Source organism: Haliotis rubra, unplaced genomic scaffold (assembly GCF_003918875.1).
Source record: "Haliotis rubra isolate DU_JTF1 unplaced genomic scaffold, ASM391887v1 Scf874, whole genome shotgun sequence".
Lineage (NCBI taxonomy): Eukaryota > Metazoa > Mollusca > Gastropoda > Lepetellida > Haliotidae > Haliotis > Haliotis rubra.
In genome coordinates this window covers 97,038-159,039 of record NW_025767606.1, presented here as the reverse complement: position 1 = coordinate 159,039, position 62,002 = coordinate 97,038, and the positions used below count along the sequence as shown (strand labels likewise).

At 38.7% G+C, this 62,002-nt stretch overlaps 3 protein-coding genes across 4 annotated transcripts; 2 read left to right on the top strand and 1 right to left on the bottom strand.

The window, feature by feature from the left end:
- The first annotated feature begins 3,445 nt into the window (after window positions 1–3,445).
- LOC124263241 (cubilin-like) lies at window positions 3,446–23,301 on the top strand. The gene is made up of 10 exons (XM_046697832.1): window positions 3,446–3,575; window positions 7,678–7,759; window positions 9,877–10,013; window positions 17,982–18,131; window positions 18,429–18,516; window positions 19,460–19,587; window positions 20,261–20,419; window positions 22,208–22,286; window positions 22,594–22,715; window positions 23,096–23,301. Exons 1-10 carry the CDS (start codon window positions 3,485–3,487, stop codon window positions 23,272–23,274), a joined length of 1,215 nt encoding a protein of 404 aa, XP_046553788.1. The 5' UTR covers window positions 3,446–3,484; the 3' UTR covers window positions 23,275–23,301.
- LOC124263243 lies at window positions 13,668–17,222 on the bottom strand. 2 transcript variants are annotated; one of them, XM_046697834.1, is made up of 2 exons: window positions 16,975–17,222; window positions 13,668–14,185 (listed from the first exon to the last, which is right to left on the bottom strand). In XM_046697834.1, exons 1-2 carry the CDS (start codon window positions 17,156–17,158, stop codon window positions 13,866–13,868), a joined length of 504 nt encoding a protein of 167 aa, XP_046553790.1. In that variant the 5' UTR covers window positions 17,159–17,222; the 3' UTR covers window positions 13,668–13,865. The 2 variants fall into 2 exon arrangements, with proteins under 2 accessions (XP_046553790.1, XP_046553789.1); XM_046697833.1 differs by lacking the exon at window positions 16,975–17,222 and adding an exon at window positions 16,633–16,880.
- A 7,744-nt stretch (window positions 23,302–31,045) lies between the features above and the next one.
- Window positions 31,046–59,565, top strand: LOC124263240 (bone morphogenetic protein 1-like). Its single transcript, XM_046697831.1, has 20 exons — window positions 31,046–31,215; window positions 32,438–32,516; window positions 33,388–33,512; window positions 34,615–34,770; window positions 35,449–35,524; window positions 36,238–36,389; window positions 37,140–37,277; window positions 38,170–38,251; window positions 38,578–38,711; window positions 39,376–39,537; window positions 40,104–40,194; window positions 40,522–40,658; window positions 41,439–41,588; window positions 41,942–42,029; window positions 43,778–43,899; window positions 44,806–44,961; window positions 45,402–45,480; window positions 56,916–57,037; window positions 57,366–57,530; window positions 58,567–59,565. The coding sequence occupies exons 1-20, from the start codon at window positions 31,146–31,148 to the stop codon at window positions 58,869–58,871; spliced, it is 2,589 nt and encodes an 862-aa protein (XP_046553787.1). The 5' UTR covers window positions 31,046–31,145; the 3' UTR covers window positions 58,872–59,565.
- Window positions 59,566–62,002: the final 2,437 nt, after the last annotated feature.

Below are 62,002 nucleotides of genomic sequence, written 5' to 3'. Positions count from 1 at the left end.
ATCTGTTCGAGTCATATAATGAATTCGGCATTTAGCTGGGATGTCTCATTCCTATGATGACACTGTAAACAATTATGAAAGAGTCTCACTTCTATTGTACATACTTTCACAATCGCTGGTCACCAATAGCGGCATGATAACGCAGTCTGCACAATTGTGAAGCGATATCTATTACAATATATGCTATTCAGTTAGAGACAACCAGGGGCAGTGTGTAGGCGTGTAGATAAGCGTCAGTGACGGGTCCCATTTCTCACATAGTTACTTGTATGCTCCGCGCTATACTCAGTATGTGCTTTGTTACAGTGTTGATCATTGTTGACCTGCGTGCTAGAGCGACGTTGAGATGTAGGTTCCATCCTATTCCAGACTTAATCCCCATTGTACAGTACAAACATCTCCTCACTCTTGTATATATGATTTTCTAACCCTTATCTCTTCATCACTTGGGAGCGGTGGGGGTAGCCTTGTGGTTAAAGCGTCACACCGAAGACCCGGGTTCGATTCCCCACATGGGTACAATGTGTGAATTTCATTTCTGGAGTCCCCTGCCGTGATATTGTTGGAATGATGCCATTCTCACTCACTCATCACTTGCTTGTTAACGGTGTTAGAACCTACACCGAAACGTCGCTGTCATTGCAATTTTAACAGTTGTCCATCCATACATTGTTATCCTTCCTTGTTGCTCCAACTTCTAAATGTCTCCCAAAGTTAGACACAGCATAGCAACAATTAACACGGTCGTTCGTGACCGTGATAAAAAAGTTATTTTTGTATTTTTATGTTTAACCCAAGGTATTTTGTAATTATGGGAAAACTGAAACTTAATGTTAAAGACAAGATACAATGTTTAGTTTGTAACCCTCCCATCTCGTCTGAGTCACGCAATAAGCATAAAACGTATGTAAGAACTACAAATGCTTCACCAGTAGTTTTACCTTGTGTACACTGCACGTGAAAATCCCTTTCACGTTATGTACGCCACCTCGAGATATTTAGTCTGTTTCCTGAAGGTGTGTTGGTAGCATAAAATATTGATGAATTGTTTAATTTCTATTTCGGTTAAAAGTAAGATAAAACGCTTCCCACCATGATGATGTTTCACTCACACGCAGTAGTTGTTATAATAAGATTATCATCTTATCAAATGCTAGGCTATCCTCATATACACCTACGTCTATGCGTTCATCCTTTAGTTTCCTTGTCTTTAGATTGTCAACTTGCATTCGGGGTAAACTATGCATTTTTCCCCGTTCTTTATTATTACATTCTTGCTATTGAATGACACCCTGATCCTAGGTGTACAGCTCGTGAAAAAGGTGCGTGTGACCTTGGCCTGCACCACCGACAGCATACGCCACCCACAGAATTTACATAAAAATTGAAACGTGTGGTGTCTAAGGCGGCGCCCAGCAGCACTCCACGACGGGGTTGACGGCCTGTGGAAAACTAGGTTATGCAGTGATCGATGGACCCAACTATCAACGTATATGACAGCTTCTTATTGAATTTCCGTGCAGCTAAAATTCGAAGTGTTGATTTTGTCTGCCGTGTACTAGTGTAAATATTAACTTATCGTCTTGTATTTTATATCTGAATCATAGCGCAGGAGCGTCTCAGCCTGTCACTCCAGCTGTTGCGCAATGAATATTCCCCGCGTCCTGGTTACTAAACAGTTTAATCCACACACCGGGCGGGCGATAACAAGGAAATGTTTCGCAATCGCGGCAGCGTTTTTCACCTGCAACCAGGCTGACACGGAAACAGGATTTTCCAAGTTATTTTGTTTTGTTTACAGCCTTTGTTCCAAATCCACATGATTTTATTTACACGGTGTTTTTTTCGTTTTAATGTGCTATTATATTATCAAAACTGCATAACATTTTGACTTTGATCATACATACTCGTTTAAGTCCAACAATCTCAGGCACCCGTGAAGAGCCACCTCCTCATGGTTGGTGCTGGGTAACGCTAAACGCTCTTCAACCCCCCGTTGTGGACCTGGGGGCATATTTGGTCCACCAACCCGTTTGCCGTGGGTTGCGCCCCTGTGTCGGTGGAGGACGGAATTCTTGTGGTTGAGGGCACTGGTTCCAGGAACAGTGTTCCTTTGCCCAACACACCATTTTGGCCCTTACTTCACCTAGACGGGTTGTGGAACTGGCCCGGTTCCATCAATCGGCTGGTCACGCCAAGCCCTGTGCATGGTGAATCTATTATTTGCACATTTGCTTATTTTGGGCCTTGGTTATTTTTTTTATCCTCGATGTTCAGATTATTATGTTAACTTGCCTAGAGTCCTATGCCAGAATGGGTGTGGCTCATGGGCCAATCTGGTGATAATGACCTCCAAATGATGTATGACGACTAGACGAACTTGATCATTCTACTGAAACAAATTCGCCAAACATTGATTCATGGCAATCTCTAAATCTTTTGTCTGTCAAAACATTTGCCAATGTGGAGGTTGCTGTGTCTGTGCACAGGACTCTCAATTCTTGCCGTGGCATTATAAATCCAGCTAGGGTCCATGCAGGTAGCACAGGTACTGTAAGTCCCCATCGCTCCTAGTATGGTGAACTACCTTCAGTTGCTGGTGATTTATAGCCTATTTTTATATTGTATTGTCCTCTATAGTTTAAATGTTTTAGATTTAATTACTAGTTTTACATTTATATCTGTAATATTCTACTTGTTTTACTGTCCTTCGTTGACAGGATTTTATACTCTATCTTTAATTATTGTTAATATATATGTTGTTTTAGTCACGATATGGCTGAAATATTGCCAAAGTGACTTTAAATTTTAACTCACTCACTCACTCCAACAATCTCAATAATAGGCATCTAGAGTCAACTGACCATCATTGTATAAACGATAATGTGGATAATGAAAGAGATGAAGAAGTCATAATCATGAGAAGCAGAATTCAAGTAATAAGTAATGAAGCAGAATATGCATCTCAAAATAGCTTCCATATGACACTTGACCTTAGTCTGTTAGTCTGACACAACAGTATTACGAGTAAATTCAAATACTCTCTAATTAGAGGACATGTATCTGATGTTTTATGTCAAATGACATGATGTTTACCCCATCTGGTGATGTGCCCCACTCACACATCACTGAACATATCAACTTTGATAAACATTGACAAGAAGATACAAATATCCTCTACAATAGTGTAGAGACAAGTAATTACCAAGACAATATTCGGCACTACATTATCTTTCCGATTAATCATTCAGTCTTAGGTATAGTCATGAAATGAACCCCAACACGATACGACGAGACTGAATCTATCTTTGTATGAGTGATGGTTGTATGCAAAATCATAGAAAGAACTACGTTACCGTTTTAAGCAATGTGCGAATCGCTCAAACGCCAATACAAACGTGACTTGCAGACTATAAAGAAACCGTAACACCACTGCCACTATAAGAACAGATAACCTATAAACTGAACATTATTTGTTGGATGCATGTTTAGGAGGTTCAAACAAATGTTGGGGATATACAAAACCATAGCCGTCCTACTTGGTACGCTGTCGACATTACACGCTGCAAGTACAGGTAATCATTTTCAGGTTTTCACAGGTGACACAACATCACACCAAGGCCGACATTCATGTCGTGCAAAGTCAATGTTCTGAAAGACTGCTTCCTCGATTCATATATTAGCTGACCCGAAATTTGAACGCCTGAAAGCATGCGCTCTTCTACAAACATAATTCGAGGCAGTACACAGGTGTATATATGTTTATAATGCTGACATAGAGAAAGCGTTTAAATCAATGTCAATAATCATAAGAAAGGCATATATTAACTTGACAGTGGATTCTATGGAACGACTCCGACTATATCGAAAGCGTTGATGAATTAAATGGTGATATGTCTGGGTGAGTGAGTGAGTGAGTTAATATTTAACGTCACATCGGCAATATCGTGACGAAAACAAGTTATGATATGTCTGGGAAAAATGGAGCGTATCCTGTCCGCTGGTGGATCCTTATTATACATAGAAATCGATTAATGGGACATGTAGGTATGTTTGTTCCAGATAAGGCAGACACTAACAATTACCGGTAAATTCTATTTTCAACATTGTGGGCAAATTATTTACAGCAGTATTAGAAAAACGTTTGAGGTCTTGAATAGAACTGAACGACTTTATATCCGAATTCCAAGCTGGCTTTAGGTCTAGTTACTCTACTACCGACAATATATTCACTCTGCAAGCATTGATCTAAATATTTGTGCAAACCACGTGGTAGGCTTTACTGTGTATTCATTGACTTTAAGAAGGCCTGTGACTATGAAGGCAGAAACAAATTATTATTTAACTTATCATTAAAGGGTTGTCATGGGAAAATGTTTAATGTACTTAAGGATAATTTTATTATTATGTATTCATCTGTTAAATCATGTGTGAGATCAAACTAAAAACCGAGTAGCGTTATCACATCAGCAGGTGTTCCACAATGTCCTATACTTTTCACCTTTTTCATAAATGAGATTGTGACTGAAGTGTGGGATAAATGAGATCACGGTATATTTGTCAAACAAAATATTCATGACACACTGAGTGCGTCGTAAAACTAAACTCACTCATTTACTCACAATCTTCTCTTATACTGTTTCTGGTACTGTATACTGTGCTCCAGTCTTTCTGTGAATTGGGAATTTGAAGTGAATAAAACAAAACCATGTTATTGTATTCAGAAATGGAGGAATTGTTGCTAAACGCGAAATCTGGGTTTTCAAAAAACCTAAATCTGTACATTCTAAAATTATACCCTATTATAAAGGATTTAGGTATCCTGTTTTCATCAACGTTAAAATGGGCAAAAACATGTCAAACGCAAGGAGCTGAAGCTTCACGTGCAATGATACCTCTATTCACAATATTTCGAATAAATAGTTGCGTATCTTTTCCATCTGCTTATAAAATATTTGATAGCAAAGTTAACCGATTGTACTGTATGAGTCTGAAATGATATTTCAATGTTATAGAACAAGTCTAAAAAAATACAATAAAAGTATTTAAAACGGTTTTTATAGGTTGACAGCAAATCCGTATCCAATAAGGTTATGCTTGGTGCTACAGGGCTCGACACGATGTTTGTTTCAATACAAATATGGGTTATAAAATACTGGATCAAAATACTTCAAATGAATTTTTCTAGATATCCATACCAATGATATATGATGTTGGAAAGCAAAACTGGGTGTCAAATCTCAGAAATTTCCTATTTTACAAAAAATGCCCACTGTTAACGATGAACAGTAAAACTACTAGTGTATCACAGATAGAGATATAAAACTTGTGTGTAACTAAAACGTACACTATAATGCAAGACAATACAATATAAAAACGTGCTGTAGATCACAGCAACTGAAGGTAGATCACCATACTAGAGCCCATGGGGATTACGGAAGATGAGTTCCACGTCCTGCTTATCCAATTTTAATCACTGTTCAGTGAAACCCTTGTGTAATATATTTAATACAAACAACGAGGATTCTTTACGAGCACTCGCCTTTTTCCTTAAAAAATGGACGCATAAGCTTAAGTATATTCGCATTTAAAGCCTCGTGGCCAAAAGTACAAAAATGTATATGCATAAATTCAGTGCGCATGGACATCGAAGTGATTATTTATATATACCACAAACTAAATTGATAGATTTCGTTTCAAAAAGATTGCAAGATTTTTTAAGCATTCTAAATTTTGCGAAGACACTAACAAATTAAACTGTTCATGGGTTGGATAAGTATAAAAATAACTTGGTAACAACAGTTTTCTGCTTTCATCATAGAATGGACAGACCACTAAAAAGTGAAATTCATCTTGGATCACGTTATAATTACATTTTATACACTTTAGTAATCCAGTATTTACAATTTTACCACATCAATATTGATGTACATTACGTTTATGGCTCATACATCTAAATTTACACAGAATACGTAGTAGGTCTCTGTTTGGAGTAAGTTTCAAAATGTACAGCTCTGGTTCAAGAACAATGTATTTCTATTGGGTATGTAACTGGAAATAGAAATGATGCTGTATTGTTCAACGAAAAACAATTGTATTCTAGGCTATGAGGCCGAAATACTGAAGAAATATATCTGTATGTATTGGGAAACGACTTGGCAAGTTATATCTGGATTCGCTGCATGCTCGCCAAGGTCATATAATCCTTTACCTGTGTCATGTAATCGTTTACGAGCATATTTATTCAAATCACCATACATTGAAATAGTTTGCACAGAACACTAGACCTTCACGAAGCATAGGAATTGAAGAATGAAAATCAATGTATGGAAACGGCACATCCTGACCCACAAGATCAAGATTATACATAAACATACCTTTAGAAATTATAGTCAGAGAAATTTATCTGACCGAGAACTAGACTTGTGTATTTTAAGACATCCATGTTAATGTAAACTTCGGGCGACTCTGCATTAAAAAGAAAAAAATAGCAGTATTTCAGAACCCCAACGATAAGGGTTTTAACATGAAGTATATATGTTTTACATGTTCTCTGGGTTAAATAACTTACATGATCTGGGCTACCCACCAAAATGTGATACGTGATGCTGACAATACGTGCAGCTTATCACAGTCTGACAATGCCAGGCTGACAATAATTCACTTGAAGGTTACATATAGCATCCTTGTTGTTGGTCGGAATTTGACCCTCGGACAACGGCCAGGCAGGTTGGTTCACTGACGTCTCTTAGACAATTTGCCCTTCATGTATCAAATACGATCGCAGTGCTAGGCTTCTGTCATTGAACTAAATATGTATCTCTATACAACAAACCTATATATGCCTTATTGATTTTAAAAAGGCTTTCGATGTTGTTGATAGATCCTATAGCTACCGCTGGACAACACTGAAGAAAACTGGCGTTAATGGAAAGATGTTTAACACAAAACAATCACTTTATGAAGACATAAGCGAGCACTCCGTGTCGATAACATGTTGATTTCTGTAGATTCTTTATCAAAACGAACACAATCTAGGGGGTTTTAGAATAAAGCAGAAGATGAAAAACATCATTTTATAACCCTGTACTAAACAGTTGTGCAATAATCATAATACTGAGTACCTACTTTGTTTACCCTGGTTCACCCAAATACATGTGTGTGATGACACACATCAAAACTGAATTTAAAAACAGAACTTTGGAGGTGAGGTAAATGAGGTGAGGTGAAATTGGGTTTAATATTTCGCTCATATGACGACGTGCATGCGTGTGTATGTATGTGCGGCTGCTTGTAATAGCTCAGACTTAAGCTAGAATTATAGTGCTAGCCCACTGAGATACCATGTCGCAGTGAAGCATGAATACCCTACTCAGACACATTATACTGACTCCGAGCCGACCAGTCCTTGTTGTACCCATTAATGCCGAGCGCCAAGCAGGGACCAACAAGTACCATATGTTAACGTCTTTTGGTATGACGCGGTCGGGGATCGAACCCGCGACCTTCCGCTCTCCGGGCGGAGGCTCTAACCACTACACCATAGAGGCGGTCCACAGAACTTTGGAACAACAAATGGAACGTCAGGACAATACACGTTACACTGTGTTTTATTTAAGGAAAAAAGGTGTTGCTTTTTTAATTATTTTTTGTGATTGATTTCGTTGATGTTGCCAGGAGACTGTGGCTCTCGGTCCCTTAATGCGACAACACATCGACAGTTCATACAGTCCCCTGGATACCCTGCAGGATATGCAAGGTATGTAGCCACCCAGTACAAGCGTGTTTACATGTGTGTACGTGCGTGCGCGTACGAGTTCCTGATTGCAGAAATAGAGAATGTTGGAAATATATTCTCCATACCACAATCAAATAGCTCTTAATGCTTATTTACACTTAATCTTTTAAATCATATAGATGTACACCTTCATTCAGCGTTCCTTTTTGAGAACACCTGGTATCATCATTATTTCATAGTGATTTATAAACACATGCTCTGTGTTTGTCTGGTTGTCTGGTCCGGACTCCATTTGTTTACAAACAACATCGTACAGCTTTAATACTGCTGAAACAAATATATATTCATGATATAGTCACAATTTAGGAGATAAACCTAGTGTGTTTGAAAATCAGAGACATGCTTTACTGAATTGATGGCGACTAAATTTCAATTGGAACCGAAAGCGTAGCGTGAGGTTTCAATTGAAATATTTAGTCGCCGTCAATTCAGTAAAGCATGTCTCTGATTTTCAACACACTGATTTTCAAACACACACGACTAAATTTCAATTGGAACCGAAAGCGTAGCGTGAGGTTTCAATTGAAATATTTAGTCGCCGTCAATTCAGTAAAGCATGTCTCTGATTTTCAACACACTGATTTTCAAACACACACGACTAAATTTCAATTGGAACCGAAAGCGTAGCGTGAGGTTTCAATTGAAATATTTAGTCGCCGTCAATTCAGGAAAGCATGCCTCTAATTTAACACACTAGGGTTATCTCCATTCTACCATGACCCATTTAAAATCGAACTTCCTCGCTCTGCGGAAGACACTGCGTAATCCGGCATGGGACGAGAGGCGAATAGAACTCGTCTGTGAGTGAGTGAGTGAGCGGTAGGTGACGTTCGTATTTTTTTAACATTACAACATAACAATATTCTGTCCAAAGAAATCAAACTACTGTTTATTCAATGCAATTATGTAACACTGAACCCTGCAGAATCGAAGAATAGATCCTTTCCTGATCAACCTACGACCTGTAACTCATCAAAGACTGTTGATTTTTATGACCGGCCGATCATGATTTCACGTTGTGCCTCCATCTCCCGGTATGCGACAAAAGAGTGACAGTGCTGCTGCTTAGTGTACATGCGACTAACTTGTGATTCCTTGGAACTTTGTTTTCATCGGTTGGCACTGGACTGTGTCCAAGCGTTTTTCAAAGTAGATGAACACAACAGTGACAACCTTGCGGGGAAGCTGGCAGAGAGCAGAATTATTTTGTGAACGATGCAACGGGATCTGATGGAGTATGACTATGAGTGGCATAAATGTGGTGTTTCTCCAGACCGTTAGATCTATCTTGCAAATTTTCCATTCTAAACGGAATTGAATATACCATTTACCAGGTAGGTAAATGTTTACTAATGTTTTGCTGCATATTTTGTATAGATAGGGGTGTATTTTTACAAGGCTTTCTGATTCATATGTTAGATATTGTTTTGTTTATGGTTGGGGCTGTGTATTGTAATTGAGTTTGAATATTTTCATAAAAGAAGCTAATATGATAGCGAGGTTCCCTCACAATTGTGTCGGGGGAATCATATAATTGTATTTTTCGAGTTTAAATAAATGTTTTATTAGCATTTCCATCACGTCTGTTGTGTTGATATTAGTCATGTTGGTGGTCAAGGCTGAAGTAGTGCGGCAGTGTTCTATACATGCGCAGTGAAGCGAAATGAAATCAAACGCATTTTTAATCCAAAAATTTCCAATTGCCTATGTGGAATATTCGAAAGTCAGCGCCAAAATCCATGGAGTTGTTGTTATGATCCGCCATCATTGTGGTCAAACTGATTTGTCAATGCGCGGTGAAGCGGCCTTACAATCAGATGAGCGTCAATCCACAATTGATGCCGTCTGATTTTTCTGAACAACCAATCATAATCTAGTATTTTCTTGATTCATGGTAGAATGTACAATCGATTCTGCTTTTAGCAGATATTTCTTATGGGTGTGGAAAAGGTTTTGTCGCTTCTTTTGTCTTTATGCGATTATTTAAAGTGAAATTATAGTATAGAGAATTAAGTAGAAATTAGACAGTTCAGTCTTCATTAACATGACTATACTACTGAACTGAATTCTTCTTACAGCAATGAAGACTGTCGGTGGACAATAACAGCTTCTACTCCAGATATGATGGTGCGCATCGAAGTTATCGACTCGGATATATACTCTCAAGATGAAACTTACGCAACGTGCGTTCCGGACGGTGTTGAGGGTTTTAACGGTAAGTAAATGAAGTCCATACTTAGAACTCATAACTACCGAGAAAAATCTATTGATCCATTGCAGTTATTGACATCCATCAATCTCCGCAATTGGGTTTCGATTATACATTTTACCAAGTCAGCAAAGTCACCAAGCGTGACCATCCGATCCCGTTCTTCGCCTCGTACGACTGGCATCGGTTGGTCAAGATCAACTTTAACTTTGATCAAACCCGTCCACCATCAAAAGGGATATATATGTCAAGTCCTCATCAATAAAGGATCGTTTTAATAGTATGAGTTTACATTTAATTATCTGGGGTTTTTTTACAAAAAAATAAATTGATTGTCAGTGAAGAATGATGATAATGTTCAAGTTCTTTATTCTGTGAAAGGCGACGTTGTCAAGCAGTGAGTGAGTTTGGTTTTACGCCGCATTCAGCAATTTTCCAGCTGTATGGCGGCGGTCTGTAAATACTCAAGTCTGGACCAGACAATTCAGTGATCAACAGCATGAGCATCGATCTGCGCAATTGGGAACCGATGACATGTGTTAACCAAGTCAGCGAGCCTGACCACCCGATCCCGTTGGTCGCCTCTTACGACAAGCATGGGTTACTGAAGATCAATTCTAACCGAACCTTCACGGGTCCATTGTCAAGCAAGTGATGATTGATTGTCGATGATAAATTTCAGCAATAATATGCACTGTAATTGATAAGAGATTTTAATTAGGTACATGTAGATACATAAATAACCAAAGTTGCCAGTGGCTGTACCTGTATCTTCAAAGGGGTTTAAAATAGCTTCAAACAATTATCCCATGAGGAGGTACGTACGTAAATTCCTTGTCATTTAAAGTATTATAATTTCTCTACCAGTGTGTTAATCGTAGAATCTTCTCATTAATCGCCAAGACCTGAAGGGGTGATGTTATGTATGATGTCGTCCATGCAGGTAGCCAAGTTACTGTAGGTCCCTTTAAGTCTAGCTTCAGTAGTTGGGGATCAATAGCCTGTTTTATTAGTGCATCACTCTGAACAGTGATATCTTTTAATGATAACCTAAGTCCAGATCTGTGATACTCTGGTTCTTTTACACTGTCCAGTGTTGACGTGGTTTTATAGTATAACGATATTCCAAATAAACACAGGATTTTTCTCGCCACGATATGACTAAAATATTGCGGATGTGAGATTAAATATGTAACTCATTTAACTCATACACATACCCCCAATATAATCAGATATTCTTGCGAATCGCGTTCTAAAACCAAACGTAATTATTCTCGCCACAGTATACCTGCCGTATTGCCGATGTGACGTTAAGTATTCACTCACTTTAGTCATAAACATTTTCCTCAAATAATCATAATTATATGCTTGTGTATCTATTTCTAACACCACACGTTTATGTCTTTTTATGTGCAAATGTAAACGGGAAAAACATTCTATAGTTATGCCTCATTTCACTGATACTCGTCTCACCTTTATTCCTTTCTTCTAATTTATTGAAACACATCCTTTGGCAAAAAGATACTTATATATGCCTTGAGAAGGAAAGCATTAAAAGATAACAAGAAGAGAATATTGGGTTCAAGGTCAGAGGTGAGGCTGATCTGTGGGCTGCCCTAATAAACAATGAGTATGTTAGGATGGGCAACTACAGTTGCCAGCAGCAGCAGCAGCAGCAATGGGCAACAATGTTGCCAGCAGCAAATAGAGCAATCGCATTTTTGCTGAAAAGCTGACCATAATAAGGCAAAGCCTAAAGATTCCTATCCGCCGAGAAGCAGAAGGGTTAAACAGATTCCGGCTGAAGAGCCGTCCTGCCATAATTTTGAATATTGCCTAAGTATTAATGATTGCAGCCCACAAGATCCAGGCCACCCATAACATTTATTGACGCAGGCATATATACATAGACATTACAAGCCCTTTGCCAATAATGTACAATCTGTTATACAGAAAGAAGAAAGAGATGGCTAGCAAGGGAAGGGTCGAAGGGAAGCGAAAATATAACTTAATGCAGGATACAAAGAGGATAGACTAACTGTGTGAATCTAAAAAAATCAATGGATGAACAAAAGATGACGTCATCAGAAGTAGACACAAGACGTCATTGGAATTAACATAACTGGAAGTGACGTAAGCAAATATAAAAGAGCGGGAAGAATGAACTGAAAGTAAGTGTGAATGGTTTCAATAAACGCATTGAGTGTTAAGCAGTAAATGAGATTATTGAAACACATCCTTTAGCAAGAAGATACTTATATATGCCTTGAGTTGCCAGCAGCAGCAATGGGCAACAATGATGCCAGCAGCAGCAATGGGCAACAATGTTGCCAGCAGCAAATAGAGCAATCGCATTTCTGCTGAAAAGCTGACAATAATAAGGCAAAGCCTAAAGATTCCTATCCGCTGAGAAGCAGAAGGGTTAAACAGATTCCCTCTGAAGAGCCGTCCTGCCATAATTTTGAATATTGCCTAAGTATTAATGATTGCAGCCCACAAAATCCAGGCCAAAAGCACTAATGTGCTAAACCCACCTAAGACCATGAACCAGGAATCAAAATTCCTTCCCTCACCAGCCATTTAATTATGGAAATGTAATACTTACGCTAATGCTGTACTTACGTTATTAGTTAGGATGCATTACAGATAGGGCACAAGGGCTTCGCGGATGGCCAGAGAAAACTTACACTGACCTTCATGGGAGAGGTGGACACCATCTCAACAATACATATTAGGACTACTGGGTGTAATGTCCGGGTGTTTCACGATTACAACCCCCATCTCAAGCACTCTGTTAGAGATCCTCCTGTTGGGCTTCTTTCTTGACATTTTCACCGCGTCGAAGCAGCGTGCCCTGTGCCAATGCCTCCTCGACAGCATGTTAGAACACACGATTGTGGTCTTTGGCATCAATAATTTGACGCACCATAGATCAGCATGGATGTCCAGGTAGAGCTGGCTGGCCTTTACCGATCCCAGGTTGTTTGATCCAAGGTGGAATAGGATAGCCCTGGGATGCTGCCTGGACTTAAGTTGTTGCTCTACGATGGGAAGAAGTTCCTGCCACTTCATTCCTCCCCTGGCCAGCCACAGACAGGATGTCCACCCCTCCCTTGAGACAAACTGCTGAGCCCTCGCCAGGTAGCTTGACCCCACAAGCCATACTGAAACATAATTGTACAACGCAGAAAATTTTGATTGAAGTCAAATAGATATTTGTGGCAAACGTATATATGACTTAAATGAATCTGACCCCCATCTCCCAAATTTTTGAATAACTTGCTGACTCAGTCCATTTGCAGCTGCTGAGGTTGCGGCACCTATCCTGAAAGAATGAGATGTATAATTTTTGGTGGATAAGCCACTGAAGGCTAAAGCCTTCTTAATGACTGCCTGAAATTGATATCTGGTCAGATTAGATTGGTCAACATGAACAAAAGCTGACTCTGCCTGTGCGGGATGTATGTTGAGATATTGCTCCATACCGCTGACAGGACACAGTGGATACTGTGGAATTGCTGTAATTGTAACCGCTACCCCCTGTTGGGCTCTGTCTCCTTTTGAGTGTCGCAGCGTCAAGGTTACTTGGCCAAACTTTTTCTGTAATATGACATCTTTCCTTGCAATACCTGCTTGGCCCGTCTTACTCTGTACTAATTCACCTACCCTGAAAAATCCAAAGAAGGCAACGCGGAAAACTGCTGAAAAAAGGCATGCTTCGAAGGATGATGTACAGACAAATGGCAAATCTGAAATGACGACTTGTAAAAGATCAAGTGTAATGGGCTAGCGAATATCTGTTGTAGTGTTTCCTTTACTCATGCCAGCAAGGAGCTTATGTATCAGGAAATGCTCTGTTCAATGTGCTATCCCCTTAAGTTTATGATAAGTGGATAACGCTGATATATATGTCTTTACAAATGAAAATTGCCTCAAAGACATGTAAGCAATGAAGTGTACCATGTGGTCAATTGGTACCGGCCAAACCTGATCCAGATTATGCGCTGCCCGGAAGGTGTGCAAGGTGTTTATGACAGTTTCATAAGTTGCCCATGTGTTGCTGGAAAGTGACTGCTGAAGAAGCCTCTGTGCCTCCTGGTCTAGATCTGCCAGATGTCTTGTGGTACTGGTGTTGGTGTTAGATCTGCTGCTGGTGCTACTTTCCGAAAACGTGCCCACTGAAATCTCGAAAGAGCATCAGCAATAACATTTTCATTTGTGCTTATGTACTTAGCTTTGAAGAGGATGCTATAATTGAGGCACAACAGGACTAGTTTTCTCACCAGAGCCATCACTCTCGGCGGTCTGCAAGACTCTTTGTTAATAATGTGAACTACAGCCTGATTGTCACAGTTGAATAGCACCTTCCTATTTGCAATGGACCTGCCCCAAAGTCTGATAAAACAATAGGAAACAATAGGAAACAACTCCAGAAATGTTAGATCCCTGGTCTCGCTTGACTCCACCCACTCCTTTGGCCAGGGACTATATACCCAATGGCCCTGAAAGTATGCTCCGAAACCTGCACTGCCTGCTGCATCTGTGAAAAACTGCAATGTACCATTGTCATGCGAATGTGATCTCTGAAAGATCGAAATTCCATTAAAATTAGAAATAAATTCCAACCAGATGTTAAGATCTTCTTTCACTGAGCGTGTGAGCCGAATGCGATGAAAGGCTGCTTTCACTGTACTAATTTGGTGTGGTGGCGCGTGGTCCTGTGCTCAAAGCTCAGGTCACAAATCGGTGAAGTTAAGCAGCGTCCTTGGATGGGTGACCGGTTTGGCAGCTTGACTCCTTCCCCACAACGAAGCACATGTGACACATGTGGTCTCACCTTAGGCAAGTGAGTTTGTTCAAAATTGTCTCTGTTCACCAAGCAGGAAAATGGGTACCCGGTGGAAAAAAGTCATATGACTATAACCTTCTAGCGCCTAACAGGCAGCTTGGGTTATCCGGGGTAATAATGCGCTGTACCCTGATGGTTAGCGCTATGAGCATACCTAGTGTGGAGTTTGGCGCTTTATAAATTGACACATTATTTTTATTATTATTATCTATGGCAAAATGCTCGTCCCATAGGAATGGCTCTGCAAATGAAGTTGAGTCTACCAACAAGTGACTGCAATTCCCGCTTTGTTACCTTCTTTGCATCTGAGGCCAACATCTCCAATATCTGTTGCCTCACTTCCTGAATCTTGTTGTGAGGTACTCTCACCTCCCCCGCCACTGTGTCGATAACCAACCCCGAGAACGTAATGCAAGTTGTTGGTTGGGCAGTCTTTTCAGGCGCTACTGGTACACCTAAGTCTTGAAGGAGGTGTAAACAGTGTGACAGATTGTCACTGCACTCTTGTGTATCCGCTCGGCCAACTGTAAGAAAATCATCTAGATAGTGCATCATTTGTTTGCTTGCAAGTGTCTGCAATAAGCACCACTGCAGAAATGTACTGAACATTTCAAAAATGGAACATGAAATTGAACAACCAAAAGGTAAACATGTGTCCACTTTATACTTTCCTTGGAAATAGATACCAGGTAATTCAAAATCAGCAGGATGTACAGGAATGATGCGAAAAGCTGACTTGATGTCAAACTTGGACAGTAATGCACCTGGACCTAGTCTCTGTGCCATTTGCACCGCTTCGTCGAATCGTGCATAGGTAACGCTGGAATCCTGTTGAGAAATATGATCATTAATGGAATTCCCCTGTGGATAAGAGAGATGGTGAATTAATCTAAAGTCATCAGGTGATTTTTTCCATTATTACTTTGGAGGTTGCCAACTCCTGTTTCTTCGGCACAAGCCCAATAGGTGATACCTGTATGTTCTTAAAGGGTGGGTTCATAAATGGCCCTGCAATTCTTCCCAAATTCAACTCCTTATCCAGTTTTGCTTGAACAACATGTAGACCATCTTGAGCCTTGGCTGATTTTAAGTTGTCTGCCCACCTGTATGAACGACAACCCTGGTACCTTAAACGAAAAACTGATTGAAAACCTGAAAACAATTACCTTGCATGGTGTTTATGCACACTATCACTGGCAAAACGAAGCAAATATGGGCATATTTTTTCAAATGTTACTGGAGTTGGTGCCATTGAAGTTAAGCTTTGATGCATTTGGCCGCTTGTTTTGATGCACGCTGCTGCCCCGTGTGAGGTGTTGCCACATTTTCCACACTTATGCGGATATCTACATGACAGCCTTGAACATGACCCCTTATTGAAATCCCAACAAATGTTACTCGGGAATGAACTATTGCCAGCATTGGTGCCGTTAACCTGTGTACCTACGATACCTGACGCACTTTTGATCCGGTTTTGTTGTGGTATCATGTAGCGTAGCCACAACTCACCATCAATTCTGCCCCATTGTCTCAGTGGATCACGAGCCATTCTGCAACGAAACTGCTTATCATACATGATCCAGCCATCACCCCCAAATGTGACAGCCGCATTTTGTACTCCTTCCATATACGACAGCATCCCCTGCACTGCGGAAGGCGAAGAATTTTTTTCAAGGTAAACAGACATGTAAACATGAAAGCCGGAAGTCCAAGCCCCAATGCCGAGTGGCTTTCGTGACGACAATTTTGCCTGCATCGGAGTAAATACTACGTTACCTGTGCTGTCAGTCACCATTCGAAAACCTTCCTCCTCGCCGTCGATGTGTTTGTCAGTCAGCAGAGCCAGGTCCACGTATTCACCATTCCATACCCTCTCCTTCAGTGACTGTTTCACGTGTACGCCAATGTTGTCGGCAGCATAGGAGAGGGGATTCCCAAATTGACCAATGGGCGAACCCATGACGTCAGAGGGAACTCCAGCATTGCCAACCTGAATAAGACTAGAGCTAGCGGCATGGTTAGAATTGGCGGTCGTACGAAATGCCTTAGACTAACAACTAGTCTCTGAAATGAACATGTATGACAATTTTGCCTGCATCGGAGTAAATACTACGTTACCTGTGCTGTCAGTCACCATTCGAAAACCTTCCTCCTCGCCGTCGATGTGTTTGTCAGTCAGCAGAGCCAGGTCCACGTATTCACCATTCCATACCCTCTCCTTCAGTGACTGTTTCACGTGTACGCCAATGTTGTCGGCAGCATAGGAGAGGGGATTCCCAAATTGACCAATGGGCGAACCCATGACGTCAGAGGGAACTCCAGCATTGCCAACCTGAATAAGACTAGAGCTAGCGGCATGGTTAGAATTGGCGGTCGTACGAAATGCCTTAGACTAACAACTAGTCTCTGAAATGAACATATTTTACTGAAAAAAGTTCATAGTAAAAAAAAAATATATAATGAAAAGGAGCCCTGAGACTTTCTTCATTTTCAGATGAAGCAGGTAACACATGTCCTTTTATCATTTGGAGGCATAGACCCATTGTATTTAATTGGCATCTATGAATTTAACCAATTGTTTACAAGATCTCAAGAGTAATGTTGAACCTTCGAAATTTACTTCCACCATTTACTCTGATGCAGTTTCATGACCCCCATGGGTCAGTAATGGTTTCGTATCCCACCGACCTCGTTCTGAAAGCTTTCAAATGCGGCTGAATGTCGTAAGATAAATTGTTACTGTTAGAATTAAATATGTTGAATTCAAGACATGTAAATAATAATTAAAAAATGTTATAATTTAAAATTTTCTGCAATGATTATCTATGCAGTGAAAACTTGTCTCATCGGTGCTCTGCCTTCTCAGAACAGTCGTTTTGAAGAACTATTTTAAGTTACATCATTGTGCTCTAAGGTGTTTTTTCCAAACGTGTCTATGCTACAAAAGTTATTCTTTCACTGCCACATGTTTGTCATCGTCATCGTTTCAAATGTTTGACATTATATTACTCACACGTGAACCTCTTGCTTTCAGCAAAGTGGAACACTTCTTTGGCCTGTATCACCTCTTTGCCACCATTTGCAGTTTCCTACTTATGTAATATTGCCATACTTATTCCTTCCAGGACGATTTACTCTTTTTGGAAAAATACTGACCTGGTGCGGCCCATCACTACCGACGTTTCAGAGCTCAAGTTCAACTATAACAATTTTCTTCTTTACAGAAGCATCATCACTTAGAAGAGGCTTCAAACTGGCTTACTTTGAAACAAAAGGTATACTCCTTTTTATAATTATCCCTCTTTCTCTATGTCAAGTAAATATACGTTGTACATTGTGAGAGATTTTACAAGCCAGGGTTATGAGTGGAATAGCAGTCTAAGCATTATGCCCCATTATTTCGATCATTGTCTTGTCAGTACCATACAGTACTCGTTGGATTCAACTACCCTTTACCACCTACTTCGACTTTGCTACAACAAACTGTCATGCTGTCAGTTTGCTGAAATGATGTTCATTAGATTGCGTCAACTTCAAATGAACTCATTAAAACATAACTGAATCTTTTTCAGAAAGATACCACTGTGGGGGGATACTGAATATTACGACGACTGACTACACAACCATAACATCGCCTAACTACCCTGGACCATACCGAGAGTAAGAACATGCATATATACGAACTTGAAAGTGACAGTTGGCACATGCGTACAGTGGCATACTACTCAATTTTGACCTCTGACCCCATGCTAGTCCTAACAGGATCGGTTGGTCAGGCTCGTTTACGTGACCCTCTCGACGCACATTATGTTAATCACTGGAGCGTCTGGTCCAGACTTGAGTATTTACAGACACTATTCACTGTTTAACTGCTCAGGAGTATTCCAGCTATAGGAGTCTGGACCAGACACTCCAGTGATCAACATCATGAGCATCGATCTACGCAATTGGGAAACGATGACATGTGTCAACCAAGTCGGTGAGTCTGACAACCCGATACTGTTAGTCACATATATGATACAACATATCGATACAACAAGGATGAACAGCTTATAGCTGACTAAGGCCTTGAAAGATGTATGACACATCAGACATTCACTGAGGATGACTCATTTAAAGTACTTTATCATCGTCCTAGAAACGGATATGCTCAGTTGTGTGTCAAAATTACAATGCCAATTGTAGACACCAAAGGTTGGAGCTGCATCATTATTGCTCGATAACACCATCTGTGATAAGAAAATATAAAATCCAAGGAAATAACACATTATACTGAAGCGACTTTTTGTCTGACGAAAAGTCAAATATAAAACAAAGATATTTATATACTTTATTCAAGCATACAGTACCTTGAAAGTTTAAAACTGTCAGATTATAGTCACGACTTGCAGAACGAAACAAAAACATTACATACAGCCTTAAATTATAAATGCTTGTTTCTTCTTATAATTTCATCATACCGCTGGGCTACTATGCATCATGAATATTATATTTTTTTGCTATATACAGTATCGTGAACGTGAAACTCTCATTCCCCTCTATGAATTCTCGTGTGCTCTGATAAGGATAGGCATAAACTAGTATGCTATGATTGTCATTTCAGCCACCAGGATTGCAGATGGGTCATACATGCTCCAGCAAACACGAACATTGAAGCTAGAATCAGGAACACATCGATCGAAACTGATTCATCATCCCAGTGTACTTACGGTTTCCTGGATATATACGATGGTAATTATTCTTGAAACCATTTGATAATATAAAATGTGACATAGGCATATACCAATACTCCAATATTTATATGTGTCATTTGCACAACAAGATGTACACTTAACGTGCTAAAGAAAGGCGGGGAATGGAGAGGGTGGGGGTAGCATTTTACACGAGAATGTATCTGTTTTAGAAAGGCCCTGCATTAGCTGTACCTCGTGGTTTGATATCTCTACAGTTATCTTTCCTACTGTCTAAATGATTGAGTGAGTTTAGTTTTACGCCACACTCAGCAATATTCCAGCTATATGGCGACGGTCTGTAAATAATCAAGTCTGGACCAGACAATACTGTGATCAACAGCATGAGCATCGATCTCCGCAACTTAGAACCGATGACACGTGTCAACCAAGTCAGCGAGCCTGACCACCCCATTCCGTTAGTTGCCTCTTACGACAAGCATGGGTTACTGAAGGTGAATACTCTTATCCGGACCTTCACGTGTTTCCTACTCTCTAAACCTAATCTATCTATCTATTGTATGTTTTCAACTGACAGTATGCAGCTGTATCACTTAAATACACTTCGCTGCAGCGACAAAGTATAATCATATGCAATTGTATCTAACAAGGATACTATTCATACCATTTGGTTTGTAAATTACCGATTTGTCTGAACACGTTTTTGTGCTCAGTAGTACGGAGCACTTTGTCAGGGGCCGGGAGGTTCTGTGGCGATGACGACACTGACTACATCAGTTCCGGTCACATCATCGTCGTAAGGTTTTACTCTGATGGTCTTTTCAGCAGATACAAAGGATTTCAAATGCAACTCAAAGCGGGACACTTTAAGGGTAAGAAACGTGGATGCGCAATTCCAACACTAGGCAAATATGATGTTGTATATACTCTCTGCAGAACATGACTGGACAGGGATCCATATATTGGCTGTTTTCCGTGTGTACTCATAAACCTGTTCTTATTGATCACAATGTGAGTTTTAAAAGCCCGTCCTCAAGTCTCCATCCCCAAATAATTTTGTTAGGTCAGTTGATTGAAATGGATCCATCACATTTCATGAGATTTTTCAGGTTTATGTTATTCACATCACACTTCTCTCATAATAAATAATGAGTTTCTCTCAATAATAATAACTATCAGCCCATAGGTAAGCTACCATATAATTTATTCCCAAAAACATTACGTATTTAGAATGCAATTGTTAAATTAAACAGTTCGAATGAGTTAATGCAAAGTTGCATTAATATACCCTCACGCCCTTTACCGGTCGAACATTATTTCAAACGTACCCCATAGATTTATGTCCCTTGGAGCGACGAATATCCTTTAACATTTTTGGACATAGAACTCAGTCCAAGACACTAATGTCTTCGCAAAAACATACGCGCAACTTGTGATTGAAACCAGTTCGGCAAACACCGACAACACCGCGTGCGACGGATTTCGATGTACGGAGTAGTTGTTTACGTTCTATATATGGCAAGTGTTCTCTGTTTGGAAGCTGTTCGCCTCGAAGTTTGAGTTATCGATTTCAGGCAGGCAAGTCGTAAAAGGATACTAAGTCGTTTTATTGCGCATATAGGAAGCTAAAGCGAGTGCATATGCCCGAATATATATATATAAATATATATACACACTCAGACACACACACACACACACACACACACAGACAGAGAACTCATGAGAATCAAAATTCTCAAAATAATGGTTCTCATGACTTTGGGCTATCATTCCATATCAAGCAGACACTCATGACATACGTGAAACTGAAAGATCTTTCAGATTGTCGTCAACGACAACCTACTCATTCACTCGACATGTAGCTATTGATGATGATGATGATGATGATGCTGATGATGATTTAACGTGCGTTTTCCAGCTTAATGCGTATATCGCAATCGGATGTTGGCTATTTGGATGGTTACTTGACGGTGTCATGTTGACAAAGGACGTTTGCTTGTTGCATAATGGGAAGGTCATGTGGCGGAAGATAGCCATCTGTGTAACGTTGTGTCATTAAATTTCTCTGAAAGTCCGTTCTACCGATATGGGAGATGGCAGCCCACATCATTACACTCTCAGTTACGAGCATAATGCGGCCATCACCACTTACAAAGATGCCGGTCTGTCAGAATAACGTTATGAACTGTTTATGCTGAAATCCTATGCAAACTTGGTAATTGTAGAGGTGTCTGTGATGAATCTATCACGTAAAAAAGTGACGTAACCGTGTGAACCTGTCCCGGCTGTAGTTGATCTGGACAGGTCACGTGTTGATACATTCGTCTGATAATGGTTCCGTAGTTTTCAAATTGTGCTCATAAGTGGAAATACCTTGCTACACCGTTGCGTTTTTCGTTTTCCCACCCTGTTAGATATATTTTTACTCCAGTTAATTCTACCGGGAGAAATACCTATGCACGCGGACATGAGAAAAGTATATAACTGATATTTATGTTTCTGGATATAAGTAAGACTGCGTCAGATATAACCATTTTTCCTTTTTTGGGGGCAGAACATATATTATCGTCAAAGTCACATAAAGTGACATATACCATATACATACATACACAAACACGCACGCACAAATTTACATATGTGTACTGTGTCATATTTTTCAGCTTTTGACACCGAGGAGCTAACTGCTTCCTACAGCCGCAAGTACATATATTCTCCGAATTACCCGTTCTATTACCCGAGGTGAGTGCTCGTATTCAAAGATGATGTGTACGTTTCAGACTTTCTATTCGCTATGTCGGCTATCAATACCAGGCCGAAATAATACGCTTCGACGGATCACATGAACATGGGTTTTCAACAATTTCAACTTTTCAGTTGAACTCCGCACGTAGACCAATTTTGACGAAACGATACAGTGATTGATATCACGAGCATTTTGAACAAGTACAACATTCATCATTTGTGAAAGGTTTCCATATAATCTACGTTCATTATTTTTGCGGATGGTGTGACAACAATACAAGTGTGTGGGTTTGTTTTATTCTAGTAACGCTGAAGTCGGCTGGAAGATCACCGCGGATGAAGACTATAGTGTCACAATTGATTTTATGGAATTTGGACTCGAAAATTCAGACAGTTGTACCAGTGACTACCTTGAAGCATTCGACGGTGAGGGATGGGCCATTTGATAGACTGTTCGATGCTGTTTTTCGACAATAATTGATTTTTGTATAATTTCTGAAACAATTTCTGGGACACGTGTTTTATTTCCATGATATGTATGTCCATCGTCTTACTAGCATATGATGGTTGATGTGAATTCGTGAATAGGTTCTCCGTATTCTTTGTCTTGCAACGTGCGCGTGCAATAGCAAGTGGTGTGTATACATTCTACAAGTCTATGTATATAGTGTCTGCACCACTATTGCCCAGTCCTGAGGTTATGACCTTATTGACTGCAGTACAGGTCTCCGGTGCGAGTTAGGGATTATTTAAAATATGTGTCTTCATTGGTTTGTAGAAAATATAAGACATTTGTTCTCTTAAAGGGTCGGACTCGAATGCCCCTTCACTCGGTCGCTGGTGTGGAGAGAGTAAACCAAACGCAACCAGTACTGGTTCTGTTATGTTCCTGAAATTCAAGTCAGATTCATCTGGTGTTGATCGTGGGTTCAAGATAGAGTATACCGTCCAATATAAATCTAAACATTCTTCACCTGGTAAGTGAACACACAAGCTTAAGATACAATTTATATACCCCATGTTCGTTGTCATCCAGTGGAATGGTCTTTAAGATAGACCATTACATAAAATGCATCAGTGTGAGAACATGGTGGCTGCGTCGAGTGGACGACCGGGTTAACATGAATGTTTATGTTATGTCCATAGCCTGGCGAGAGCGGAAGGTCGCGGGTTCGATCCCCGACCGCGTCATAACAAAAGACGTTAAAATGTGGTACTTGTTGGTCCCTGCCTGGCGCTTGGCATTAGTTGGTACAACAAGGACTGGTCGGCTCGGAGTCAGTATAATGTGTCTGACTGGGATTTTCATGAGCTTCGGGCGGTGGGGTAGTCTAGTGGTTAAAGCGTTGGCTCGTCACGCCGAAGACCCGGGTTCGAATCCCCACATGGGTTAAATAAGTGAAGCCCATTTCTGATGTTCCCCGCCGTGATATGGCTGGAATATTGCTAAAAGCGGCGTAAAACCAAACTCAGTCAGTCAGTCAGTATTCATGCTTCACTGCGGCATGGTATCTCAGTGGAGTAGCACTATAAAACCAGCTTCAGTCTGGGCTAGTACAAGCAGCCGCACATACACATACACACGCATGCACTTCGTCATATGAGCGAAATATTCTCAAGCACGACGTTAAATCCAATTTCACCTCAACTCACCATAGCGTCCCCTTCCTTGATTTGCACACAGAATTCAACATGACTTCTCTTCTTCTGTAGACATTTCACAATTATGACAGTCACTTCATTTCAAGAACACATATCAAGGCATATGTTATTTTTCTTGAACATATACCATAAAATGATGCCATGTATTCCCCTTATGTTTCGGGCGAACGTTTCACTTGCATGTGGTTTGTGAGTGGTGCCACGACTGAGCAGGATACGCTAACATTACACGAACTCTCGGTATGATCGTTGTTTGATGGTGATTCGTAGACACATGTCCATAATGTTAGGAGACGTTCGTAGAGAGCTTTAACTCAAAATAAATATCAAATAAAATAAAACTGTGATTATCCTGCTCCAAATGTAATTCTCTAGAGTGCTATCATAACAGTGTCTTACCTTGCAGTACAGGATTGACAAACATGATCTTCTGGCCGGTGGCAATTTATGCTTTACAAATAAAGGAAACTATGAATTAAATCATAGAATGAAGCCATAAAAGAAAATATTGAAACAATTAGAAGCAAACTCTGAGATTTACTCAGCATGGATTCATACATACAGAAAGAATCTGTACTGTCACGTCAACTTTCGTTGAAATGTTATGGGGAATATATATTTATGTTTTTATTTTATGTATTCATTACCCATTTGGGAAGGAGGGCACAGGGTACCATTTTTCCTGCAAGCTTCTAGGGAGGTTACACCTCTTGGTGAACGTTGCAATCACAGCCAATCACACGCTTAGTGATATGGAAATTCCCCACATAGCGGGTTTCCTTATAGAGAAACTGCTGCGTTCATTTTCGCGGGTTCTTTAAGATCGAAAACTGATTCCGAAAACTCTCGCCAAGGCTCGAAAATTACGTATGATCAATATAACTCGTGAAAGATAGTCTGTCATTCCCCGTCACTCCTTGGTTATTGTTTAAATATATTTCAGGCACTGCCTGTTAATTGTGCAAACTCGATAGAGAGACTGAGACAAATTATCTGATACAACAAGGGAATCATATAATAAACTAAGAACAAATATAACGCGAAAATCTAGTCAGTATAACTGCTCTAAAGCGCTTTGATAGGATGCATGTCAAAGGTATCAACAATGTCCGCTTGGTCTAGGCGTGTGTCTTTGAGAACAGGTGGGCTTTCAGATTGGTTTACAGGTGGCCAAGTCATTGAAGTCTCACTTTTAATGGCAGATCAGTCCAGAGTCAGATGTAGGCAACTTAAATATTGTTTTGTCTGTTTGTCAGTAGTTTCCTGAATCTTGCTTTTGTACTTGTTAGAACATAAATAGTGATGAATAGTGAAGAAATGCAATGTATCCGTGTGAGTGTCTGTGGGAACATGTAATTTGGATCTACAATGTGATCATTTGAACCTCTACCCTCCAGGAGATGTGTAACCTTTGAAAACCATGGACAAAACTGAAGAACCTCATGAACTAAAAATCTACGTTTTGTTGCATAAATGAAACTACGATGGACAGGAACTCTATATTTAACGGTGGGGAACCACCACTGTGAAACCATGGTTGTTGGCCAAACTAAAAGGTATACCATAAGATGATTGTGTATTAAGATTCTAACCAACAATCACTGCAAGGGATGGGTTGTACATTATAACACGTCACAGCAAGCTTTGTGTCTAAGATGACTTGGTACCTCAATTTTACCATGCATTATGGAGTATCACCTAATGTTTGTGCACCATCATATTTTATTGATTCAGATACTGATGTTGGAGCCATTGTTGGAGGTACGATTGGTGGCGTGTTTCTGTTGCTACTCATAATAAGTGTATTCGGCATATGCATCTACAAACACGGCCAACGCACCACTGCCACAAACATCCCAGTGCAATATACTGTAGGCCAGGTACCTGCGATCAACTTTGGCCAAGCACAGATCACCAACGCAATGCCCGCCACAACCTTCACTGGACCTCCTGCCTACACACCGGCAACTCAGGGTGCTGTCATTCCTTCCCCAGGGAACGTCATTGCGGAAGCATTGCCCGACAAATATTGAAATTCCATGTGTACAACCGCCATCGATTATCAGATGCCTGATATCATTATTCTGTCATGAATACAACAGGCCAATTAGGCCTTTAGACCGTGTGAAGTAGAATCCTATAGACGTCACGACAAATGACTGGAACTGGTGGGCAGGGGTGCTGTGGCCAACAGCTATAGGGTACTTATCCTTAGAGAATGGAGCTATACACTTGTGAGATAACATTTGTTTTATACCATGTGTAGTGTAATAAACTATACTTTTGTCCTTAAAAAGAATAATTAAAACAACAACAATGCTATCAACAAAATACCTCAGATCACACTGGTAGGGTCAGAGTTTGAATCGCGTTGTTACTCAAAAGGTGTTCTTTGCCACAGGATGCAGCACGGTCTGTGCCGTTGATCTTTTGACGAAGCATCTTAAAATAGATAATCGGTGACGGGATACGGCATGATGTGATAGTTTTGATCTGTGTTATTTTTCTCTCATATTTTTATAATTTTTGTTCATGATGAATGAAATGGATGAAAGGATGTTTTTTTGCGAGTTCAGTTTACATGAATGTATATACAGACAGTTGTTTGATTTTGTTAAATGTACTTCAACGTTGTGCAGAAATGAATATTATAAATATTCAGAAATCGTGTCTGTGTGGTACATTTAGCAAATCCTCAAAGACAGCCGGATGTTTTGATATGAAGTTTATTATGCTTTTGTACTCGGAACAGGTTGGAAATAATTCATGAACATAAAACAGCTACAACAGGGTATTTTTCTGTTTTATCATATATATTTTTTCTGTTTTAGTATATGTTTGAACTACAACATGTAAATAAAGCGATCACTGAAGTACACAGTTTCCGTTTCTTTTGTTCTATATACATATACAAGCATACAAGGGATGTAACTTCGTACAACGAATTGCAGATAGAAAATACACAATTCTCAATACAGTTACGTAATATGTGTAAGCAAGAAAAAATAATTAACTGATGTAAACAAAGGATTTAGCTTTTAAGTAAGATGAACTATTTGTTGTTCTTTCGGATTAGTCACCACGTGATATGCAGTGATATGCATGAACTATCCCATGGCATGCTGCCACTACAGGTAATTGTGCATGTGTCAGATATTGATACACTCGGTTGCCAAGGCGATATATTTAAAATTACTTGTGAAGAAAATAATAGAATTATACTGTGGAATCCAGTCTCTTTGGAGTGTTTATAATTCTTTCGTGACTATTTTATTCGATAACGGACTTTTCAATGGAATCAGCTTTGAGAGCAATTTGCTTATGCATCCCCAGCATGACAACGTAAAACAATGGTACAAAGACACAACAAGTCAAAGTTTCATGTCATATCTGGGTAAGCTGAATGCACACTGCAAAGGCTTATTGGAGTTAGGCAAGGTTCCACATTTAGGAACACCGGGTTTTCCAGTGAACATGAAAACTGAATGTCAATATATGACGAGGAGCCCTTTCGTCCACGGGATACGATCTTTTTAAGAAATTGAACCGATGAAATTATGTTACCAGAAACATTTATCCATCTGGTAACAAGATTCTGTATAATTTAAGAGAATTCAAAATGTTATATGTTTGCGTGGAACAGCGAATATATACTAGCCACATAAAGAAACTGTGCACACAGAAAATTCCTTCAGAATTGGAATACAACACAGAAAAGACGACATGATGTAGACACTATATAAGCTGAAGTATCGGGCCTCAACAACATGTCAAAAGAACATGAACAATATCCGTAACGATGACGTCAGAAGTTCAAAATTGAGTCGGGGGTCACACGTCGAAGTCACAAAGTCAATAACGGGTATGAACATAATGCGCGCGAAGCACAGCAGTGCATCGACGACGCATAAAGGCTACCAAATGTTCTAAATGAAGGACTGGGCAATGGTTTGGGGCGTGATGAGTGCCGTCTGGAACCTGTGTCTGATATGAGTCACCCGAATCCATCTGTCCTGTCTTGGCGTAGTTAGTCGGGGACGCCCAGAACGTGGGTGGTCGGCGACGTCATTACTGTTTCCCTAACGCCTGACCAATGCAGATATCGTGTTACGATGGCATTGGAAATGTGCTGCCACCTGTTGTTGGCTCATGCTGCTCGAACCATTCCAATGGCTTCATGACGTTGAGCAGATGTTAATCTTGGCATGATGTGCATGTGACTTCTCATGTGAATTTGTGAACGTTTGAATGACCAAACATCAAGCTTTCGACAGAGACAGCAATTTCTGTATTTCACATGTCGTGAGCTGCTGCACAGGCTGCACATGCTGTAACACATTGCAAGTCCATAGACCACCATCAATGACGTCACGTCGCCTGGCACCTGCATGAGCGTTTGATTGTCTCCAGTACTTGCTATGTACACACCTCTATTTATGCATAAAGACGCTGTCTGCCTATCCTTATATTTTCTGTGTGCACAGTTTCTTTATGTGGCCAGTATATATACGTCGGACTGCTCAAATCTTGTATGTCTCTTGAAATTATTTGAGAGGCATTTTAGAAGTTGTAAAGATGAAGGAAAATCAGGTTTATGGATAGTTAACTATTGCAATGAGTGCGACGTTTCAGTGTGGGTACTAACACCATTATCAAGTGCTGTTTCACAATAAAGAAGTTGACTATCCATAGAACCTGCTTTTCCTTCATATCTGCTGAAGTTGGACTACATGGTCGTTATGTTCCAGAAATAAAAAAAAACATGACTTCCTACAGAGTGCCAAAACTCTCTCTCCCTCCCCCCCTCTCTCTCTCTCTCTCTCTCTCTCTCTCTCTCTCTCTCTCTCTCTCTCTCTCTCTCTCTCTCTCTCTCTCTCTCTCTCTCTCTCTCTCTCTCTCTCTCTCTCTCTCTCTCTGTTTGTCTCTCTATTTCTCTCTCACACACACACACTTCAATTGTTCAAATGGTGGAAGGACCCGTAGTATCTTTTATGGACTTTGTCATCGATATGTTCATCTTGCGTGCTGTGTAGAGCAAGAAAGATTTCGTTGTTGAAGTATTTCTTCTTCATTGTACAGGAGCGTCTCAGCCTGGTATTCAATCTGTTGCGAAATGAGTGCTTGCTTTGTTGAGGTAACTACCCACGATATCTCCCACACCAGGCAAACATCCAGGCGAAAATGTCGCAATCGTGGTTGAGTTTTTGCACCCACAACCAGGGAGACCCAGAAACAAGACTTCCAAGTAGGGCATTTTGACAGCGGTAGAATTTCAGCTGCACAGTAATTGATTTACAATCACATTTTTGTTTCGTCTTATTCAAACCTCGTGAAATGTCTTGACTTGCATGATACAAACTCGTAGATCCAAGATTTATAATTATGGGTAAGCCTCTAAAAAGTATTTAGAATTTGACTCAACGCCGATACACGAACAATTTGATGCATATTACTATGAAAGCCACGCAAAAGTCATAATCATCAGAAACCGAGACCAGTGTAACATATGTGCAATATAGTAAGCATATATGTGTGGTTCACTGTCAAATAGTGACAATACAATATCCTTCCCTAAATGGTTCTACCCGAATTCTTAATTACATGGTATCGTTGAGGAAGGCCAGCATTATTGTTTACTCCTTGTAACATTTTAGTATTGACATGGTGTCCTGACATTCAGGGTTGTTCTTTTATCGCCAGAATAACACTTACAGTGCTATTTACAATCAAAATAACCATGAGGGGAATCGAACTGTGTCTTCGACGCAACAAATATACACTTTAACCACTAGGCTACCACACCAGCATTTACTTTCAGGTTATGTTTTAACTTAACGGGGTATTCATAGCATTTTATGAACAATGAGCACTAATGCGAAACACTAATTATTACATTCTTAGATGTACTTACTTTGCATGCCAGTAGGGAAATCCAGGTGATAGAAAGATTGTTTCCTCAGGTGTTGCTGTCAACTCCCCTCCACATATACAGAAAAAAAAACAAATATCACAGAAATATAACTTCTTTGAATGGCATTTAGAAGCTGGGGCAGTAAGGAAGAATAACAATACAAGGATGAACAACTTCTTTATTACAGTGAGAGCGACGTTTCAGTGTTGGTTCTAACACCTTTATCAAGCAAGTGATGAACAGAATGAGATAGAGAAGTATACATACAAGTATCAGCCCGAAACAACCACCACGGGGGAACAGTCTACCATGTTCCATGCAATTGTGGACAGGCTTATGTAGAGTATCTAGGGCTCCCATAACCCGAATCAAAGCGCATCAGACTTCAGTGTAAAACGTGACTCCAAATCAGCCCTTTAAGAAAACATCCAAGACAACCCGACCATATATTGCTGTACTTCTTTTTTTGCAAAGAGTTATGTGAAAAGGTAGCGTGAACCTAAGGCAGATAGATAATTATTTATTACAGTCTCACCTCATTTGGTACATTTTAAAAGCATACAACATATTAATAAGCACATATATTACATAAAACATTAGCCACTCCATTTAGAGTTATGAGAGACTATAACAGCATAAAATATACATATATTATACACAATATACCAAAATAAAGAAACATAGTTAATTGTATAAAATATTACTACGAATATCTAAAATGGGTGGTGCTTAGAGAGTGCAGAGAGTGGCTATAGTTGTGCACTGTGCCATAGGGTAATTGTGAGGTTCGTGCTCCCATCACTGTTTGACGGCGAACAAAATAACATGAACACATCAGTTGTGCCATTCGGTGATGTAGACATGATGGTACATGTATTTGATGCACAAACATTCTCTAGGAACAGCATTGTAAATGTAAGCAATAGTCAAGGCAATATTCAGAAAACAATGCGGACAAATAGTTAACTATAAGGTGCGGTGAACTAAATGTCATTTCGGTAATGTCGGGTCCATGAAATTACACCGTCAACCGTTAGTACGAGCTATTAGTTCGAGATACCGAAGTATCACTGCCAGAGTGATGCTTGTAATCGTCGATAGAACAACGTTCCCGTTCTCAAGATACTTGTGCATCGCTGAAACGCCCACCAATACTAAGCAAACAAGCAGTCTGTACTGCTGATCTCACAACGTGACCTCATATCGTCACCGCCTAAGAACATCTCGCCATTACACTGGCCACCCGAGTCTGTTGGATGTATGCTTAGCCGGGATTCTAACAAATGTTGGGGATATACAAAACTATAGCCGTATTTCTCGGAACTCTGTCTTCATTGCATGCTGCAAGTACAGGTAAAAACAATCAGGCTTCCACAGGTAGATATTGACACTGCGCGACGCTGGGATAGGCGTTTATCTGATTCAGTGTCTTGTTCCTTGATTCTTCTTAATGACTTGTATTAAATGATCCGAACTTCGTACAATCCGCATAACATGCTTACTTACAAACATAATTCGTACGGGCAGTACACAGGTTTATATATATTTACGGTGTTGAAATATAGATAGTGTTAAAATCAATGTCAATAATCATAAGAAAGGTATGTCTCGACAGCACAATCTATGGACCGACTCCGATTGTATCAAATGTGTTGTTCTTAAGAATTAAATACTGACTATATCTGTCTGCGTAAAAGTGATCGTATACCTTTCAGTAGTGGTTCCTTATTAAGACGTGCATGGGAATCAATAACTGTGAAACGACCCGGCAACCTACTTTTCAAGTTATATCTGGATCCGTTGAATGCTCACAGTTAAACAAGGTCAAAAATCATTTACCTGTGCGTTCACCAGTTGGTAAAAACCCAGGGAGCATAAGAACTGAAAGAATGAAAAATTAGTGAATGCCAAGGACACTTTAGGCCCAAAGTCTCAACATTAATTATTTGGAAAATAAATAACTTTTAGAAATTGTATTTAGGTATTTATCTGACCGAGAACTTGATTTGTTCATGTTTACGCATCCATATCTGTATACTTAAGGGTAATCTGTGTAAAAAAGGATGCTTAAGATGTGACGTCAGGATAAAGGTTTTTACATGACGTTATGCGACTCTGTAGTACTTGGCATTGTTCTCGGGGTTCGTGTGGATTACGTTAGTTGGCATTGTGCTTGGGGTGGGGGCGTGATGCTGACAATACGTGCAGTTTAAAACGACACCTCAGTCTGACAGTGATTAACCAGCCTAGAGGGTTAAATCCGTGATTGAACAATAGACATATCGACTGTTGAGAAGGATGCATTCAATTTGTTAGATATTTGAAATTATGACTTATAGTATATTTTTATCCACCTGGTCAACATTACTTATTTAGAATAAAAACATATCTGACTAGGAACTTGATTTTAACTGTACGGTAACTAACTATAGTTACATACAGACGCTATCTAAACAAACAACTGCTAAAAGCCATAAAAGAGTCAATTGTACGGTTCCTATAATATCATCCTTTTTCTTTTCGAAACACAATTTCAAATTCATGTATGTGTGTGTGTCATTGATTATCTTTCCAGACAGATGTTTCCAGGAAATCACACTTACCGGGGACACAGTAAACATAACATCGCCAGGATATCCAAAACCTTATGGCGCGTAAGCATCAAATGTTTGTTTTCTCACTAGTGCAATGTGAGAATGGACGCTTACTTCAGAACGATCAATTACATAAGACCATGTGCTTAGAAAATTCTTATGTAGAGCCATGGTATGCTCAAGATACGAGGGCCGAGGCATCAGTTTTTAATTGACTATGTAAAGGATCTTGCCACATTGCTTTAGCTTATAACCATTTTATCATGAAAATGTTGCCTATGAATACTTTTTCAAGAAATAATATTTGATTTATGATGAACTTATTTGAATATTTTCTCTTGAGCAAATATATATGTTAATGCGTGATTATTTATCGGGTATCTATGGTGTTATCACAGTTGATGCAAGTATTTACTAAACCACGTATATTAAGAAGACATCCGAACCGTTGTGAGTATGTATGTATGTATGTATGTATGTATGTATGTATGTATGTATGTATGTATGTATGTATGTATGTATGTATGTATGTATGTATGTATGTATGTATGTATGTATGTATGTATGTATGTATGTATATGTGTTTGTCTGTGTATGTATGTATGTATGCATGCATGATGGATGGATGGATGGAAGGATGGGTGTGTGTGTGTGTGGATGGATGGATGGGTGGGTTTGGCAGGCTGGCTGGATGAAATTAGGTACATTCATACGTATATGAACGTACGTATATTCATATGCTTCCATTGATGCCATAGTTGAGAAAGAATATACACCCCTGTATTCGGGGATGTAACATGACTCACATCGATCAATGATGTTGAGTCATAATTATTATTTATCTAGACTGTCATTTTTGTAATCATAATGCTCTTCATGATTTGGTACTATGGAAACATTGTTAATATTGATTTAATACCGTTTATTCTAGTAACTTAACATGCGGATGGAAGATACACACATTGACACCAGATCGTCGAGTTGGCATTCACATTGCATACTTTTCCTTGCATTCGTCCAAAAATTGCACATATGACAGTCTGTCCTTCTATAATGGTACGTATATCATTTGAATTTTTTGGTCAAGAGTACACATGGTTTCAACCTGAGCCCTTGCGATGCCAACTGAATAGCATTGTTATTTTCATTCAGGCCCCTACCACCTACATGAGTTGTACGAAACAACATAATACCTATACATATAGATGTAGGCTATATATAAAACATCCTCGTCGAGCCTTCATGATATGTACACATATTATCAAGGGTAACAATGACTTTTACACAAAAAATTCTCAATGTTACCTCATCGTGGATTATTGAAATGTGAATTAGTTTTACATATATCGAATCGATTGCAGTAAAATATGTGTATAATTTCTAAAGATGGACAATGGAATTCTTCTCTTGCGTCAGATCCTTCCAATTACAAAATGTGTTTTTTTCTTTCGGTCATAAGGAATATTTCTCCACCTCCACCAATGGGTAGATTATGGTTTACTTATATGTTCTAAATTATTTAACATAAGTAAGATTAAACATTTGCACAATATTTCTTTATGATACTATACATATTGCGATCTTTGAAGACTTGCTCCTATCCAACAGGATTAGGTTGATGTTTTGAAAAGTAATGTTTGTTCTTCAGAAGTTTGATATATGTAGTCACTTTATGTTTACACTTACTTTCCAAATAGTTCATCATTTAACAATAACTTTATGTCCAAGGAGGGATAATTTAGATAATTTCCTAGAGTCACTGTGCAATTTTGCCCCAAACCATACCATTCTCAGTGTCTATAGGTTTAGTACATACAGGTGCAGTCTTTCAAGTTCCCCATATACCAAGAAACAAGAGGTTCATAATATGAGCAATAGTCGTTGTCCGTTATCTCATTGTTCCCAATTGTGAGCACTAGACCCTTACGTGTGGGAAGGATTGTCATGGTCCTAATTCAGGCCCAAGTGTTTACCCACCTTGTAACTATGAGAATTGGGCGCTTTAGATTTTCTTGTGTATAATAAAGGATTGTTATGTTTCAGTATATTGTCTTTATCTATTGTTAAAATTAATTAAATTAATTCATCAATAACTGCAATAACATGAAAACGTGTCTGACGTCTGTCGTCAAAATGTTTGTGATATTTTTGTCACCAGGGCCAGACAAATCAAATGGATCCATGTTCACATTTTGCGGCAGAAGGGCGACCCCGAGCAGTTTCCTCAGCAGCAGCAACAGCATGTACATAGAGTTTATCTCTGATTCTTTCTGGAATGCAGTGGGGTTTCTCATCAACATTATTGATGTTGAAAGTGAGTGTACCCCCTTCATTTTAGATCTAGACACATGAACGCCATGATTGATTCTGAAAATTATAATTACCTGTCATCCCAAAATGTTTTGTTTTCTCAGTCCGTGAGTTAGAAAAATGTACAGAAAGTTTCACCACTGTAACACATTGAAAACAAGACAACGTGAAATGTTGACACGTTTCAACAAAACCCTGAGCTTTGACAGTATTTAAGCTTGATATACTTCATAAATGGTTGGCAAAACACGTAAGTATAAAAAATACGGAACTGTTTCACTGATATGTCTTTTAGCAATAACCTTCTGTTCATGACAGATTCGTTTAATTTGCCAGTTTCGCCAACACCGATACCTACGGATACTCAACGTTTTAAGAATACTGAAAATCTATCCCTGTGGTATTCAACGTTTCCCTTGGCGATCTATAGCCAGTTTTTATATTGTATTGTCCAAATAGTGCTATTAGTTTGAATTTTCCACACTAGTTTTAGTTGTAATTGTGATATTCTGGTTGTTTTACTGTCCTTCGTCGACAGGTTTTTATAATATACATATCTTCCATTTCAATGTCACATATGTTCTCGTCACGATATGGCTGAAATATTGCCGATGTGACGTTAAATAATAACTCACTCACTCACTCAACGTTATCCAATAATTCGAAACTGTTGTCTTTGTAGGATGTGGTGGAACGTTGACAGCAACATCTCAGCCACAAAACCTCACTTCTCCGGGGTATCCTTACACCTACTTCAAGTAAGTTGATGCTTATTCACTACGAATCGTTGTTGAAATCTGTCATGTCTTTAGCTGTTAACGTCTCAATTTACCAATTCGTGAATGCTATATATTTATGTTTATAAGGGACAGAAGTTATCCTGATACTGAATAATCATTAGTATGCATTTATACTCGTGATATGTTAAGGATCACAAATGCAATGAGCTGTACATCACATAACGTCATAACACATAGCGTCTGTTTGTTCATGTTCCTATCGGGCGGTGGGGTAGCCTAATGTTTAAAGCGTCCGCTCATCACGCCGAAGACCCGGGTTCGATTCCCCACATGGGTACAATGTGTGAAGCCCATTTCTGGTGTCCCCCGCCGTGATAGGGCTGGAATATTCACATTGCTAAAAGCGGCGTAAAACCATACTCACACACTCAAATTCCTATCTAGCACTTTTATACTGTATTGTCCTCTTTAATTGAAATGTTTTAGCTTTGCTCGCTAGTTTTATTCATATCTGTGATTCTCTAGTATTTTTACTGTCCATCGTCGACAGGTTTTAATCTTCAAAATGTTTTCTCTTTATATTGTATAATTTTTTTCGTCACGATATGGCTGAGATATTGCCGATGTGCCGTTAAATATTACCTCACTCACTCACTCACTCCTATCTAGCATCATGATATTGATAGGTGATATTGAATACTCAATATACAAACACTTTATTGCGTTTTCAGTAACCTTCACTGCACGTGGATCATTAAAGCGGAAAATGAAACCGATACAGTTGGTCTGACGATTCGACATTCAGATATTGAGAAAGATACCTATGGCGCAAATGTGTGCAGTTATGATGCCCTTTATGTTTATAACGGAAATACAACTGAAGGTACTGCATTATGTACTGACGGGTTCATTTGTCGGCATTGCACATGATATCACCTGAACCATCATGTGCACGCCTAATTAAACGATCTGTACGTAAAACTAGGGTCGTTATGTGGAACGAATATCGTACACCTACATTCATACATGGGCTTGCCATGTACCACAGCATGTGAAATCGTTTCACCTTAGTAATGCCACTGGGGTTTAAGGTCAGGCTAGGGCTCTGGTATCTTTGAGAAGAATGTGCTCACAGATGCAAAATTGTGACCTGTTTGCTTTCATAATACCATCAGCTGATTCTCCCAGATACGATTATCTTCAGCTGGGAAAACCATTCGTGGGACGTTAAGGATCAGCCACTCATTCATGCACGACGTTGTGTATGGCTGCTGAATGTAGGATATTTTCAGTTCCAATACAATGATTCCATTAGCACAAACCTTAATAAATACACTCAGACATAATTTTCTCTGTTACGGAACCAAAACCATTTAAAACCTGTTCGAAAAGTCCGAAAATGTTTCAAAGATTGTTTGTAAGTGGAAACCCATCAAATGTAGCAGCTGTTAACAAATAACTTTTTCAAATTTGTGTGGAATATGAAAACGTTGGTGCACTGTAGGTTGCAGATAACAAATGTGTGTCTGTTGATATATGCTTGAAAATTGGTATTAGATATTAACCCATTTACGTAATAATGATACATATTATAATGAGGTTGACTGAGTCACGAAATAATTGGATATTCCAGCTGATCAATATCTAGGGCAATCCTGTTCAAACCAGAAGCCCAGATACCAGAGTTCGAAGAATTCGCTGGTGGTACAGTTTATCACCGATGTTGGCACAACCAAACAAGGCTTCAGGCTACAATATACTGCACGAAAAGGTATTCGCCTTTAGATTACACTCGTGTTGATGTCAGTAGTGAGTGAGTGAGTTATTATTTAACGTCACATCGGCAATATTTCAGCCATATCGTGACGAGAACATTTGATATTGAAATAAAATATATGTATATTATAATACACCTGTCGACGAAGGACAGTAAAACAACTAGAGTATCACAGATAGACATGTAAAACTAGTAATTGAATCTAAAACATTTTAACCATAGGGGACAACACAATCTAAAAATGGGCTATAGATCGCCAACAACTGAAGGTAGATCACCATACTAGGGACTGATGTCAGTAAATACATTGGGACGTTGATGACGCGATCTCATTTATCCAGATGTAACTGTGTGGTATTGGTCGAATCACACACGACAGTCTCGGCACTGATTACTTGCATCAATATTATTCTGAACTCCCTGAACTATACATTTAGATATATCGACAATGTGAGAGAGGACAGGACGCGAGTCATACCTAAGATACTTAAGTGTAACGATAATGTTTTCACCATTTGTTTGTTGTTTCAGTAAATAATTTCTGAATAGTTGATACTCTCTAGTGGAATAGGCAAAATGATTACTCAAAATGTACCATTACACAAGGAAGGGAAGAACTCAGAGGTCCATAACTGCGGTAATGTTACCACAGGCGATAGTATGTGTAAAATATTGAATACATTATACAGATAATATATTATTATATTGAATATCACCAGATTAACTTCTTTTGAGGATGTTTGGGATACATAATTGCAGACAGGATTTTGTGCTGTTTACCCCATTGTCATATTTCACAAAAAGAGTATTTGTGTAATTTATTTTGATGACAACAGAATGAAAACTGAATGCGAAATGTATCAAAAAAGACATTTGATATTGACAGTTGGTGACTGCAATAATACATATCCTGTGTATTCCACACCCGTGATCATTCTGTCACCTGGATATCCCGACTCGTATGAAAGGTATGTTAAATGTACTGTAACATCATCAATGTTGTTTCACCTTATGCCGCCGCTCCACTTTAACACGTATTCAGGATAACGAATCAAAACACAATATTGCATTTTTAATCAGTCTCACAGAAGCAAGGTAGGTCCAGATAAACAGGGTTTCACTGTACAATGCAGTTACGTGGATGTCTAATTTTACATGATGCTGTACATCTGCTCATCGGAACAGTATTCAAGGAAAATTACGCTATTCGTATATGACTGGAATGTCTTTAAGTATTCGCTTGCTTTATGCCGCATGGGGCTAAATCTATATATAACGATTACAAATGTTTCAGCAACTTGGAATGCTTCATAACACTGGCCGATGTATCACAATCAACGCCACGAAACCTGAAAGTAGACATCTTCGACTCAGAGTTAGATGGCGCCTACCCTAACTGCGAAAACGACTCGGTGACTCTTTATCAAGGTGTGTGACTGTTTTGCAACAACAAAAATGGAACAAGATCTGTGGGTTGTATACCCAGAGCACAAGTTGTTAGCGCATTGTAGTCAGGGAAAACCTAAGACAACTCTTCCTCGTAAGTGAAACTCCTCATAACTTACTGATCTTGTATTGAGAACCTTGAGGAACAAAACCTGACAAAGGAATTTTAATCCATATTAATATCTGTTGAGATTAGTATTTTCTCAATACAGATTTTGATTTTTGAAAATTATATAGTACACAAGATGTAATGAAATACTGTGCTATAAAAAAATAATACACACACACACACACACGCACGCACGCACGCACGCGCACGCACGCACACACAAACACACACACACACACACACACACAAACACACAACAAAACAAACAACCAGTTCAACCTGTTCTTCATGCCTCTTATATTAAGCTTAGACTCCTTAAATACAATAAAAGTACATTTGACAAAAATAAATTATCTTCAGGTTGAATATTCTTAAGTTATATGCATATTGTGCAAACATCAAAGTGTTAAAAGGATTACAAATTATGTTACACTCATCAAAACAATTAACAAGTGACAGACCAGTTCAGAGTAAAATATGTGAGAAATAAGGAGGTTTAATTCAAATTTGTGAGGGGTCAAAATGTTTTGAATGTAGGTCAGAGAGGGAGCCGCATTGGAGAGTTTTGTGGTGATTCTTCAACAACTCCAGTGGGTCCGTACTACTCCAACGGAATGATAATGAAAATGGTATTCAAAACCAACGGTGACGCAAGTGGTCGGGGCTTCCGACTCCGTGCTTCCCACAGCACACGGGGAGGTATGTGAAGAAAATTAACTTGCAGAAGTAAAAACTAGCTAAATTTTAAGAACATAAATGATTAATACACCATCGTGTCATTAGAAAGGGTGAGTGAGTGAGTTAAAATTTATCGTCACATCGGCAATATTACAGCGATATCGTGACGAGAACAATTAATTGGTATACATAGTAAGTAATAGTAAATTATAAAAAGCTGTCTACGAAGGACAGTAAAATAACTAGATTATCACAGAGACGAATTTAAAACTAGAAATTAAATCTAAAACAGTTTAACTAAAGATGACAATACAATTTAAAAACGGGCTATAGATTGCCAACAACTGAAGGTAGATCACCATACTAGGGACCATGGGGACCTATCATTAGAAAGGGGTCAATTTGGGATATATATTATATTTGGGAATACACTTTCTCAGTGAAGTGCAGATTCTGGTACTTTTGTTGGGTTGAGTCCCATCCGAGATTTGTTCCCACACTCTCAGAATTGATATGTTAGGACACCATGTAGCTATTAAACTGTGTAATTTTCTGAAGTAGTGTGATTGAATTCGTCAAATTTACAGTACAGTCTGGAGATTGTGGCTCCCAGTTCCTTCATGCGACGACAAATCGACAATTCCTACAGTCCCCTGGGTACCCTGTACGATATCCAAAGTAAGTATTCAAGTAGTGGCTGCGTATTTACATGTGTATACATGCGTACTTGTTTGAGTGCGTATATGTTCGACTTCATGATGGCCGATACAGAGTACAAATCAATTCTCCACAACATCGACAGATTACTTTTTAATGTTTATATACACCTGGCCATTCAAATTTCGTAGATGTATGCTGACCTTCATTCAGTGACATTATGACTTTATTTTTCATTATCGAATTATTAATAATGAAATCATGGAATGGAGAATAAAGGTAGAAATTAGACAGCACAGTCTCCATTTACATAACGATCCTACGGAACTGAATTTATACATCTTACAGCAATGAAGACTGTCGGTGGACAATAACGGCTTCTACTCCAAATATGATGGTGCGCATAGAAGTCATCGACTCAGATATAGAATCATATGATAGACTTTACCTAACCTGCCGATATGACCATGTTACGGCTTACGACGGTGAGTTAAACTGATAACGCCTAAGTACAATGAATAGTTCCACTGCCTTATTCTTTACAACAACTACATGGGATCGAGAATGCCTCATTTCACTTAAATCTCATACAGAAATGTCTACTGATTGCAACGTATGAATATTGTGAAAAGAAAACAAACGCATTTCAAATATCCACATGTCCGTCTCACAGATTAACCATAAACATTTCCAAGCAGTATTTGAGAAAAGAATAATTACTAATGTATGAAGTCTCAAAATCGCAAAGTATTTGCTTGAAATGTTGCAATGTCAGGAAAGAAAACAAAACATTTGATTTTTCATCTTGTACACCACAGTCTCACGCCTCCAACTGGTCAATAAACACAGTAACACTTTGTTACAATGAAAGCAATGTCATATGATATTCACTTTGAAAGCTTTGAATATTTCAAACTAACAGAATAAGCATTCATAAACTGACAAAACAGTATTTCTTATTTGAAAATATATCTAAGATGAAAACCTGCTGATTGATCAAAGGTATCATCTTCGTCATTTTGTTAACATTTAAGTTATTTTAGGTTTTGTATATCTGCAGGACATTTAGAGTTGCTTGTCTGCTGTCAAAGTTGGTCTCATGCTCATCATCATTTCAACTAAAGAGCTGTTGGACATTGTAAAACTCATATAGGAACCTCTTGGTCTTAGCAAAGTGCTTAACTTTCTCTCCTCGATATGTATTACTTCCCATTTGCATTTTCCTGCTTTCGTTTATGCTATGCTAGCATACTTATTCTTTCCAGGACCATCAATCTTTAATGACACATTATCATCATGGTGCGGCCCTTCACGACCTACCTTTCAGAGCACGGGATCAGCTGTGACAATTCACTTTCATACAGATGCATCAACAGCTAAAAGAGGCTTCAAGTTGGCATACTTTGAAACGAATGGTATTCCATTTTTTCACAAATAACCCCTTTCCCCTTATGTGAAGTAAATGTATTGTCTGTAAATATACATACATTGCACATTGCGACAGATGCTCCAAGCCAGGGGCATCGGTGGAATAGCGTTCCAAATATCTGGCAAAGGTTGCAGCCGTTAAAATTCTGATCATCATGGTTTCCAACTGCAAATTACCCAAAATTCGATCTTTGCTTGGCCAGCACCATTGGATTGAGCAACTCTTTACCAGCGGTGACGACTGTAACAATATGTCACGATGTTATATTCCTGACAGAATGTTCATTAGATAGCGTCAGCTTCAAATAAACTCACTCAAAAATAAATTAATCTTTTTCAGAACGATACCACTGTGGGGGTGCTCTGAATATAACGACGACTGACTACACAACCATAACATCCCCTAACTACCCTGGACCATACCCGAAGTAAGAACATGTATAACAGCCTACAAGTAATGACGAACGGTGCATGCGTGCACGTGATTCCACTCAATGTACATCGGTTATGAATGACCGTGTGATATATGAGTCATATATGACGCAAGAGATTTGTATTCAGTTTAATTGTCAACAGCATAAATAGACGATACCTAAAATATCAGACTTAAATCCCCCACTCAATATAGCATACGGAAATAGTAACAAAATAAGAGCAGGTCAACCATTGACAGTGTGTGGACAATATTCAATAGGTCCTGGATAACTGTACTACATCAGCTCATTACAATACGACCAGAAGCTGTGTCATGAATACACAATTTTGCCATTTTGAAAGTGGTAAAATGTAACATATGTTATATTTGGGATTACACTTTCTTAGTAAAGTACAGATTCTAGTACTTTTGCTGGGTGCCATCCGGGATTCGAACCCACACCCTCAGAGTCAGGCACCTAATCGCTAGCACACATCATAGACTTCGGCCGTGGGTGCCGTGCCAATTTACACTTATCAGCGGGGTACACCAAGTCCGCAGTCTAGACTACCAGTTGACCGACTTCCATTTTTGTGGAAGTTTCGGTGGCTGCGCGGGTTACGCGGCTTACTTTGTGTGCTGGCGAAACTAGACGCAGATGGAATACAAACAAAACCTTTTTCAAAAAGGATCTCATCCAGTTGATGTTGGCTACTAATTTTGTCAGATAATATACTGACGTACATAAGAAAGTACACACCTGGTGTTTTGGGGCTATTCAAAATAACATCATAAATATTTTGCTAGCAATGTTGTAATTGGGTACAATATCTGTGGTGTTTTGGAAACACTTGCACAATGCATGTGACAAGGCAGAATCAAAACGCTTTTTAAAATATCAATGCTGTTTTAAAGAAAACATTTTACCAAAGAATCAGGTGTGTACTTTCTTTTGAACGTCAGTTTATGTTTACATTATTAAACTGCAAACTGAAAAATATCGCAACAGCCCCAGCCTTTGGTGTTTACATTTCACAACTTTTGAGGTACAATCGAGCTTCCCTTTTAACAAAATTTCATAGAGTTTCATACCACCTCGCTCAGAACTTGTTCAATCAAGGTTATAACATTCGGGGCTTCAGTAAAGTATTTAAACGTTTTTTTTTATAGTAGACATGTGGAGGACATTTCGAAATTATACTTTGTATATGTTCATGACGGGTGCGACCGGTGGGGTGATATATACGCTCACCTTTTCGTGAACACCTGGTATTATCACTATTTCATGGAGATTTAAATTATCGAACCGCATGGTGACAATCACTGGATTGTCACATCCAGACTCGATTTGTTTACAAACAACATCGCACAGCTGTAATACTGCTGAAACTAATATATAAAGTCACAACTGTACAATCGACTGCTTTTAGCAGAGACTACTTAAGGATGTATAAAGGGTTTTGTCGGTACTATTGAAAGTGAGAACATTAAATTAAAACATATGTATACAAACATACAGTGTATGTGTAAGTTTAAATTTGTCAAAAACACCACGACTTTTAGAACGAAAACAAAACATTCCTGATATCTTTGAAGGAAAATGTGTAGTTTTTAAGATATATCTGCTTACTGTGTAGCATGAATATTTTCCTTTACAACATATATAACATCATGGGCGAGCAAATGTACATCTCTTTCGTCTAGATTCTTGTGTGCTCTGATCAGAATGGCATCAATCAGTCTGTTGTGATGTCTTTTCAGCAACCAGGAATGCAGCTGGACCATACATGCTGCAACAAACACGAATATTGAAGCTAAAGTCAGGAACGCATTGTTTGAATCAACATCCCAATGTACATACGATTTCCTGGAAATATACGATGGTAATTATTCTTGAAATTATGTGAGGTGAGGTGAGGTGAGTTGAGGTGAGGTGAAATTGGGTTTAACGTCATGCTTGAGAATATTTCGCTCATATGACGACGTGCATGCGTGTGTATGTGTATGTGCGGCTGCTTGTACTAGCCCAGACTTAAGCTGGTTTTATGGTGCTAGCCCACTGAGATACCATGCCGCAGTGAACATGAATACCCCACTAAGACACATTATACTGACTCCGAGCCGACCAGTCCTTGTTGTACCCATTAATGCCGAACGTCAGACAGGGACCAACAAGTACCATATTTTAACGTCTTTTGGTATGACGCGGTCGGGGATCGAACCCGCGACCTTCCACTCTCCAGGCGGACGCTCTAACATGAATACCCCACTAAGACACATTATACTGACTCCAAGCTGACCAATCCTTCTTGTACCCATTAATGCCGAGCGCCAGGCAGGGACCAACAAGAACAATATTTTAACGTCTTTTGGTACGACGCGGTCGGGGATCGAACCTTTCCGCGGACGCCCTAGCCACTACACCACGGAAGCGGTTTGAAATCATTTGATAAATGTGACATAGGAATATGGCGACACACCGATATTTCTATGTGTCATTTGAACAACAAGATATAAACATAAGGTAGTGAGGAAGAGGTGTGTGTGTGTGTGTGTGTGTGTGTGTGTGTGTGTGTGTGTGTGTGTGTGTGTGTGTGTGTGTGTGTGTGTGTGTGTGTGTGTATGTGTCTAAGCTTTTCATCAGGCAGTATGCAAAGCACATTAGTATCCCTGAAATACACGTGTTCAATGCAATGTCACATGCAATTATATACAATTAATATCACAAAGATACTATTCATATCATAATTGTAAATTATTGATTTGCGTGAACACGTTTTTGTCTTCAGGAGTAAGAACCAGTTCGTCAAGTGCCGGGAGGTTTTGTGGCGATGACGACACTGATTACATCAGTTCCGGCCACATCATCACCGTAAGGTTTCACTCTGACTCAGGAACCAGAAACAAAGGATTTCAAATGCAACTCAAAGCCGGACACTTTAGAGGTAAGAAAACGTGTATGCGCAATTCCAACACTGGACAAATATGATATTGTATGTAACCTCTGCAGAACATATGCCTGGACAGTGATCTTTATATTGGATTTTGTACTCAAAGGCAAAACTAGCCGAAGCATGTTCTTGTTTATGACACTGTGTGTTTGGAAGCGCGTACTCAAGACGTCTACCGTTTCCCGAATCGTTTTGAGGTCACTTGGTTAAAATAGATCCATCACGTTTCAAGAGATGGTTTTCGTGTTAAGACTTCAAAAACGACATTTCAATTTGTACATCAATTGTATGCATACTACTTAAGTTACCAGGAACTGACTGGTGGTGTTTTACGTTCCCATTTAGACAAATATATCGTTCAATAGACAAACAAACAGACAGACATACATAAACACACACGTCTAAGTTATGTTGTTTACATATTTATATTTCAGTTTCTGAGACCGAGGAGCGATCTGCTTCTTACAGCAACGAGTACATATATTCTCCGAATTATCCATTTACTTACCCGAGGTGAGTGCTCATATTTATAAAACCGTATGTCCTTGTCACGATTGCCATTACGAAAGCACATTTCTGGTGATATTGCTAGAATATTGCTAAAAGCGGCGTCAAAAACAAACCGACTCACTCACTCACCATACCGAAACTTGAGGAAGATAACCAATATGTGGTCAGTCTGTTTTGGCTAGGTGTAGTGTGACTATAATATTAACCCATCTATGCATAGGGTCTCAGATTTTAATCAAAGTTTGTGAGCTAGTTTCTTTGGGCAAAAATGAAAGGAATGAGGTGTCATTTTACAAGTAAATAACTTTTCCATACTCTTTTTACGATGCAAAACTGTGTCCCATAAATGGGACCATATGCAGATGAGTGAACTCAAATTAGGTAATTTATCAGGCCTAGGTGTGGAAGATCATCATCTTGAATCTTAAAACTGACTCTTTTCATTTGAAAGCTTTCATGGAATAAAACAAAACTGGCTTTTATATGAAACTATGTGTAATGACAAATTGAAACCTGACCATTTCATGAGCATTCTTATTCCCATAAAATGTTTTCTGATGAAATAAACATCATAGTTGATGTATGTATCCTCTGCTTCAAGTATCCGTCCCAAATAAGGGGTGGTATGCATAGAAAAAGAACAGTCCCCCAAGGCAGCTAATAATACGCGTCGGTTGATTACGTGAAAATGGGTTTTCAACAAAAACTCTGTCGCTTAACTCCGCACTCAGCAATATACCGGCTACATGATGGATGCCTGCGAGTCCGCACCAAATAATCCAGTGATTGACATCAACAGCATCAGCTTCTACCACGTCAACAAACCTGACCCTCCGAGTTCGTTTGACACTTTTTGCAACGTGCAAGGGTAGCTGAAGATCAATTCTGACCCGTCACGAGTGTTAAACAATGCTGCATGGACTAGCTTATAATTGCAATATGCTAAGTGAGTGAGTGACTTAGGATTTATCGTCACATCGGCAATATTTCAGCCATATCGTGACGAGAACATTTTATAATTATAATAAAGATCAATGAAGTTAGAAATTAAAAAACCTGTTGACGAAGAACAGTAAAACTACTAGTGCATCACAGATATCCATTTAAAACTAGCAATTAAATCTAAAATATTGGAACTATAAATGGCAATACAATATAAAAACAAGCTATAGATTGCCAACGACTGAAGGTAGATCACCATGGGGACTTACAGTACATTTGCTTCCTGCATGGACCCTAGCTGGATTTACACCATCCCCTCAGCCGTTAGCAACGTAGACAAATCTAGCCATACATTTAAAAACACATATATTCTACGATTAAAAATAGCGGAGAGATTCAATTTACTTTGAATGTTTGTGGACTTACGTATCCTCTCAGGAGGACAATCATTTTACAGTACTTTAACCCCCCTTGATGATACAGCCACAAACAATCTGAGTTATTAATTCAAACCTCCAATCATAAAATGTATATCTATTTACAAATCAGTTACCAAATCTAATTCTTTTAAAAATGCAATAATTAAATGAGAACATATATTACTAAAAAGATCCTTCATAGTTCGTGATTTGAAATAGATATCCTTTGTGGTGGAATATTCAACACAGTCAAGCAGGACATGCAGGGATTTAATATGTGGCAGAAACGTTAAGTGTGAGTCAAACATTAAACCCAAGAACTTGGCCTCCTTGACAACTTTGATGGGAGTGCCATCTAGAGATAGTTCAGGGTCTTTATGTGGTTTGTATTTACGGCAGAAATGTATGCAATTAGTTTTGGATTTAGAAAATGTAATGCCGTTTTCAAGACACTATTTATTTATCTTGTTTAAACACAACTGCAGTTGCCGTTCAATAGTATGCATATTTTTACCACGACAAGAAATGTTAAAATCATCCACAAATAACGATCCATCTATTGAATCGATTAAAACTTTTGATAAACTATTTATCTTTATACTAAATAGTGTGACAGACAAAATACTGCCTTGTGGAACACCCTGATCCTGATTGTAATGATCAGACAAGACAAGAAATGTTAAAATCATCCACAAATAACGATCCATCTATCGAATCGATTAAAACTTTTGATAAACTATTTATCTTTATACTAAATAGTGTGACAGACAAAATACTGCCTTGTGGAACACCCTGATCCTGATTGTAATGATCAGACAGGGTTGAACCCACTCGGACTTGAAATTGTCTGTCATTTAAAAAGTTGGCTATAAATTGAGGCAAACGGCCTCGCAATCCAAAGCCATGTAAATCTCTTGGAATGCCATATTTCCACGTAGTGTCATATGCCTTTTCAAGATAAAAAAATATAGACACAGCCTGTTGTTTATTAATTAGTTCGTTTTTAACAAATGATTCCAAACGCACTAAGTGATCGACAGTACTTCTGTTTTTACGGAAACCACATTGTATATCTGTTAAAAGGTTATGTGTTTCCAAGCACCAAACAAGTCGATTATTTATCATTCGTTCCATGGTTTTGGAAACACAGCTAGTTGGTGAAATAGTTCGGTAATTTGACGGATCTGTATGATCACGTCCAGGTTTAGGTATTGGTAGTACTATAGCGTCATGCCATGAAGGAGGAAATTTACCTGATGTCCAAATATCATCAAAAAGGTGCAAGAGCGTCTCTAAACATGATTCTGGTAAGTGCTTCAGGAGTTGATAATGCATGTTATCAGCACCTGTAGCAGTATCGTTAGCTTGATGAAGAGCAGTATGGAGTTCATGAATCGAAAGTGTTTCATTATAATCTTCCCCATTATCTGAATTGAAATTAATAGTTTTCCTTTTCTTGATGTTTTTGATATTATTGGAATTTAGGCACATAATTAGAAGAGAAAGGGTGTTTAGCGAGAGTTTCACCAAGTTTATTCGCAATATCTGATTTATTGGTAAGTAATTGATCTCCATGTTTAAGATGACACTAGATTTAGTACCTTTACCTTTAATTGTCTGGACTATGTTCAATACCTTGGACATGGGCGTTCGAGAATTTATTTTGGATACATAATTTTGCCAAGATTGGCGTTTATTCTGTTTAAAAGTACGCTGCGCTTTAGCATTTGACATTTTAAATTTATTTAAATTATGCACCATAGGATGGCGACGGAAATAATGTTCTGGCCTCCCTAGCTTGTTTGCACTCATCGTTGAACCCTGGTTTTCGGATATGTGGAATTGCAGAGGACTGTGGTATACACTCTATGGTATTCAGTTCATCAGAAAAACAGTTGACAGCATCAGGAACGTCATTAAAAAGTTCAGGTTTAAGTTTTGTAGCGCACAGTGTTTCATATAAAGCCCAGTGAGCCTTTTTAAAATTCCGCCTTGATGATGGAGGTACATCAGATGGAGTTACAGGTTTTAGTATAGTAGGAAAATGGTCACTACCACAGAGGTCATCGTGGACTGACCATTCAAATTCATTTAGTAGTTCTGAATTTGTGACTGACAAGTCGAGAGCAGAATAGGTTCCTGTACCAGGGTGTAAATATGTGTTGGAACCATCATCATAAATACATAAATCATTATCTGAACAAAACTCCTCCAGTAGTTTACCTTTAGCGTTTGTATTTGCACTACCCCAGAGTGGGTTGTGCCCATTTAAATCTCCCATAATAATATAGGGCTTCGGGAGTTGGCCATATAGAGCTTGAAGATCAGTTTTGTGAAACGTTGAAGACGGAGATATATAGAGAGAGCATAATGTAAACGCAACGTGCAAAGTTTTTTTGTTTTTTTTCACTTTATTTCTTTTTTACGCATTTGTACAGTTTTATCATTCATACACAACATTATTTCAAATACACAGCACAATAAGTAACAAGCATAAGTGAGATCGAGTAGGTTATGTAAATAAGTTGTGGCATGATGACCAGAAAGTCGTGAACTTGCTATATTTGCATACAGAGTATGCATTATATTTGTGGAGATTGTAACTGTGGTTTAATTTGGCTTTGAGACTTTCAAGGGTTGGACGTATATTTGCTAGTTTTCTGGAATATATATATTCCTTTGTTATGATAAATATCAAGTTCAGAACATCGTTACGTTTTTCATGAAAGCCCAAAAGGATTGTTTTCGGATCCAGGTTTATAGTAGTGTCTGTTTTATCTTCAATCCAATTTAAAAGGTCTTGCCACAGCCTATTTACGTATCTGCATTCAAACATCAAATGCACAGTTGTTTCTTTTTCAGGCTTGCAAAATGTACATAGTGGTGATTCTAATATATTATAGTTGTATAAGTCTTTATTGGTTGTGAGAATTCTGTGGACAATACGATATTGAAACCATCTTTCATTAGTGTTATGAACAGCTCTGAATGGTATAAAGTGATAGGTATTCCATAAGTCAGGTGGAAAACTGTGATGAAGGTCGTTTTCCCATTTACATTGATATCCTAAACTTGGAATAGATTTAGCCTTGTTTAGTAGCGTTGTGTAGAAAATATGGCAGCCTCTCTTATTTTCATAGAGTATTTTTACATTCGGGGGAATAAAGGGTAAATGTCTTTGCTTTGTCAATAGCGTAGCTTCTTGCTTTGAATATTGTTTTATTGAAGATACTAATCCCGCATATTCTAAGAAATTTGTCTCTACTCTATGCATCTCTTTAAACTCAGTGAAAGACAGAAAGGATTCATCATCTTTTAGTACGTCATTTATAAATTTTACATTTGCTTTTAAGTAGTGTTCATATAGTATAGATTTGTTTCCAATTTTTATATTGTTATTTGCCCAAATATACTGTTTGCAAAAGTCGGATTTCGTATAAGGATACCGTTCTTGTAAATCAGCCCAAGCATCCAGAACATCTTTCCAGAAAAGGTTTTTAAGTTTTAGGATGATGTGTGTTTTCAAGTAATTTGAGCCCATTTCTATTGGGTTTGTATTTTTTACCATGTTATTTAAGATATTGTTGAATTTAGAATTTGTTGTAAACAGCCTTCTTATCCATGATACTTTTTGAGATTTTATAGTTTCGAGTATATCTGGAACTTTCAAGCCGCCTTCTTTATAGTTTCTGATTATCAGAGATCTTTTTATTTTGTCTGGTTTGCCTCTCCAAATAAATGCAAAGATCTTTTTCTGGATCATTTGAATTGTATTCATTTTGGGGTTTGGTAGTGAGGAAAATAGATGATTAAGTGTGGGCAATATTAGGCTTTTCAGGATAGTTATTCTGCCGAATGGTGTGAGATCTCTAAGTGACCAAAGTTTCATTAATCTATCCATTTTCTTTAGTTTATCTTTATAGTTTCTTTCCACCATTTCTGCCTTATTATGTTGAAATATGATACCTAGCAGTTTGAAAGGTCTTTGCGTCCAGTCCAGATTATAGTCTCTGCAATACTGTGTTCTTGAGAATTGTTTAGAACCTATCCACAATACTTTAGTTTTATCAATGTTTATTTTAAGACCAGAGAGGGATGCGTATTGTTTAAGCACTTCTAATGTTGTTTGAAAAGAACGTTCAGACCCGTCTAAGATTATAGTTGTATCGTCTGCGAACTGTGTTAGCAAATATTCTAAGTCAAACATTTGTATCCCCTTTATTTTGTCATTTTGACGTAACATGTGAGCAAGGATTTCTGCGACTATGAGAAATAGATATGGCGATAGAGGATCACCTTGTCTACAGCCTCTAGTAATGTGGAAGAAGTCTGATGCAAAACCATTTATTGAAACGCTAGAATTTATGTTGTTGTAAAATGTGTTAATCCAGTGTTTGATTGATGGTCCAAAATTAAAGAAGTTAAGACATTTCTCAATAAAAGACCATTCCACGGAATCGAAAGCTTTTTCAAAGTCTATCATTATCAGTAATCCTAGTATATTCATATAGTCTGTATATACCATAATGTCACTGACCAATCTCGTGCATTCGCCAATGTATCTACCTTTCATGAAGCCTTTTTGGTCGTCGCTTATTATTTTCGGGAGTACACGTTTTATTCGCGCTGAAATTACGGACGAGGCTAGTTTATACGATATGTTAAGGAGTGATATAGGTCTGTAGTTTTTAATTTGGTCTTTAGGTTTATCTTGTTCGGGAATACATGTTATAAGGCCCTGTTTTTGGCTTACCGAAAGTTCACCTGTTTTGAATGCGTGATTCAACGAGTTAATCAAATATTTGTTAACATCTTGCCAAAAGAATTTGTAAAATTCTGCAGTAAATCCAGATGGTCCAGGACTTTTATTGTTTTTCATATTTTTGAGAGATTGAAGTACTTCATCATATTGTAGTGCGCCTTCCAGGCACTGAGCTTCTTCTTCAGTTATTTTAGGTATAGTGCAATTTTTAAAAAGTTCTTCAAGTTCTACATCTTTTATTTCTTTACTAGTATATAGATTCTGAAAGTAATCTTTGGTATGTTTAATAATATCCTTAGCTTCAAATATAGTACCGTGTGCAGTTTCTAATCTAGCAACGGATTTATTTTGAAAGTTTTGTTTTTCAAGTGATAGGAAGTATTTCGACGGTTTCTCTCCCTGTTCATACCATTTCGCTTTCGATCTTAGTATAATGCCTTCTGTTTTGTATCGGTTAAGTTCTAATTGTTGTTCTTTGAGTTCATTTATTTCTTTTAATAATTTACCTTTATCTTCTTCGTTCATGGCTGCGTCTAATTTGACGTCAAGGTTTCCAAATGCTTAATTGGTTTCCTGTTCTGCTTTAATTCTTTCTTTCTTTTTTTGAGATGAATATTTAATTGTATATCCTCGAATATTACATAATAAAACTTCAAAGAATATTTGTTCGTTTATCATTAGTACTCGCTCTCCTTCAGTGGATCGACTATGATACTGATCAACAGTTTCTTGAATAATGATTTTGATTTCTTTCACATAATGTGGATCTTGTAATAAACTATTATTAAATTTCCAGAAGCCTCTACCCCCTTTCTATTTTTGTGAATTCAATATGTAAAGAGATTATGGAGTGATCAGATCGATAACTAGGTTCTATTTTAGTGCAGGTTATTGATTTTTCCATATTTTGACTTACGAGAAAAAAATCTAACCGTGCTTGTTTTAGGGGTTTCGGCTTTCTCCAAGTGTACCTGCGTACATTTACATTGTTTGCTCGCCATGGATCATATAAACGGAGTTCATCAACCATCTCAAGTACTGCTTCCTTTGATTTAGGATTATTTATGTGCAGATAGTTGAAGGTGTCTAGGTTTTGATCATGAACCAGATTGAAATCACCACATATTACATTTAATTCTGTTTCCAAGTTTTTTACAATGTGTTTTATGTTATGATAGAAATCTGGCGTGTCAGTATTTGGTCCGTATATATTTGTTATGCTTATCAGTTCGTTTTCTAGTTTAACCTTAAGTATTATATAGTTTCCATTATTTTCATCTCTTATTTCTTGTAGTATTTCAAATTCAAAATTATCTTGAAATAGGATGGCTACACCTCTAGACTGACTTGTAAATGAACAACAGCGTACTTCAGATGATCCCCATTCTAGTTTAACTTTCTGCTCTATATCCTTAGTAAAGTGTGTATCTTGTAAACAGTAAATATTTCCATTTCTTTTCTTTAAGTTTTCAAAAACATCAATTCTTTTCTTTTCATTATTTATTCCTTGGCAATTTGTAGAGAAAATATTTAGTTTATGTGCCATCATGTGAATTTTTTGTGCTAGCAACCAGAGTTATTGTTTCACTTGTTGAACAAACAGCCAACTGTACCAATGTTATAATGTAGTGCTTCCCTGTGCGAAATGAAAGTGAATATCTTATTGAACAACATAACTGAACGATTAAACAAAGGATGAAAGCTGTGACTTCCGTCATGTAACCCTACGGCTCAATGCTACCATCCCCAACCCATGTTACTAAAACAGTTATGTATAATCTCCTGCTCTGTAGGGTTATCCATAAAGTTAAATATAAAGGTAAATTTACTATTTAGGAACAAATATTTCTACCTTCAACGAAATAGACAATCAAGCAAAAGTCAAATAAAGCTTCTAATCCTCTCAATATTCACAGTGCATGAATTTAGCAATACACAATACTAGCTGCATAGGTGCACCTATTTATCCATTCATGTTGCTGGGGTTCTATATAGGAAATGGATCAAATATGTTTACCCTCAACAAAGTCGAAAACAATCGTGCAAACGTCAAATATAGCCTCTAACCTAGAATTATAATAAGTTGTGGGTATCCAGTCATTTGGCAGCTAATTGGTTGTTTTGACGGAAATAATACGGAAATAAAATCAATACTCACAGTGCTTGGTTGTATCCTATAATCCAATATAAATCCTATGAATTTAGCAACACACAATACACCGTTGCACTATGCACAAGATACACTTATTTTATCGAAGTCCATGAATGTCTGTCATGGTTAGGACCTGATGGTAGTTCATAGTATCCTGTATGTCTGTACATCATTTTCCGATATGAAATCCTGTGAAGTAATAACAATATCACAACGCACAATTACACATAGTTTAACAATATCCATGAATATCTGTTAGTTCAGTGTGTAGTATATCTGTCCATCTATAATGCAGATTTGGACACCACATGCGTTGACAGAATGAGGATGCTCCCGTACGCGTGTGAGAGAGTTTCAGCGCACAACCTGCACGTGCGTTTCATGCACAGTGAATACTGTATGTGCGACAACTCATTTTTAAAACAAGATATTGAAACGACATTTGACCTTTGCAAAAATTATTTTCAAATCATGTTAACGTTAAGAGGTATATAAAAGGTATATAAATGTCCAGTTAACTAAATGCCTTTAATAAAGAGATTGAACAGTCGTTAAATCATCGGAACTTAGTGTAAGAAGTATGATACGTGTTTACTCTTAAGGAAAGTACTTTCTCTTTAATGTAAACATTGATCTAGGCACAAAATGTCGGTCGATAATCAATCACGCCTTTGCCATTGTGAAGAAGGTGCATTTGGTTCCTTAACCTCCAGGACTACTTCCACTCCTACAACGCGAACGCGTGTCCACAACTTCTCATTTTCTCGGATTTCGTTAGCCTTTCTGCTCAGAATTGCGCGTCGTTTTTTAAGCATTGCAGGTAAGTCTGTTTGAATACTCATGTTGTTGTTTTGCTCCCGCAAGATCTTCCGTGCGCCGAATATGTCATCCCGATCCGACATGTTAACGAAAGTAGCAATAATACTTGGTGGCGCTGTTGGTCGGTGTTGACGTTGATACTCACTTTTGGGTAGTCGATGAGCAGTTTTGATGATCATACTGTCAACTCTGTCTCGACTGAACTTTAGTTTTTCAACACAAAAGTCCCTCAGCGTTTTCTCTGAATTTTCTTTTGGTATTTCTGAGAGACCATAAAACAACAAGTTCGGTTTACGGTCGTGTATGTCTTTAAGTGTACACTGACGTTCTAAGTTAGTGTGAGCCTGTTTAATGGCGGTCAGCTCGTCGCGGAGTTTGGTCATCTCCATGTCATGAACAAGTACCTCGTGTTCAACACCTTCGACCTTGGTCTTTAGCTCATTCAGTTCTTGTTTAATTCCGTCAATAGAGTCTTTTAGTTCACATTTAACGTTAACAATCAGTTCACTGATTCTCTTCTCGGAAGATTTCACGATCTCCTCCATATTGGCTGTGTTTGCCCTCGTGGTCATAGTGGAAAGTAATTTGGCGTGAAAAAACCCAGAAACGTTGTGGTATCTATCGCAATGGTCTTTGTTGGACAAAATGACTTATTACAATTTGATATTATCAATTTTACCGTCTATAAAGTCATTTGGCAGGATTGCTTCGGATAGTCTGTGGGTTGGTAACGGAGCGATTTGTTAGCGTGGCCTGTCTCTTCCCATGCACAACCGGAAGTCCCGTGCAAAGTTAGTCGCACTGCAACAGCCTGAAGATTAGTAGTAAGTGCAACAGGGCTATGGATAACGTTCTGTTTGATAAGGATCGAACATCCGCCAGTGGCCCGATCACCTAGAGGTGAAAAATAATGATACGTATTGAAGTGGCGTAGGTCAAAAGTATCCGTCTGTTTCTCCTGCAGACAGATTGCTGACGGTGTAAAATCCTGGACTAATAGTTGCAATTCATTGAAATTAGTCCTCTGCAATTCCACTGTATGCTATTATTCTGATAACCTATCTCTTGGGGGGATTTACGGGGGATCTACCCCGCACTTGTTTGGTGGGCGACAAGCTGTGTGCCCTAGAGCGGACGTTTTCGGACACGTCCATGTCTTCAAGTGATCCATATTTGTTGTACAATTTAATTCTATTTTCTGACCCTTTTGGGGCTCTGCCACTTAGTTTTATCAAAGAATCTGGCTTTTTACCTTTGGTTTTAACGATTTGTGAAGATTTTGGTGTTGATTGAGATGACTTATAATCAGAGGATGCTACTGATTGGATTTCAGACGTACAGGGAAGTGATTCTGGCGTTTGAGTAGATATTGTAGATGAGAAAATCAAAGGAGCTTCTGATGTAAACCAAGTCAAATTGGTTTGACAGCTTGCAGAACATTTTGTTACTCTTGTTGTTGCTTCGGACGATGTTTTGGTTACGGAAGCATAGCTTTCTTTATGTTCAGAGCCTTGGACCAGTTTTTTGGCATCCGCAAAACTAATGTTTCGGGTGAATTTCAGTTTCAACCGGATCAGTGTCAAGTTGACGCTTGGTCTTTTTTTGGGTGGGTTTCGTAAGCCATGTTTAGTTAGTAAGATTTCATCACCCGAGCTCCCCACCCACCACGGAGTATCACAAGGAAAATGCTAAAAACAAGTTGGTTTTCCAACTTGCAGCACTAAGGATACCCGGATGATTACTCCAGCAGAAGAATTAAAAGATTAATAATTCCACCAGATTGGCCCATGAGCCACCGCCTTCTTGGCATACGACTCTAGGCAAAAATCATACATGTAATTAAGTATTTGAAATTCTGAGATCAAATAATTTCGTCAAGACTTAAAGAAATCATGTTATTATTTTTATAAAAATGTTGTGTAGCAGTATACGGTTGTAGCACAGGGCTTGGCGTGACCAGCCGATTGATAGAACCGGGCCAGTTCTACCACCCGTCTATGTGAAGTAAGGGGCGAAGTGGTGTGTTGGGCAAAGGAACACTGTTCCTGGAACCAGTGCTCTCAACCACCAGACTCCCGTCCTCCACCGACACAGGGGCGCAACCCACGGCAAACGGGTTGGTGGACCAAATATATCCCCGGGTCCACAACGGGGGGTTAAAAAGCGCTTAGCGTTACCCAGCACCCACCACGAGGCGGTGCCTCTTCACGGGTGCCGCAATATGCCAAGACGTCGAAAGTAGAACAAACACAAAATTCACCATTTGTGAAAGATTTACATATGGTCTACGTTCACTGTTTTGGCAGATAGTATAATAAATATACACGTGTGTTCTTTGTTCCAGTAACGCTGAGGTCGGCTGGAAGATCACAGCGGATGAAGACTACATTGTCAAAATCGACGTTATGGAATCTAGTCTCGGAAAGTCATTTGGTTGTGTCAGTGACTACGTGGAGGCATTTGACGGTAAGAGATGGGCAGGCTGATATATTTCGACAATATTCATCTCGAAGTAACATCAGTGATAGTTATTTATATTTACATAATAATGTGGTGTCTTACTGACATCTGGTGATCGAGGTGAATAGATTCTCTGTGCAATATGAAATGATCTGTTTGTAGTGTGTATACATCTCTGTATGTATCACGTTCTTGAACCATTATTGCCCAGTCGTGAGGTTATGATCTTATTAGCTCTAGTGTAACTCTCCAGTACAAGTGGAGGACCTGTTATGTAGAACATGTACCTGCACTGGTTTGGTAAAGAAAACCCATAAAAATTCTTCTGTTAAAGGACCGGACTCGAATGCACCTTCACTTGGTCGCTGGTGTGGAAAGAGTGAACCTGTCAAACGCAGTTCTGGTCAAGTTATGTTCCTGAAATTCAAGTCAGATTCATCTGGTGTTGATCTCGGGTTCAAGATACAGTATACCAACGAATATAGTTATCATTCACGTGGTAAGTGTCGGACTAGTCGAAAATACAATTTATAACCCCATGTTCCTTGTTATCGATTTGAGACAGACATTTACAAGAAATGAATCAGAATGTAAAGATATGGCAGTCGAGTGGGGTTGGACGCATTTCTACTTTAAAACTATAGAGTGAGTAGGTGAGTTTAGTTTTACGCCGCATTCAGCAATAGTCCAGCTATTTGGCGTCGGTCTGTTAATAATCGAGTCTGTACCAGACATTCCAGTGATCGATTTACGCATTTGGGATACGATTACATGTGTCAACCAAGTCAGTGAGTCTGACCACCCGATCCAGTTAGTCTCCTCATACAACAAGCATGGGTTATTGAAGGTCAGTTCTAACCCTGATCTTCAGAAATATTAAAACAATTAGAAAAAAACTGTGAGATTTGCCGAAATACATTAAATTTGGATTTGAAAGAAGAAAAATTCGTATTTCTTTTGTAATACCAATGTCCACGTATTTTAACTGTCATCGGGGATATACTTCAGGTATTTCACTGCCTGTTAATTGTACATACCCGAGGGATAGACCGCATGAAGTGTATAAGGACATATTTATCAGATCCAAGTAAGGACAGGCAACTAAAAATGTAGTTTCCTGACTACTGATGTGTAGATGTGTAGATAAATGGAGTGTATTTTGATATCAAAGATATCACCACGAGTTGATAAAGCTACAAATATCCGAGGCTTGCCGAGCATATGTTTACTTTTATCAACGAGTGTTGATACATTTGATATCAGAAGACATGAGAGTGAGACTTTATGTCTCATAAAAACCCCTCTTCATTCTGTTTGAATGAAAAATGTGTACTGCCATTAGACAGTAGCAGTGCAGCGATATCATAACATTGTGACGTCATCAAGCTTTTTAGTCGTTTATCAAGATTGTGAAACCAAACCAAAACCAAAGAAAAACTTATACCATGGTGCTTGAAAAGGGATGTGTTGTAAAATATACTTTACATCGAATTATTGGGTATTATCTCATGTTTGTGTATCATCATATTTTATAGATTTGGATACTGATGTTGGAGCCATTGTTGGAGGTACGCTTGGTGGCTTGTTTCTGTTGCTACTCATAATAAGTGTATTCGGCATTTGCATCTATAAACACGGCCAACGCACCACTGCCACCAACATCCCAGTGCAATATACTGTAGGCCAGGTACCTGTGATCAACTTTGGCCAAGCACAGATCACCAACGCAATGCCCGCCACAACCTTCACTGGACCTCCTGCCTACACACTGGCAACTCAGGGTGCTGCCATACCTTCTTCTGGGTACGTCAATGCGGAAGCACTACCAATGAAATATTGAAGTTCCATGTGTACAACGTCATCGATTATCAAATGCATGATATCACCATTCTGTCATGAATACAACAGGACTGTTAGGTCATTAGGAAATTTGAAATAGTATAATAGACCTCCAATCAAATGACTGATGGGCAGATTTGCTTTTGCGAATGGCTCTGGCGTACTTATCCTCACTGAATGGAACTATACACTTGTGTTCGCTTTATGCCATGTGCAGTCTGAGTGAATAAAGTTCAGTTAAGTTTATACCACGTGTAGTGTAATAAAGTATTCTGTTTAATTAAAGCAAGAACGATGTTACCAACAATGCCTCACATCATACGGGAAGGGGTCAGAATTTGTGACGTCAGCCCATTATTTCGTAGTTGAAAAAAATGTGCTATGCGACAGGATGCAGTCTGTGCCTTTGATCTTTTGATGACGCATCTTTAAAAAGATAATGCTGTGATATGTATTGATCTGTTTTAGTTATCTCCCATATTGTTCCCATTGTAGTTCATGATATTTGAAATTAGATGTTTGGTTGCGAATTCAGTTATATGAGTATACTTGTATATGGTTGTTTTTACAATTATACCTCTATGGCCATGCCGTCACTTTTATGGCGCTTCATGTCATATCTTGAATCCTTCTGACATGTATGTGTATAAAGGGCCGGTGGCCCCCATACTGAATAAACATAACACACCACATAACAATATAGTTGTTTGATATCTTTGTGCACTTAAATGTTGTACAGAAAATAGTATGCGTAATATCTCTCTCTCTCTCTCTCTCTCTCTCTCTCTCTCTCTCTCTCTCTCTCTCTCTCTCTCTCTCTCTCTCTCTCTCTCTCTCTCTCTCTCTCTCTCTCTCTCTCTCTCTCTCTCTCTCTCTGTATGCTTGTCTGTGTTGTACAAATCCCAAATCCCTCAGGTAACAATGGATCTGAATGTATAAATATGACGTTTATTGTGTGTTTGTACTCCAACCAGTTTGGAAAAAATTCATGAACATTGGACAGCTACAACAGGGTATTTTTCTGTTTTGTCATATGTATTTTTCTGTCTCAGTATATATTTTAGGTGGAACATGTGAATAAAACGATCACTGAAGTATACATTTTCGTTTCTTTTGTTCCATATACATATGAATATACATATCCATATACATATAGATATACAAGCATTACAAGGGACGAAAATCTGCACAACGAATCGTGGATAGAAAATGCACAATCCTCAATACACTTACGTAAAATCTTCAGCACGACAATATTCATTAACCGATGTAACTAAAGGAATTGACTTAAAATGAAGTGATTGTCTTGTCGGATTAATCACTCATTGATAAGCATAAAGATCCACGTTGTGTACTGCAAGTACAGATAACTGTGCATGTTTGGGATACTGACACTTGGTTGCCAAGAAGATATATTTCTAACTACCTGTTAAGAGACTTACAAACGAATAAAGATTATATTGTCGCCAAAACCCACTGTCTTTGAAGTGTAACAGTTTATTACTATGTCATAAAGGGAGAATTCCTTCTTGCTTCTTCTATTTGACAACCGAGTTTTTAATTGAATTGGTACTGCCCGGAGCAGACAGAATCAGTAGCGTGATCAGTTTTTAATACATCCTCAGTATGTCAACGTAAAACTATGGTACCTTGTAAAGGACACAGCAAGCTACATTTTCAAATTATATCTGGGTAAGCTGAATGTTCACTGCGAATGCTTACTGGAGTTAGTTTCTCTGTGTTTCCAAACCAAGGTTACTCGTTCTTAAACAACTGGTCTTCCAGTGAACATGAAAATTGAAGAGCCCTTTTATCTCACAGCATCCAAAAGGTTTTAAAGATATGGACTTTTTGTTACATTTATCCAGCTGGTAATAAGATTGTGTGTACTTTTACACATGCACGTAAATTTATACTTAAGGCTGAAGTGTCAAAAGCGCTGTTTGTATAGGTTTGTGTGGAACAGCGAATATAAGCAACTTAGTTCTAATATGTAATTGTCATGTTACAGCTGGACTATTTGACTTTTTGCTCCAAATATGAAAAAATGTTTGCATACTATAATATTTCGGAAGTCTAAAAAGCAAATACCACATACACGCCGACCACGCCCACACACGCCCACACACACAGACACACACGCACGCATGAGCTCACGCATACCTGCATAGACGCACAGCCACGCATCAATCCATCCATCCTCTATCCATCCATCCACCATCCATCCATCAATACATACACACGCACGCACGCACGCACACACATATACATACATACATACATACATACATACATACATACATACATACATACATACATACATACATACATACATACATACATACATACATACATACATACATACCCTCTCTCTCTCTCGAGAAATGCTCATTACGGATCCGGTTTATATCGAACCCTTCGTTACAACCCTCGCTTTTTTTTTCTCTCTCTCTCTCTCTCTCTCTCTCTCATGTACACACACACACACTCACACACACACACACACATACACTCTCTCTCTCTCTCACACACACACACACACACACACACACACACACACACATGCCTAAACAACAATACATCACTGTCTATAGAAAGCAAGCCGGTCTAAGTAGTCAATGATTGAGTGCAATTCCAGAACACGATGTGTTAAAAGCAGTCTTGATTTACAGAGACGTCATATACTTGTAAAGTACGAGGACAGGTTTGGGTGTTCGTGTTAGCAGGTGGGTGTTAGTCAACAACTGTCCACGACAACCCCTTAGAAACAGATATGCATAATCAATCACACTGGTAGTTCTTCCATTTAATGTCCACATAGACATAAAGTCCACGTTATCACAACCTTGTCATGTAACGTCATTCTGAGGACTCGTACATACATGCATGCGTATTTCAGCATAGTTTCGGAATGACCCCGCCTGGTATTCCAGCTGTTGCGAAATGAGGGCTCGCCTTGTTGACGTTACTACCCACGATCCCACTTACGGAGAGGGATATAACGAAAATGTCGAAATCGCGGTTGAGTTTTTGCACCCACAACCAGGAGACTCAGAAACAAGATTTCTACATGCAAACTCGTTTAGATCCACCATTCATTATACAGGTAAGCTTCTTAAAAGCGTTTAGAAC

What these genes read in the sequence shown, in the direction of transcription:
- LOC124263240 (XM_046697831.1), top strand. Translation starts at nt 31,146, where the DNA reads ATGTTGGGGATATACAAAACTATAGCCGTATTTCTCGGAACTCTGTCT. An exon ending in TATCCTTACACCTACTTCAA is followed by an intron (nt 35,525 to 36,237) that starts GTAAGTTGATGC and finishes TTGCGTTTTCAG; the next exon opens with TAACCTTCACTGCACGTGGA. An exon ending in TAACGGAAATACAACTGAAG is followed by an intron (nt 36,390 to 37,139) that starts GTACTGCATTAT and finishes TGGATATTCCAG; the next exon opens with CTGATCAATATCTAGGGCAA.
- LOC124263241 (XM_046697832.1), top strand. Translation starts at nt 3,485, where the DNA reads ATGTTTAGGAGGTTCAAACAAATGTTGGGGATATACAAAACCATAGCC. An exon ending in ATTACACGCTGCAAGTACAG is followed by an intron (nt 3,576 to 7,677) that starts GTAATCATTTTC and finishes TGATGTTGCCAG; the next exon opens with GAGACTGTGGCTCTCGGTCC. An exon ending in TACCCGTTCTATTACCCGAG is followed by an intron (nt 22,287 to 22,593) that starts GTGAGTGCTCGT and finishes GTTTTATTCTAG; the next exon opens with TAACGCTGAAGTCGGCTGGA.
- LOC124263243 (XM_046697834.1), bottom strand. Translation starts at nt 17,158, where the DNA reads ATGGGTTCGCCCATTGGTCAATTTGGGAATCCCCTCTCCTATGCTGCC. An exon ending in AATGGTGACTGACAGCACAG is followed by an intron (nt 14,186 to 16,974) that starts GTAACGTAGTAT and finishes TCGAGATTTCAG; the next exon opens with TGGGCACGTTTTCGGAAAGT.